This window comes from Lissotriton vulgaris, chromosome 12 (assembly GCF_964263255.1).
Source record: "Lissotriton vulgaris chromosome 12, aLisVul1.2, whole genome shotgun sequence".
In the NCBI taxonomy this organism is placed as follows: Eukaryota; Metazoa; Chordata; class Amphibia; order Caudata; family Salamandridae; genus Lissotriton; species Lissotriton vulgaris.
This window is the reverse complement of record NC_141700.1, coordinates 498,902,113-498,974,201: the sequence shown is the minus strand read 5'-3', so window position 1 is coordinate 498,974,201 and position 72,089 is coordinate 498,902,113. Positions and strand designations below refer to the sequence as shown.

Here is a 72,089-nt window from a genome sequence, read left to right as displayed (position 1 = left end):
AAATTAGGGAATCACACTCCCCTCATTTTTTGGTTTAATTAATTTAGATAAAGCAATACAGGAGGGTTTGTTGTTTCACTGGAATTTAATACTGAGAAAGTCAAGGTATTTAAAATAGTAATTGGGAACTCTAAAGGGCAACATGAAAGCAAAAAGAGAATGAGAGGAACAATCATCATTTTATTAGTGTCCAATCTGCCCCAACAAGATAGAAATAGAGGGGATTTTAAGATTAAGATTTTGAATCTTAAGCTTTAGCGCATTGAAATTGTGTAGAAGAGTTTGGGGGATAGTAGGGGAAAGCCAGTCACCCAGATATTTGATTTTAGATGGACACCATTTGAAGTTGGTGTCAGAAAACATGAATTGATTGTATATGGAGTTTAAAGGTAAGACCTCAGTTTTAGCAAAGTTTAGTTTATAACCCGATATTTTAGAGTATAAATCAATTTCCTGTAGGAAAGGAGGCAGAGAGTTAAGAGGTTTAGAGAGATATATCAATATATCACCTGCATAAGCAGATAATTTGATTTCATGAGATTTGTGTTGAAATCCTGTTATTAGAGGGTTTGACTGATGCATTCAAGAAAAGGTTCAAAACACAAAAGAAAAAAAGAGGGGAAAGGGGGCAACCTTGTCTAGTACCTCTGTGCAGATTAAAATATGGGGACAAAAAACCATTAACAGAAACAGAGGCTTGTGGTTCTGAATATAATAATTTAATGAATGAAATAAATTTGGACCGAAACCAAACCGATGAAGAGTTTTGAACATGAATTGGCCAGTTTACGATCAAATGCTTTTTCTGCATCTAGGGATAGTGCAGCTAGAGGATCAGGGTACTTTTTCCCCATCGTAAGAACGTTTGAAAACACCCTAGCATTATCAGAAGTAAGTCTATCTCTAATAAAGCCAGACTGATCGGGTTTAATAAGTAAGGTTATAACATCATCTAATCTAGAAGCAAGAATTTTCACAAAACTTTTACAATCATAATTTTGTAATGAGATTGGGCGATAATTTTGGCACAGGGTATGATCCTTGTCTGGTTTAGGGATGCATACAATAAGAGCATCTAAAAAAGATCCTTCAGGTTTTGATTTGATATAAAAGAAGTAAAAAGTTCAAGTAAATGAGGACCAAAAATAAAGAAGTTAGAAGAAATTAGTTGAATGGAAAACCCATCTGGACCGGTAACCCTGGCTCTCCTTAAAGATTTAATGGCATCTAAGATCTCTTGTAGAGATATATCTTTTTCAAGGAGAGTCATCGCATTCGGCACAGAGGGAGGAGAGGAAAGATCATCAAATTAAAACGGGGTGTCACTTTCAGAAGAATGTGTATCATCCATATATAGTGAGTGATAGTAAGATTGGAAAGCATTAACAGTATCTGAATCAGAGTGAAGTATGTTATTAGTAGTAGTATTACGAATAGGGCCAATGTTTTTTTTTCTGTTTTGATTGTTAAATAGTTGGCCAACATTTTACCCGCTTTATTTTCACCCCCATGATATTTTGATTTTATTTTAAGTACAATATTGCAAGCATCATTTGTACCTAATTTATTTAAGTCTGATTTCACCTTAATAAGGTCTCGGAGATGTGTGGTTCAATTAGATGTAAAGAAAGAGTGTTCAAGAGATTTAATATGTTTGAGGGTAGAAAGATACTGGGAGTTCAATATTTTCTTCTTTTTGGCAGTGTAGGCAATGGTGAAGGCTCTAAAGGATGCCATGAAGGTATCCAAACTGTTGTGGATAGAAGTATCTCTAGGCTTATTAAACTGAAAAAACTCTTTTATGAAAGAAGTAGTTTCAGAAATATAGGATTGATCAGATAGGAGTGAATTGATAAATCTCCATCGGGCATGTTTGGAGTTGGTGAGGGGCAGATCAATTGACGAAGAGACAGGGGCATGGTCAGAAATAAAGATGGATCGAATTTCCGAAGATTGAACAGAGGGTAGTAGAGATTTTGAAACCAAGATATAATAAATAAGTGACATAGTATGGTGAACATTGGAGAAAAATGTAAATTCATATTTAAGGGGATTGCGGGTCTTCTACACATCATAAAGTGCATCATAAAGTGGACGAGAGGTAATAGCAGACTGAAACACTTTATGCAACTTATCAGGTTTGAATTTACAATTTGATTTTCTGTCCGAAATAGGGTCTAGCCAATTGTTAAAGTCTCCAGCAACAATACTGTTGGGATTGGTAATGGAGGATAATTTTAATTTGATCATATTCCAAAAATCAGGGTCAGATTTAACTGGTCCATACATATTTTAAAAAGTGATCGTTTTATGATGGATCTTGGCTTGAAGTATTGCCCATCGTCCATTTGTGTCACATTCAGCAGACAAAATTTGAGTCTCTAGGGATTTGTGACATAGAATTGCAACCCCACCCTTACGGTTGACCGCAGGTAAAACAACAACTTGGCCCACCCATTGGCGTTTGAGTTCAAGAGATTCAATATCATTAAAGTGGTTTTCCTGCAAAAAAGCAATTTGACAATTTAATTTAGATAAATGAGAGAGTACCTTTTGACGCTTGATAGGGTGACCCAGACCACGGACGTTCCACGACACAACATTAAGCGTGTATCAGTTTAAAGACAAGGGTACAGGAACAATGATGGCACACTGCAGAAACAACAATGAAAATAAAAAGACACTATTTGTCAATAACAGTATAACACAAAAGAATTATAAAGAACATGAAAAGATGAATGAAAAAACCCATAGGAAGTTGTAAAAAGAGAAAGAGGAGGAAGAATGTGGTAAAAGGAAAGGGAGAGAAAAGGATAACAAGAAAGGGAACACGAGAAAAATGAGACAGAGGAGAGAAGAGAAAGATCAAGAACAAAAAGCTAGATCTGAAGCAAAAAGAGAATAAGATGAGAAACGGGCATGTCGGCACCTAGAAACAAAAACAACAGCGCAGAGAAAAAAAACACTCATAAAATAGAAGTAATTGAACCACAAAACCCATGCTGGGAGAGCATAAACTAGAGAATAAAAATTAGAAACAACAAGTTATGTAATAGAAACAATAATATAACAGCTTTAAGAAGAAGGAGCATTTGCGTCCAATAAGTGTTCTAGTGATGGATTGTAAGAACAGTTTTAACTTAGCCGGGTCATCAAATGAGCGGGAGACACCTTCATAAGTAATCTTACATAGACATTAATGTAGAATGCCATAACAAATATTCAGGGATCTCATTTGAGGACGAAGTGATAGAATTTCCTTACATCTAGCACTGGTTGCATTTGAAAGGTCCTGTGAAATAAAGATATTGGGGCATATTACCAAGCAATAGCGATAATTATCGCTATTGCTTGGTTAGCGTGAAAAATTTACCGCTGAGCTGCGGCGATTTTTACCGCAAATAAACCTTGGTATTACCAAGGTTTAACGCAAATGCGGTAAAAATCGCCGCAAAGCATGAATATCGCTGAAAAGTCAGCGATATTCATGCATTAGCGAGCTAATGCTCTTAGCCATGTTATCCACCTCCCATTGGATACCATGGCTAAGAACTGCTCAGGGCAGGTGTTAGCTTTTGGAGATATTCCCGCTTAGCGCGAATATCTCCAAAAGTTGGTGATAGGAGATAGCGATGTTAGCGACTGTTTTCAGTCTCTAACATCTTGGCACGCCCACTTTGCATCTCATTAGTGATAAATATCACTGACATGCAAAGTGGGGCCCAAGATGGTCGCTATCTCCTACTAGCTGTCGCTAACTGGTGTTAGCGGCAGCTAGGTAATAGGGAGATAACTTTATCTCCGCTTTCTTGGCTTTTAAAGCCAAAAAAGCGGAGATAAACCCCCTTGATAATATGCCCCATTGTGTCCAGACCAAACAAGACGATGTTTCTCTCTGGCGCACTTCAGAACACGCATCAGATCCATGAATTCTAAAAAGAGCATTATGATACCACGTGATCTGGTGGAATGAAGTTGAGGACGACCAAAGCAATGTGCTTGTTGGATGTTTAAAGTTGTAGAGGACTGAAGATTCAGAAGGTCAGGCAAAAATGTCTTTAAAAATGAGAGTAAGTTTTGTTTTCTGCAATATCGACATGAACTTAAACTCACAGCCGAGACTTGAAGAGCATTATTCGGGGTCAAACAAATCGTCCCTTAGAAAAGAAACCCCGGTTGAGATTTAATCTAAGTAGAAATCTTAATTCCTTTTCACCCTCTAGTCTACCAAAGCAAAATGGTGGAGCAGCGCCACCTGGTGACCTCAATACCTTTTAGCCTTCTCCGTAAATTCACAGACAGGCAGAGTTCACTTTTTAAATTTTGCACCGTGGCTAAAAAGAAAGGTAGGTAATCTGATGAAAATCAGAGCTCCCCTAAAATCAAATAAAAAATAGCTTTATTCGAGATAAACTCATAAAAGCAGAAGAAAAAAATCTGTGATACATACAGAATTATAAGATTACGAGATAATCGGTTAAAATTTACATGCTAAAAGAATTAATTGGAAAAAAACATGATCTGAACAAATTGAAGAATTAGAAATTCATTTTCACTAATCACAATAGGATAAAAATCATTTGCAATGAAGTTAAAAACAAATAAAAACAGATTATAGCCAATCACATGACATGGTCAAACTACATAGATTAGAATTGCTATTCAGAAGCAAACTATTACCCCCTGTTTGAATTCTGCTTTAACACCCACACCCATCCTAAGTATTTGGCTTCTGCTGTTGAAATGAATGGCAGAGTACTGTGCATATGAGCCTTTCTGCTTCAACGCTTCTGTTAGTACGCAGTAATTTGCACATTGGGGTAAGCCAAACACACCATGGGGTTACATATACAGGGCAGGCGAAAAGAAGATGAGCAATTGTTTCCTTTTGACTCCCACAAGCCAGGCAGATATTACTACTGGCATCAGTCCACCTGGAGGTTAAAGGCTTTAGGGGTAGTGATCCAGCCCTAAGCTGAAAATAAAGCTTCCTATCCCCAGGCTTCGTGATAATATCCCAATAGGATTCAAGCCTGGGCGTCAGTTTTGCCCCTAAGAAAACTCCCTCCTCTAACAATCACTAAACATGTGAAATACAGCTAAGGCGATTACTTAAAACACAATGTGATAGCTTCTCCAAAACATTGTTAAAATTATGAATCTAGCTAAAGAGATTGCTTTACCTTCAATGCGAAGCACAGCTTCATTTGAAGGTTTATACGGAGGACTGAGATGTGAAAAACTGCAAGTATCAGGTCAAGCATGCTCATCACTAACAACCAAAACCTGAATATTAAAGGTAATGCTGATGGGACTCGTAAAAGGAGTATTGGTGGCACGTGGAATCCAAGATTTGCTGGACCGACGCAGGTCCAGTTCACCCCAGACACTTCCCATGCTGATATCAGTCACAATTCACTCAAAGTTAAACTTTGAGTGGAAATGTTGAAAACATGCTGTAATTGGTGTGGAACATGTAAGGAGAAGTATTCATATAACTATTAGCCACGTTTGGGCGAGGAGAGGAAAGCCAGACAAAGATCAAAGACTGCAATTTAATACTACAATCATGTGCCCCTGCCCGAAGTAAAGCAAGAAAGCCATCCCACATATTGCTGGGACCTGAACCCTTCCCTTAGACCAGCATTAACAGCCTGCCTCGGAGCTGCCGCTCGTTGGCAGAGTAGAGCTCAATTGTTCGCCCCCATACCGCCGGCCAATCGTGCCCCAAAACATCCAAAGGCAGGAAGAGTCAGCCCCCAAAGGCTAATGAAACCACCCCAACGGGCCCGGGACTCACCGCAAGAAAATACTGACGCTGCCTGCAGGCACAAGAGTGCGACGGAACATGGTGCCAACAGCCATTTTTTATATGTAACCACTATGTACCACACGTTCAGGGCGATCCATTCAATGAGGTGAAGTAAGGCAGTGCCCTTGTAGCTGCATTACGTGGTGGCACATAATTACTTCAAAAGGTTCCAAAAACCATCTTTTTAGGTCTCGTCTACAGACCTTTGGGGCATATTTATGAAAATTGTGGTGAAGGTCAGCGCAGCTTGTCACCTTGCTGTGCCATCCGGCGTCAAGGGGAAAGGGCAGGAATGCACCGTATTTATGCAATACTCTGCCTTCCTGTCCTCCTCTCTTGCGCTCGTGCAGTTTTGTCTGCCTAGCGCCAACTCAGGAACCCTTGCACCATGGTGCAAGGATGCCTGTGTTGTGGGCAGGGTTGTTTTTGTGCAGGAAGGGACCCCTTCCTGCACAAACTCAATCCTAAGAGGCTTTTTCCTCTTTCTATGTGTGCTGCAGAACTGCAGCAGACATATAAAGAGGAAAAAAGAAGGAGAAATCCAGATATTTCTCCTCGGTATGCCTTTGCTGATGAGGCGTATCTTTTTTTGGCACATTCCCGGGTTTACCAGGTTTGGTAAATCTGGGAATGCATCAAAAAACCAAGGGAGTAGCATGGGAACACCCATGTAACGTCCTTGGAATGCCTCTCTGGTGCAGAGTAATGCAACGCAACAAAATGTGGTGTGTTGCATTACTCCATATTTTTGAAGCCATTCAAAGCAACGCAAAGTGGCTTTACATGGATTCAAAACTACACACTTAAGGTTTGCGTCGCTCTTCCACCATTTTTCATGGTGCGATAGTAATGCAAATCGGGTTCATAAGTATGGCCCCTTGTTTCCAAAACATATTATAGACGTGGAGAAGACTTTGCACCAAACCCTTGCTCATAATTGGGAAGCTATATTGTCTGTCTCAAGTGGTTTTGAGATGACTGCAGTGGATGAACGTGTATTTGCATTAATGATCTAAAACAAAACGGAATTTGCAAAGTCAAGTTGGTGGTAAGTAGCGATTTCCTTTCAAAAAGCACTTTTTTGCTTTTTGAAATGTGGCACACATCCATTCCCTTAGGGCATGCATGTGTGCCACATGTGCACACATGCACATTTCAGGGGTGCAACAGGTGTCCTTTGGACACCCTGGCACCCTTGAAATACCTCCTGGTATTACCGATTCGGCAATAACGAATGTCTTCACATTCATTCCTATGGGCCTCCAAGCCCATAGGAATGAATGGGTAGGTTTTCGTTATTAACGAATCTCAATTACTGATTCGGTAATAAAGAATATTAAGAATTTTGTGTTTTTTCCCGAATTCTTACCTACATCTGAAATACCGATTTCTAAATACCGATACAGTAAAATTGGGTATTTAGGAATCAGTATTTCCCTATTACCTACATCGGGCCCTAAGTGATTTGCCCAGAAACACAGGATGTTGAGTGTCCTTGCCGAGACTCGAACCTGGGTTCCCAGCTTCAAGGTCGACCGCTCTAGCCCTAAGGCTACATCCTGGAGTTTTGATAATACTTCCATTGTTCTTGCATCCGTTTATTTAAAAATGTTGTCACTCAGTAATTTCTAAAGTCAACTACTCATTTGTAGGTGGACAATATACGTAATTAATTAAAAAAAAATATACAATTTTATTTTCATATTTATGTGTGGAATTATATTTATTTTGCTTGTTTACATATTGCGTTAATGTGGTCTTGAAGCCACTCCAGAGTGCTGATAAAAGCAGAACATAATCACAAACACCATGTACCACATGACATATTCAGAATGCATCACCATTAATAGCCTGTGACTTCATAAATGATCTCAGAAATCAACTTCCTGGATGAGTAGTGTACAATACAACAGACCTGAAGTGCCTATTTTATTAACGCAATCTGTGCAATCCTCGATTCATGTTTAATTGAATAGTAGCATTACTTTATTTCGTTCAAATGGTTGAATACTTATAAATATAACAATGATAAGGAAATTGATTATTGGAACTGGACTTGATTAATCTCTAAGACATTAAGATGTTTTGAATTTTTGGTTGTACGAAGTGAATATATGGTAAATGTAAAATAAGGCGGCTACTCCAGATGACAATAGAACAATACCATATTTAAAGCAATTTACGGGGCAATTGTGTACTGGGGTATGGGAAGTAGTACAATGAAAGAAAATGTGATTGCTAAATGGTCTTTCTTTATATACATAAATTTGATTTAAACATGTAATGGATTCCATGACGCAGCGATGTTGCAGGGAAAGTAACCCTGGCACTGGGAGTAATCCCTGGCACAAAATAGTATAGAAGAGATAACCACAAGAGAGACTGCACTGAAACACAATGCCTTACCAAAGGCAGACACTAGAGTCAACTACTTCAGACTAAAAAGCCAAGACACCCTACAAAAAAAAACCTCTGAATCAAAGTACTACACACAGACTGTCCAGCTACCTCTCTGTCCCTCAGTGTGTTACATACCCCGCAGTCACAGCAAGGACCCTAAAAGTCTTACTGGCTTTAGTTTTTCATGCTATACAAATCAGATCTATTGCCTTTGCTGAAAAATGTCATAATACACACACCAGACACATGGCATCTGAAATACCTTTCCCCAATAAACCAATAAGGCCTGCTATATTTAACATAAGCTTTCCAGCGAAGCAAGCAGCTTTAGCACTGTGTAATACGAATCCACCCTTTATTTTACATTAAATAACAGGCATACTGCCCTTTCCCCAAAGTTTAATAATAAACATAAGACCTATGGCCTCTCACATAACGTTTGTCCAATGAAACAATCAGACCTCTGGCCTCTATCATTGGTTTGTCACCATAAGCAACTCAGGTCTACTTTATTGAGCATAAGCTTCCACTCAAGGCAATTATATGGAATGCAATCATACAATTAAAAAATATCTACAAAATGAGTTCTGGCAAAACAATATACAATTTCTCCCGAGTGGGTCTCACAAGGATTCTCACAGTGCAAGTACTTTTCTCCCAAGTTCTGTCAGAGGAGTTAACCAACGCTAATATTCATGTTTAGTATGACAATCTGTGAGATTGCACATAATAAAATGCCACTCGATGGTTTTGAAAACAGTGCAATTACAATCAAACCAAAAGGCCTATTGGCTTAAGCATTTTTCTTCTCAAAATAAATGTCAGGCCCACAGCATTGGTTGTCACTTTTCATAATAAATAGATCAGACCTGTTGCCTGTGACACAACTTTTCCCCAAATGAATGAGGTCAATAGCCTGGCTTTCATTGTCACCATGACCAACAGAGCTCTAAAGCAGTGACCAGAAGCTTTCCCACAGGGCATCCATCAGGCAAACAGTCATAAAAGTACAAATATATACATTACTAAAGATGGCAAAACAATATGCAGCGCCTCCTAAGAGCAGTTAACAAGGATTATCACAGCGCCAATCTTCTACTCCCAGGTTTATCAGAGGCAGCAACCAACACCAAACTCCACCGTAATCTGTGAGATTTCATGTTACATGTACCTGTTTGCAGGCATTAGCATAGTGTAGCAACAATCCCCTCTTAAATGCCTATTAAATTTAACATATGCATTTCCCAATAAATATGTCAAGCCTACTGCCTTTGTACCAACTTTCATAAAGAATAGATCAGGCCTATAGCCTTACTTGTTGGCTTGTCATGTAACCATATCAGTCTTGCTGCATTGGCCATAGGTTTTCCTACAACATAAAACATGAAATACAAGCACTCTGTTTCAGTGGAAACACACAACCTCTGTCCAATGAAATTATGCACTCAAAGAAATCAACAAGTGGGTGGACTCAAAGGTCCTCTTTCAGTAGTGCTCCTAGAAGCTCTTTTTCTGATGATCACATAAGGTCTGGTGGCAGCTTCACTGTCAAGCCAGACATGAGAAGAAGTTAGCATTCGGAATGGGAAAGCCACGTCTGAATAGGCTAAAATGGCGACTTCTGCACGCTGAATGTAGCTACGGGCGAAACCACCCAAAGGGGAAAAGAAAACCTTTTCCCTAGCTGGCTACCTCGAAACACCATTTTCAAAACCCACTCCTCTTTGGCTACTTCCTTCCCTGCTACGAGTCTATAACATCTTTACTCATTGCCCACTGTAGCCAGAGTGGAGAGACTGTCAGAAACAAATCATAACCATCTTGCAAGAATTGTAAAACCCAGCAGCCTGTGAGGTCGTACTCAATTCTCCTGTATGGCCGAAAGTGATGTCTTCCTTTGGGTCCCTGTAGAGTTGCCATGTTCGGGAGTTGCAGCTACTCTTGCTATATGTACTCACAATCAAGAAGAGATAACGGCATACCACTGAGATTGGGAGCCAAAGAGGAGAAGGCCCCACTGAGCTTAATCTCCCCTCCCCTCTGGGTGTCTGCTCCTGATTGCATCCTTGCAACAAATCACCAAACCCTGTTTGTGCAATGGACACAGGGCCAATATTATGACCCAGTTTGCATCGCTTTTACGTGGTGAAAGAGCAACACAACCCATAAGTCAGATTTTTGAAGCCACGTAAATCTACTTTGTGTGGCTTTGAGTGGCTCCAAAAATATGGAGTAACGCAACACAGAGCAAATCGCTACAATTGTGTTACTCTGCCTTGGGTAGGCATTCCATGGGCATTGCATGGATGTTCCCACTCAGCTCCCATGGATTGTGATGCATTCCCAGGTTTACAATGTAGGAGAGTAGGGTCTGCAATCCTATGATCACCCAGATTTTTTGCTTTTGTTTCACTGGTTTACGACTTTCTCGGGCTGTGGGCCTGGCAATCAGACTCACAGCCTTTTTAGCTGTTCTCTCGCTAAATTGATGTGTACCCTAGGTGCATTACCCAATTGGAACTGGGCCACCCTGTCAGACCCTGTAACTCAGGGCATCGGTGTACCCAGGGCCTACCAGGGGCTGAAGCATGTATTATGCCACCCCTGGATGGCCATCTAAATCTGACACAACTGGCTGCGCGACAGCTGGGGCAACGTGGCGTACTCGCCCGTTACTGTAGGTATAGTATCCCTATATCTAACCCTAAAATGGACACCCGAGTTCCTATCAGCCACTCCTATGGCAGGCCTTGACAATCCTGAAGGCAGAGTGCATGGAATCGTGTGAATTGGGCTCTGGCACGAGCCGAGCCCGGTTGCAGCTTGCGGAACCAAGACCCAATGGCTGTTCCATGATAACGCGTACCATATTGGTAACTTCGGTATCGCGTTATCAAAACATGTCGAGTAAGGTGTCATACGAATCGGGATGCTGACCCCTCACCAATACTGGCGACGAGGTTAGCATTCCGCCCTTCTAGAGGGACAAGACATGTACGTAACTGTGAACCCTGGTTAAAGTTAACTGAAGCCTCAGCTCCACAAAATGGATGCTGCCACCACAGACACGAGTCTGACCTCCTGCTGCTGGGAGTCCTTCCAGCGAGGATCGCTCGGACAAAGGGTTTCCTGTCCAGGGCGGTGTTCGCACCATCCCAGACAGGGTTTTGTGTATCCTGGGTAGGCAGGGCTTTACAAGAAGGTGACTGTGGAGTGGCACCCCGGTGCTCACTACGCATCTGCCGGTTGGAACCAGTTCCAGGGGCGCAGCCCCTGACCTGGGAAAAGTCCGGCAGGGGAGAGGGGTGTAACTACCCCCCTTCCTGGTCCCACCCCTAGGGCAGGACCTAGTCATGTACCCACCCCTTTCTTTAGGATAAAGGCCGGAGCGGGACCCTTCCAAATTAGATCATCTTTGAATCAAGAATACTTTCTACGAAAGGACTTCGAGACTCTTCTTAAGATTTCTCCCTTGTGGCTAAGGAGTAGTCACCCTGCATCCGCAGGCACCATCTAAGAACTCCGCGGTTTGCTGCAAGTCCTTCCTCAGGAATCCGACTGCCCAGCTCGACGAGAACCGGCTTCCCTGGCACCTCTGACCTCTACCCACATCGTCAGCTCAGCTGAGATCTGTGGGTGCGACGAGACCTCGAGGGACCGGCCATCATCAAAACCTGCACGCTTTCTTAACCAGCACAACCACCGAAGGAATCCTCTGGTGAGCGCTCTGGGGTCCGAGAAGCCCAGACCCTGAGCAGCTCCAGCACCGAAGTGCAGCCTCCCAGCATCTCCACGATCTGCGTGGGGCCCTTCTGCTCGCTGTTCAGCACGTTGTCCGATCACTAGCCGCTGGCCTGTGACTCTTCTGAGGACATCCGACAACCAACGCTGCTGGTTTGGTTGCTCCAGACTGGCCTTTGCTCCCTTCTGCGAGAGGAGCACCCCGGACCTCCTGGTCCACTCAAGACGCTGTTTTAGGCCCACCACGTGGCCCTGAGACCTGCCAAGGCTTGTTGCCCCAATCCTGGGCCCAGCGACGCTGACAGCATCAACCTTCGTGGGACAGCTCGCACCTCCATCCTGGTCGCCGACAACGCCTCCTGGTCCGTGAGACTGCAGAGTCTAGCGTCGCCCACTCACCTAGTCGAGGTGACGATCATCCGGTGCCTTCCTGGTACCCTCTGACTACTGGCTAGTAGTACGAACTTGGTCCCCTCTGCTTTCAGGTGTCATCGACCTCTGATCCAGGCTTGGATCTCTATGAACTATTCCCACTGGTCGCCGGCCAGCAACTCCTTCCTCCCGGCTCCTGGCTCGTCAGCGAAGACCCCCGACGCCTGTAAAGACTTGTGCAGCCGCAGCCCTTGGGGCTAGGTAACTTCGGCATTTCGGTGCCCGCATAGCCTCCTTACTTAAGGGTCCCGAGTCCCTCGCTTCTGACTTGCCTTATCGGGTCCGCCCGAGACCACTAAACTTTCCGTGCCCTCGGGCACTTGTATTGATTGTGCACTTGAAGTATTTTCCTAAGAGTTTGTTCTGTGCTTAGTACCCTGTCCTCATAAAGAGTACAGGGCAGTTGTGATTCTAATAAATATACTGTTTATTTTCATAACACTTGTGTGGTGTCCTTTCACTTGGTGTTCAAGGGGTATGTGATGGTATAACAGCTGGCTTAACACGCCCTCTAGAGTTTAGCCCGAAGACTGCTCGTATCCACGCTACTAGGATAGCTGGTCTAAGGTTGACTTACAACCAATCACCATAAGGGTCGTTTGGACTGATGCATAGTGATCACTAGAATAGTGAGCACTGCATATCGGGCCAACTTCTCACATACAAGACCTTGGAAAACTGGGAATGCACCAAAAAGATATGCCTTTCCAGGAGAGGCATAACCAGGAGAAATATCTTTATTTCTCCTCATTTTATCTGCATTCTGCAGCACACATAAAGGAAAAAGCCTCTCAGGATTGTTTTTGTGTAGTAAGTTGACCCTTCCTGCATAAAAACAATCCTACCTACAACACAGGCACCCTTGCACATTGGCACAAGGGTGCCTGCATTGGTGCTAGGCTACCTAAATGACACCTGTGCAAGGGAAAAGGACAGAATGCGCCATATTGGATAAATACGGTGCATTCCTGCCCTTTCCCTATGACATAGCGCAGCAAGTTGACTTTCTGCTCTGCGCCACAAAAATCATAAATATGACCCCTACTGATTAATTTGTGCCTGTGATGTCCAGTGGTAGGCACGGCAATTAATTCTCAACACCGACACTAATGATAGTCCACCCCTTGGTGGCGCTGTTTGTATAATTTTGAGATGAGCTCAACAGTGCTTAATAAATTAATATACAATTCATAATACCTGATACCTGTGCCATTCTTATATTTTTGAGTGGACTGGAATCGTCTGAATTGGTTCACTGATAGAATATCGATGTACCAAACATCGATGTTTTAAATATCGAAGTAAAAATATAGAATACAAAAATATCGACTCTATATTTAAACAGGTAAGTACAAGAATAGTGAATAAAAAATGTTGACGTAAAAATTGTAGATGTACAAAATATTGATTTAAAAATATATATAACATAAAATAAATATAATAAATATTAATATTTTAACAAAATAAATTACATTTAATATACATTTTACCTAAATATAACAAATAAACTTAATTAAAAAAATATAAAAACGCAAACATAAAAATGTATACATATACATAAATTTACTTAAATATTTTTTTAACTATTATCTTTATTTAATTTTTAAACTTTTAAATATATAAAAATTAAATATATACATATAGCAATAATTTAAAATTAAAATAACCATTTTACAATTAATTCAAACATTTAACAACAAAAAAATGAAACATACATTTTGTAATACAATAAATACAACAGTAGGGAAAGTGCAGGATAGTGGAGGAGTACAAATTACTATTCCCACTCCAGTGAGTGCAACAGTAGGGAAAGTGCAGGATAGCGGATGAATAAAAATTACTATTCCCACTCCAGTGAGTGCAACAGTAGGGAAAGTGTAGGATAGCGGATGAATAAAAATTACTATTCCCACTCCAGTGAGTGCAACAGTAGGGAAAGTGTAGGATAGCGGAGGGGTAAAAATGACTATTCCCACTCCAGTTAGTGCAACAGTAGGGAAAGTGCTGGATAGTGGAGGGGTAAAAATTACTATTCCCACTCCAGAGAGTGCAACAGTGGGGAAAGTGCTGGATGGTTTAGGGTTAAAATTACTATTCCCACTCCAGTGAGTGCAACAGTAGGGAAAGTGCTGGATGGTTTAGGGTTAAAATTACTATTCCCACTCCAGTTAGTGTAACAGTAGGGAAAGTGCTGGATAGGAAGTAAGCAAGGTGTGCAAACCGCACAAATATGATGTTTATGCAAGAAATGCCCTTCCAGGTTAGCACCCAAAAAGAATAGAGCAACTAAAGGAACATTTCGAAATGATGTTGTTTTCCTCATGCAAGGCAGAACATCTAAATTCACACAGCAAGTTTATTTTTAGGTGTTAGAGGAACGTGAATTTTGCTGCAATGAACTTTGGACAGAGTACAAGCTTTACACATCGCCAGCGGTTTTAAATTGTTTAGTCTTGCATTTGAAAAACTGTCATGTAAATGTTCAATGATTTACCATGTGTTAATGTGAATGCATTATGGGAGGTGTAGTGTTTCAGGGAAGCTCAGGAGTTTAAGTGTCACAGGTGGGAATTATGTGAAGACTAGGAGAGGGCTGCTTGAGAGGCGGGGTTAAAGTGCAGTTTAAATACAGGAGGTCGTAAAGGGAAAGGGGAGATGTCTTTTGAGATGGAGTGTGGAGGAGGATTGCTTATCAGCAGGTACAAGAAGAGGACGTGAAGGTTTTAGGAGAAAGTGGGAGACGCTGTTTCAGATGCAAAAGAATAGGAAGTCTGTATTAGAAGGTGGAGGTGGAAGGGAGCAGGCTCTGGGTTGGCAAAAAGGGTTGGCAAGCATGATGTGGAAAAGGAAAAGTAATGACAAGATTGTTTTGTTTAAAAGACGGGGAAAGAAGGGAGGATGAGATGGAAGTTTCAAACAGTGGGGGTTAAAGTATGGCTATTAGTTACCGAGTGTCAGGAAGTTATATTTGTTATCGCTTAAGTGAAGAGCCTGAGTTCGCTGAGACACTAGGGGGAGGTTCTGTTCAGTGAGAAAAAGAATGCATTGATTATTTTCAAAGAGCTGTCGAAACCAGGAAGAGTGGTGCAATTTTTAAACATTAGGGGGCATATTATCAAGCCTGTGCGCTAAAATTATCGCCGCTTTATCGGCCGAAAACGGCCGATAAAGCGGCGATAATGGGCTTGATAATATGCTCTATGAATTTCAATCGAAGCACATGTTAGATGTATAGACATCTAACATGGGCTTCGATTGGAATTCCACAGAGCATATTATCAAGCCCATTATCGCCGCTTTATCGGCCGTTTTCGGTCGATAAAGCGGCGATAATTTTAGCGCACAGGCTTGATAATATGCCCCTAGATTTGCTTGCATGTATCAATTGTTATTTCCAGTTTTCCCTGACGAAGGGCCCCAGAGGCCCTAAATGCATTGGATGTTAATAAACTGCTAATGATGAATCTGGCTCTAGTCCTGTTCTTGAAGAAAGGCTCGGATGGCCCAGCAGGAGCATTAGAAGCTTGGGAAATGGCAGTTCCTTGCATGCGGATCGGAATTATTTTCTAACAAAAATGTGGATTATGAATCAAGTGCAAAATACGCTGAAAAAAACTTTTAAGTCAAAAAATGGTGAAAAAGATTTTTTTGCAAATGCAATTCAAAAGGCTGTGCCAATGGTTAGGGGCAGAAAGTTGTCCCGTATTGTTGTTGTTTAGTGTCATATGTGCTGTTTGGGCTTGGCATAACGCCAATGAGCATGCAATGTTAAATGTCTGTGGTTTAAAAATTGGAGAAATTTGTTGTAAGCAAGGTGTGCAACCCGCACAAATATGAGAAATTGCACAGTGCCATACTTCTGACTGAAAATTGGTTCCTTATAAAATATCCATTTCTCAGACTTCGTACAGAAAATGAGTCCTTTAAGTTGCTAATATAGAGTCTAAGGTAGCATAAAAAAGAATGATTCATCAGGTTATAAGATTTCGTATGTGCAGGCTTGGGGCAGCAAAACTTCACCTTAAGTAACACATTTTACATGCTACAGAATCAATGCCTTGCCTCTGATTATGAAGCGCTGAGAGGCTGAGGCACCAGTTGGATCCAACAGTTTGCAGCAGTTATACTGCCTCCAACTACAGAGAAGTATACAAATAAGTGATGAATGGAAGCTTGAATTAATCTCAGCCACTGGCAATTACTCGGACCGCATTCCGGTCGATTGTTATCTTGCACACCATGCCACCTCAGTTTGGACCCAGCCATATGCAAATTAGTTTTGACCCTGCTCCAATAGGAACAGTCCAGGCTGAAATTCTTGGCCAGGTCCTCCCTGAACTGGAATGGAAGCAACCCAAGACTGTGTTCCCCCTTATCTGAGCTCATCAGTTGGGCATAGCTTGTTTCCAGTGGCACAGTATTTATGGGCGGGACCCACATCAGGGCATATCCATCCCACTTAAGGCATCACACGGAAGAATTACTTAGAGCGGCATCCCTGCCCATCAAAATGTTTGACACTGTGGTTGGACTAGGCAGTCTGTGCAGGGCACCCCCAAACGTTTTGCCTTTATCTCTTCTGTTTTCTGAATTACTTTTTGTTGGTATTAAGGCTCTATACAATTTATCACTGCTAATCAGTGTTAAAGTGCTTGTGCTCTCTCCCTAAAACATGGTATACACCTGAGTGGCGCATTTAATTTAATTATAAGACCCTCGTATATGGTACGACATGTAGCCAGGGCCTGAACATTAGATGATACCTGTGGGCCTGCAGCACTGATTGTGCCACCGACTAAAGTAGCAGTTTAAAACATGTCTCCGGCCTGCCTTTACAACCTGAAGTGTAGTTTTAAACTGCCAATTTGACTTGACAAAATAAACCTTTTGCCATGCCTAAACCTTCATTTTTCACCAGGGGCTGTAAATTAAATGCTACTAGTGGGCCTGCAGTACTCACTGTGCGACCCACTAAAGCAGCAGTTTAAAACTTGTCTCAGGACTGTCCTTGCTGTCTGTGGTGTAGTTCTAAACTGCAGATTTCATCTGGGAAAATAAACTGTGTGCCAGGCCTAAACCTTCCTTTTTAATACATGTGTCACCCCATAGGGCAGGGTGCATTATATTTAAACAGTGAGACAGGTGTTCTTAAGTTTTACATGTCATGGAAGTGGAAAAATCCTAAATTTGGTTTTCAGTACAGTAATGCCAATTCCCATCGGAGAACAGTTGGTTACTTTATTCCAATAAAGAGCTGTTCCATGCCAAACTCACATTTCAAAGGGCTTACCTCTAGCACACACAAAGGAACATGACACTAGTCTTTTATCACCCGGACTTCTTGGACCCTTGGCAGGGGAGTGGAAGAACTCTCCAGAACAAGATGTGGGGCAGCCTATAAATTCAAAAGATGACACCAGGTATAAATATTGGACCTCCTGAGCCCCTCTTCAGTACACTCCTGGACCTGTGGACATTACAGAAGAAGAGCTGCCTTGTTCTACAGAGGACTGCGCTCCGACTTGAAGCTTTCCTTGTTTCCCAAAGGACTGCCCTGCTGCTTGAGGCTTGCCTTGTTCCCCAGATAACTGTCCTGCTGCACGAGGCCTGCCCTACTCTCTGCAAAAGAAGATTGGACCTGCTCCCTTCATACCAGACTACCTGAGTGACTCTAGGGGTCAGTTGGCTGACCTCCTGTCCCGAGTTACAGGGACGCAACTAGCTCTAGAAGCCTCCCAGCAACTTTCCAGTACCTGCTGCAACTGAACTTGCCTGGACCTGCAACTGGACCTGCTGGCATCTGCTAGTGTGAGTTTCTGATCCCCAAGAGGTCCTGGAGCCTTGGCTGGCATCAGGGTGCACTCCTCTAAATGAAAAGGAGAAATCCTGAAGTCCTGGACTCTTTGTGCCCATCTTTGAAAAGGTAATTTTTCAGCAGGGCTAACATGGTCCCTGTATCCAGCCCATGCTTTTTCGCTGTTGGCCTAAACATGGGGCGTTCCCCTTGCCTAGCACAAGCAGATGACCCTAAGTGGCGCTTAATGCTTTTAGGTGCTATACTTACCTAAGTCTTTTAAATTGCATATCTCTGGTTCGACTGATTGGATTTCTGTCATTTTGGTCCCATTTTATTTAATAAAAAGCATTCTGTTTTCCGAAAATGGTATGCGATTTTTCTAGTGTTGTGTTGTCACTTTACTACTGTCTGTGTGTGACATAAATACTTTACACGATGCCGCAAAGTTAAGTCTGACTGCATTTGTTCCTAACTACCAGAGGGATAAACATAGATTAATTTATTGACTTTTGTAGTTCACCCTGACAAGAATTGTGGTTGTTGCTTGAGTAGGGTGTTCATTGCCCTCAACCAATACCCAATTTCTTACACCATGCCATCTTGGTTTGGACCCAGTCCTATGCAATTCAGTTTTGACACTGCAACAAGAGGAACAAACAAACCCGGACTGCCAGGCCAGGTACTCCTTCAACTAAACACATCATTCGTCACTTCTAGAGGTAGCACCGCCTGGCAATTCAGGATGGACTTTTCCCATGTGGAGCAGTCAGTACTTATTTGCTTTGTGTGGAATGTTGTCTAGAGTGGCATGGTGGACAAGAAACAATGGATTGGAATGTGGCCAGAGTGATTGCCAGTGGCTGGGATTAATTAATGCATTTCATCCATCAACTTGTTGTTGTTGCAGTTTACACTCCAACAACAGTGAGCAGAGTTATCCGACGTTGCACAGATTTCCCAAGTTTTGGACAACAAGCCTAACCCTCAAGTTACAGAGGCAATATGGTGGTCCGCATCACTGCACTAAAATGCAATTTCACGCATTTTAGTGCCTTGACCACCTGTGCATGGTAGGCCTGGGCGAACTAAGCAAGTAGTGAGACTGTGGGGTGCCGGCGTGATGGAAATGGCAGCGCGCATACAGCCATACTGGTGATGCGGCTGCACTTTATCATAGTAGTGTCACTTGAGGACACACTATTACCGGAAAAGCTGTATTAATCCCATGATGGCTGCTCTGGGCTTTTTTAATTAAACAGAGTCACAGATTTCATACTCGTGGGAAATAACTTGCGTCTTCATGTCCGCGTGCACCTTTTTTTAGTGCAACAGCAGCTGCAAAACAGCTGCAGTGTGACATGGTGTAGTCTAGGCAATTTTTAAGGTAATTCAAATTATTCTACAACCCAGATTTCAGAAATCGGAGTCGTGTTGTGCAGCTGAAGGGGAGGACACGATATTTCTCAACTGTTAGGGTGATCAATCTCCCAGAGAGGCTGGATGGATGGTCATTGTGATGACAATTATAGGAATTTGAAAAATGGACAGCACCCTTCAGAATTAAATCCACAATTTAAGATGAATGATATCTCAGCATTTGTTAAATCACATAGAACATTGTCATGATTGTTTCCCCAACAAATATGTAGACAAGAGACTTTGAGTCTTCAGTTTACTGTCCTTTATTCAGTCTTTAATTTTCTTTAAAATAATCGCTGATAGCCAAATAGCCAACGCGTTTCGTCCGTCACCGGACTTCTTCAGGGCTGAATAGAACGTATAGTTTTCAAATTTATAGATGCTGCAAGATTTAGTGTCCAATAGTGCATAGAGTTTATAAGGTAGTCCTTTCTCATTAAGGATTATTAGTAATTCGTAATGAAGTCATGGAAAGGTATAGCAACGGTTTTAATCAGGCCAAGGTAAGCCCAAAAACACCGCAACGACGAGCGTAACAACCTGCAGGATGGTTCTTGGAACTTTAGGGTCATTCCTGGTGACTCCCTTGAAGCATCTGGATACGTCCTCTGTTGTGGGTTGTTCGCCTGGATTAAAAGTATTTCTGAACTCCTACAACTGCCTGTTTCTCTTGTGGATCTGTTCATTGCCCCTTTCTCACAATGCCTTTTCACTTGTGCTGTCGCCAACGACATCCACATATAGAAGCCAGTTCACAGCAAACCCAACCAGATAACGCTGACGTAGCTGTACACCTCTTACTTTTGTGCGTACCAGAAGCTATAGCGATCAAGTCGAAGCGTCCTATTCTGTGTGGAAGTCTGCGTGCATGCGCATTAATGTGTCGTGCACGTTCACTGGGAAGCAGCTGACGGCATGGGCAGAAAGTAAAGTAGGAGGGATGGTCAGGCTGTGAACCAGAGTCCAGTCGGGCGCATTGCTTGAGCAGGTCTATGCCAGTGTTGTGTGAGCCTGAAGTTGCTTCAGAGGGTCTGAGAAGGCAACTGTCGCCCGGTACCATTGCATTCAACATCCACACCCAACGAGGCCCAGTGAGAGAAAGTTATTTCTGTGAAATCCCAAATCCTAGGATACAAGAATTTATCCTGTGATCAGTGATCCCACCCTGGGGCAGTCCCCATTGGTAGTGCCAGAGAATACGCCCTTCCATCCTCTATGCCAATGCCAAGCAGTCCTGGTGCCTGTTACCTTGAAGTATGCTGTTGATTTAAGTGTCTGGATTATTTTTAGGCATTTAGGGCCAGATGACCGACCCTATTTTGCATGCGCAAACTGGTTTGCCACTCGTTTGCACATGCCAAATGCTAAAGGGCCCTGTACAATTCCTAAATAGCGAGTCGCAAATTATTTACCACTCGCTATTTAGGAATTGCGAGTTGTTATAAGGAAGGGGCGTTCCCTTCCTAATAGCGACCCCGAAGCCATGTATGAATGTTTTGCGATCGCAATTGTGGTCGCAAAACACTCGCAAATTACCACCCTCTTCAAGAGGGTGGTAATGCACTCACAAAAGGGAAGTGGTTCCCAGTGGACCCCTTCCCCTTGCAATTTCAGGGGATTTTTTTTTAGGGGGAGGTAAGGTCCCAGGGACCACTGCAAAAAATTATACAAAAACGTTTCATAATTTTAAAAGTGCATCCCGTTTTCCTTTAAGGAAAACCTGCTGCATTTAAAAAAAAAAAAACTACTTTATTGAAAAGCAGTCCCAGTCATGGTGGTCTGCTGAGCCCAGCAGGCCACTTTCCCTGGGAGGGCCAGCCATTCCCAATGGAGTCGCAATTGCAGTAGCAGACCCCCCTCCCCCAAGCGCCTTTAGACCCTCTGGGTGAGTAGCGCGCTATACAAATGCTTTGATTGATTTGATTGATTTTATTTTATTTTGCGACCCCATTGGGAAACGCAAACAGTGTCTCTGACACTGTTTCACATTTGTGACTCGCAATTTTTCGCAATTTGTGAGTCGCAAAAGCAAATAGTGGTACATCTGGCCCTTAGTCGTTCTCGGCCTACACCCTGCATGATAATACCCACAGCGGTTATTTATGAGACCATGCTTCACTCAACAGGAAACACCCCCTTAAAGAAGTTTTAAAATAAATTCTATGCTTCAGTTATTCTATGTTTTCAGTTCTGTTCTAAAACTTATTTAGAATTTCATGCTTACGTCTGACCATTAACAACAGCTCCCAGAACAGTATAATAGATTAGTATTTATTTTGTGTGTACCTGTAGAACTACATTCTTATTAGTAATGCCAAACCCAAACTCTGTGGTATGTTTTAACTGCTTAGTCTGTGCTCCTCCAGACCAAACACTTCTAAAATATACTGCCTACAAGTATGGATGACATGTGACTACTAAACTTTGTAATACTCATTGTCTCATGTAACATGTACTATAGACTAATTTACACAGGTATGATTCATTTTCTCTGTATAATGTGTCTGTGATGTAAAGTGCTCTGTCACCCTACACTGATATGAGTAGCGCTATAAAACAAATGAAATGGATATTAGAGATGGGCTATGGAGAAATGTGGGCCACTTTTGGAGAGTGGTAGTGAGGGAATCCGTGGAGAAGGAGATCATTGGGAAGGCGTCGGAAATATTGTTGCACTGGACGCCATAGCGCTAATGTCAGCTCTGAGAGAATGAGTCAGTGATGTCTGTCACTGTGCTGAGAATGATATCATACTTATGTTTACTACTGTATAGATGGAGGACAGGGGTTGGATTACAAATAGATTGTGTTGAAAAGTGTTTATTTAGCCATGTTACAATGGCCTGGCAATTTTACACTGACTGTTTGGAGACGCCATCAAACATCCTGATTTGTCCATGTTGTTGCAGGCAGCTCAGCTGCAGTGGTCAAAAGAGGTGTAAAATTATTAAGGATGTGAGGAGGTTGTGCAAGGACTTAGAGTTTCTGGTTGCCCAAATAGCTGACATTTCTGATATTTATTTGTTTCACACGTTTTCATTGCTTGATTTTTGCTTGCGAGTGTCACTCATGGTATTTGAATGTCACTCATAATTAAACTGAAATTATGAAAATGTCACACATAGAAATCTGAAACCTTGGCATCTATGAGCTGCTTAAAGCACACATTCATATCTATCGTTGTTTTTGTATTTGAATGCAAAGCATTACATGTTTTAAGTCTACGTTTTTGTTAATATTTGCACAAAAACTGGGATCACGGCACACCTCTCGGTTTCTAAGATTTTATTTATTGCAGATCACAAGAAAAGGAGCCGCATTATTTTACATTTACATTTACCATCAATTCACTTCGTACAACCAAAAATTCAAAACATCTTAATGTCTTAAAGATGAATCAAGTCCAGTTCCAATAATCAATGTCCTTATCAATGTTTCTATAGATGGACATACATCTCTTCGTCCCCGTTCAAACCCATGGGGTATTTTGTTTTAAATCTCATTATCATTTTGGACTCTAGTCTGCGCAGTTTCTGGATGCGGTTGTCACCACGTTCATTTGGGGGGATGGTTGCCAGTCCCGAATATTTTATGTTCAACCAGGTTTTTCCATTGTGTGTTTTTAGATGTTTAGCAACGGCATATGCAAAGCCATCATATTGTATCGCGCGTGTACGCTCTAGTATGCGTTTCTTTAGGGGATATATTGTACTGCCTATGTATTGTTTTCCACACACACATTCAAGTATGTACACAACATACGTTGAGTCGCAGGTTGTGGTTTCTCTGATTTCAAATATCTTGCCAGTCGGGTCCTTTAAAGTCTTGATATTTCTCCCAATTCTGCACGCTTTGCATACCTTGCATTTGGTGAAGCTTTTTGATCTTTTTTCCAACCATGCTTCCGTTTTTTGCTTTCAAAATGACTTCTCACTAGGTGATCCGATAGATTTGGTGCTCTCCTATATGACACTAGTGGGCGTTCCCCAATGCTGTTACCTATGTTAGGATCCTTCTTTAGTACATCCCAGTATTTAGTTAATGTTTTTGGGATTCTGTAACTTTCTTTGCTGTAGGTAAATATCAGTCGTGGTCGGTCAGTGTCTTTTAAATTGTGTTTCCTTTTATTTTCATCTCAATGTTTTCCTCAGTTTCTCCAGTTTGTTCTCTCCTTTCTCTCTCTTTTCTTTCCTTTCTGTTGACCAGAGTTTCTGCTTGTGTTTTTTGTCTTGCTTTGGATTCGCCTCTCTCTATATCCGTGTGTTTGTATCCCCGTTGTAGGAAGCGTTTTTTTGTATCGCAGAATTTTAATTCCATTTCCTGATCTTCCAAGCAATTCCTTTTCATTCTCAATAGTTCTCCATATGGAATGCTCTTCTTTAGCGACTGGGGATGAAAGCTTGACCCATGGAGGAGGCTATTGGTTGCTGTCTTTTTCCTGTGTACAGTAGTGGGCATTCTGTCATTTTTTATGTACATTTTTGTATCTAAGAATTCCACTTCCTTTGAGCATATTGTGTAGGTAAATTTCAAGCCCACATCATTTTCATTCAAAATATCAAAGAAAGTTCGAAATTCGATTTCTGTTCCTCTCCATAGAATAAATAAGTCATCGATAAAGCGTAGCCAAAGTGCTACGTTCACCATGTGATGGTTGTTTACTTCTCTCCAAGCTATGTTCCTCTCCCACCACCCCATCATGAGATTCGCATAGCTCGGAGAGAAGGAAATTCCCATTGTGGTACCACAGCATTGGACATAGAGTTTCTTATTGAAAAGAAAGATGTTGTTGTGGAGACACATTGTTATCATGTCGATGATCATCTTAGAATGTTCTAGTTCACTGATAGGTTTTTGTTTTAGGAAATATTGGATTGCTTCTATTCCTATTTGATGATTAATTGAGGTATACAATGATAACACATCGACGTTACCAGCAAATATGTTGGCTGCCATTGGGTGTCCATTAGGATTCGCAGGAAATCTCCGGTGTCCTCATTGTAGGAGCTCAAGGTGGGAACTATTGGAGCCAACGTGTGATCTACGTAGGTGGCAACATTTTCATATAGACTCCCACAGCTAGAAATAATCGGACGTCCGGGCGGTCTGTTCAGAGTTTTGTGGACTTTCGGAAGAAAGTATATGGTTTGCATGATTTGATTTTCTACCATTAAGAATTTCTTTTCTTCTTCTGTGATTAAGCCTTCGCTTTGCCAAGTATCCAGTATCTTATTTAGATCTCTCATCAGGTCCTGAATTGGGTTCTTCAATAGCAATTTCTAGTTTTTTTCTTCGTGCAATTGTCTCATCGCTTCTTCCACGTAGTTGCATTTTTCCATTACTATGATATTACCGCCTTTGTCGGCTGGTTTGATTTCAATTTCATTGTTGTTTTTCAAGGTTTGCATTGTCATGCGTTCCTGTTTCGTTAAATTTTCCTTCATATTGCGATGTGTGACATTTTGCATGACCTCCAGATCCCCCATTACCAAGCCATGGAAGGTGTCGATTCTGTTCCCAGGATAGAGAGCAGGACAACATTTTGACTTCTTCTTAAATGGGGTGGGTGTTCTTTTATTTGTTTGCACTCCCATCTCTCCCAAGACTTGAGTGTCTGTTATTTGAGAACCGGTTTCATTTGCTAGTGCATACACTGTTCTCAAATATGGCACTTCTTCAATATTAAAGGTCTCTGGATTGACTATTTCTGTTGTTCTTTCCTGACCACTTGTTCTATTCACGGTCCTTTTTGAAAAAAAAATGTAATTTAAGTTTTCGTATATATTTGTAGAGATCAATTTTAGTTTCAATGGGGTCATGGTGTATTTCTGGACAAAATGAAAGTCCTTTATTTAGGAGATCTTTTTTCGCTTTGGATAGGTATATCTGGATAGATTTATTACAAGTTCTGGAGTCTTGTATCCTTGCTGTTTTATTTCCTCATCACAGTGCGATTTCTTAAGTTGTATCTTCCCCCTTTGGTGCTTGCTTCTTCTTGTTTTGCGTCTTGATCTTTTGAGGGAAAGAATCCCCTTCCCCGCGCTCTGGTTCTTCCCGAGCCTCGTCCTCTGGATTTATCATTCAGTGTTTGCTGCTCCTGGTAAAGCAGCTTCATCTCTTCTAAAAAAGAGAACTTGCGTGTTCCAGATGGTCTTTGCTCTTCTTCGCTTAGATCAGATTCTGGTTCACTGGTTATTTGACCAGTCAGGGGGTCAAAACTTACTTTCTTTGTTTCCCATTGTTTTTTGAAAATTGCAAACTTCTTCGCAAATGTGAGGATTGTGCCATATTCGTAGTCATCCTCATCTCTACGAAACTTCCGTTGCTTCCTTTCTTGGATATCATCCTCATGTTTGTCCAAATTTTGCTCCATCTCTGCTCTTAGTTTTTTTATGACTCCATCATCTTCATTTGATGCCTTGATTTGAATTTCAATATCCGCTATTTTTTGATGAAGGTCCTCCACGTCCTTCCTGGCGTATTTGATAATAATAAGCATAATATTTTTAGAGCATTCCATATTATTTTTGCCCCATTCTTCAAGCATTTCAGGCTTGGTATCTGGATGATTAGGCAAAGTAAATATTCTTAATCCTCTTGGCACCATTCCACACTCAACATATTTTTCAAGGGTGATGATTTCCCATCCTCTTGATATTTCCTTGCGCATTCGTTTTTTAATTGTGTGAATAATTACTTGATGGTCGTGATTTGAGGCCTTGCTGATGTTGCGCCCCCATCGGCTTGTTTGGAGTTTGGTGCTCCCCTTTGGAACATGTTTTCCGCCTTCAAGAGTCTTTTTGCAGCTCTTTCCTCCATATTCATTTATTGTTGATTGCGTATAAATGGTTGTTTAATTTCCCATAAGTTCGTATTGTTCTTGGCTCCCGTTACCAGTTTATTATTTTAATAATAGATCGGGATAATGTTAGGACACCGCATATAAGGCCAGATGAGATACTTACCAGTACACTACAAAAATCCCCGGATCGAGAAGTTGATCTCGAATATTCACCAGACCTCTACATGTTCAAATCTACCAGCTTAACTAATCACAACACTCCCGTGTCTAAGTCACTTTTTACCTTGCAAGAAATTTTAGAGTCTGTCCTCTCACTTTTAGGCCATATTCTGGAGAATTCAGATCAAATTCTTGATGTCCAAATAGGAATATTAAAATTCCTAGTAGAAGAAAAAAGGAAAAAAGACCACACTGAGTCAACAAAAATACAAGAAACGCCAGTAAACATTCAAGAGGCAATAAGTAACAACAATACCATCAACACGCTGCAAGTCCAGGGAAAAAGCGAAATCGGTACTCAAACGAGAGGAACATCATATAAGGGAACTCGGAATAACCACCAGGAACCAACTATATATTCTCTAAAGAAGCTCTTTAGAGAAGATCCAATTAGCTCCCATAACCAATATCCTATTTTCACTAACACCAAAAATAAACCAATAACGTCCAATTCGGTAACTGATCAAGGAAAGAAGGCTAACATCATCCTCGACGGCGAACAAGCGAGGAATACACAAAAAATCAAGAAGAACTAAGAAGGAGCTGGGAAAAAAAGAGGAAAGCCGCAACGAAGAGTCAAAAAGAAGAAAGCGCGTAGGCTCAAATTCCAGAAAGCAATAATCCCTCCTGCATCCCAGCACGAGCAAGAAGAAAGTACGAAAACACCGACTCCCATAAAGGGAATAAATCGAAACGTGGCAGTAAACGCAAACAAAAAAACTCCTCAACAAAACACTACTTTAAACCCAAGAGCTGAAGTATTTCATCTCAATCCAACAACCACAGGGTCAAGGGAGCGTTTTAAAGGGCCATAAGACCACAACAAAAAAGCCCCAGCCGGGGAAGAAACATTGTCAAAACACTTACAAATAACAGAGCTTTTTCCCACAGATAATGTCCCACTAAATCGAGGTAGAATTGTTAACCTCCTCCCACGTATTATTCCGTTACAAGCCTTAACAAGAAAAGAAATCGATTTAGTAATATTCCCAGATAAAGAAAATAAGTATTTTGGTCATCGGTGTTACCAGGGATCATCTTAAGAGAACAGGAGACCTTACATAAATGTGGCTATGATTTGATCCCAACACAGGAAACCATAGTCAACAATCCAAAAAAATGGTTCAAAGGACCTTTATGGAAAAAACCCCATATTCAAAATAAAACTACCTACAGCACAGAAGACTCAGCAACAAATTCAAATTTAAATCAAAATCTAAAGATCTCAGTAAAGAATGGAGAAAAAGAAGTTTGGAGCCATGACGCAGAAGCAAAGGAAGCAGCAAAAACGCTCCAGTCATGGTCATGGATCTCTGAGTCACTGAACGGTAGGAAAAATGCGAAGTATACGACTCATACCGTTTAGCAACGGCCTTTCGATAACATCTTGGAACATGGCGGGGAAAACTACAGACAAAATGACGGAAGCCACAAAAAATCGACCGGACATATTGGCATTACAGAAAACCTGGTCAACAAAACCTTTGAACCAGGACGGATATTTTGTTTACGATACCCCCGCGCAGGAAGCCAAACGGGGACACGCTAAGGGAGGAATAGCCATCCTATTAAGGGAAGAGTATCTCTGGGCTCAAGAGATTGTTGACACCAAATCTAAGCAATTCCAGTGTATAAAGATCAGGTTGGAGACTCATCCCTCAGATCCACAAAAAGGTCTATTACTCTTCAATGTATATGTTCCTCCCGGATCAAAGAATGATGTCCGATTTGAGGAAAACTTCGACGCCATTCAGCAAATAATCGAAGCTCAATTCTATTTGCCATACCTGATTATGGGTGATTTCAACTGTAAAATATCAAACACCGAAATCTCCAACTGGGCGAACTGGTACAAAGATGAAGCTCTAGAAATTCCGGTGCCGACATTCACGATCAGAAGCAGGGCTGACAAAAGGGGGAAAATGTTATTAGCATCACTTCCAATACTAAATGGAATCATCTTGAACCGGAACGTGGAAGGTGACATCCCTGCATCCCACACAAGACGGGGAAATAGAACTCTTTCAATCCTAGATTATATGATTTGCAGTTTAGAGTCGTTCGAGTCCGCTTCACATTTTCGCACCTATTTTACTGAAGAGAGCGACCATGCAATCCTGTTATTACACACGCAATGGAAAATAAGAACCTGCACATCCAGTTATATCATGTTTAAACATAGCACAATAGAGGCAAAAATAAACCAAAGGCGGATCTATTGGAACTCAACCATGTTAGATAAAATAACCACCTTAATTGACACAAACCATCTTTTATCCATAGAATATTCCGCTGATCCAATAACAAACTTTGAATCCATCATCGAGAAACTAAACCAAGCTTTTCAAAACAAACTGCAACAAGCTGCACCAGTAAAGAATATAAATAAAAATAAAACCTCGAATTCATCAATTGCAAAAAGACTAAATAAACTTATCAGAGCACAATACGTGGACCGTTCAATCTCAAGACAGGCAGAAATTAATAAACTGAAAAATCAACTCAAGCGAGAAAAGCGTTGTTTAAAAAGAATAATGCAGGACAAAAACTGGGTCGACCTACAAATTGCGGCAAAACAGCGCAACCAACGATCTTATTGGTCATTAATCGCAAAGGAAACCGGTACAAAAAAGGTCCTGCAAGCCATCCCAGTTCCACCTCAAGAATGGGAAATCTACCTGACAGATTTGTATAGAGCAAACACGAGTAATGAAGAGGCTGATAACACTGGGAATAATAGCGAAGGAAACAACGTTCCGATTGGAACCGCCTCCCCGTGTTCAATATAAATGCATATCCGAAAGACAAGATCTACAGGAGCCACCGGCCCAGACCAAATACCCATCAAGGTCCTACAGGCAGACCCCAAGGGTTGGAGTAAGATGCTCTCTCCCCTTTTTAACTTCATCTTCAAAACAGGATCAGTGCCAAAATCCTGGAAGGGGAGTATCATAATACCGATTTTTAAAAAAGGATCAAGACATCAGGCTGGTAACTATCGCCAAATACCATTACTAGATGCCACGGGGCAAATCTTCGCCGCTGAAGTATTGGACCAACTCAAAAACTGGGCATTTTCTCAGGACCTAATCCCCCTATATCAGGCCGGCTTCAGGCCAAAGCACTCAGTTATTGATAACATTGCGATATTACAAACAATCCTCGACAAATACGTTGTAGGAAAATCCCAGCCGGTATACGCAGCATTTATTGATTTTTCAACTGCATTCGACCGAGTAGACAGACCATCTCTCTGGAAAAAAATGAGGAAGCTAAGAATCCCAGAACAATTATTACAAATCATAATCACACTACATTCGCGCACGTGGTGTCAAGTGCAAATGGGGTGTGAAAAGGGCCTGACCAACATAATTCCAACAGCAAATGGACTCAAGCAGGGGTGTCTCCTATCCCCCTTGTTATTCTTACTATATCTTAGTGATTTGCCTCAGCATCTGCAACAAGTGCCAAGTCTGCCTCCAAAGATCGCAGCCCAAAACGTTCACGCCCTCTTATACGCAGACGGCATCGTAGTGCTAGATCTCACGCCCTTTGGTCTGCAAAGACTTCTAGACACTCCGAACAAATATACTGAGGAAAACTTCTTAATCCCGAATCTCACTAAGACAAAAATAGTTTCCTTCTCAGGAAGAAAAAGAAGTACCAAATTTTGTTGGAGACTCGGCGGAGGAAAAATAGAAGCGACTGAGGAATACACCTACTTGGGCAGGATTTTCACTAAGACCTTAAAAAACAATTCACAGGTTAATAACCTGACCAGGAAATCCGAGGTGCACGCCGGAGCCCTTCAAAGACTATATGCGGCTTCAGGTAATCGACATTTTTCATCCCTTCTCAAAGTATACAGCACAAAGATACCTCCAGTTTTATCATTCGCTTTGGAATATATTCCAATAAAACAGTGGTCATTTCTGAACCAAAAAGAAGGGAAGATACTGAGGAAAATGCTGAAGGTATCACAATCCGCTCCGGTGCAAGCTCTTCGCCTCGAATTCTCAATCACGAGTTCCTATTCAAGAGCCATCGCAAATGTCATCAGGTGGGCATATAACCTGCTGCACGCAAAGGACGGAACTCTCCATTCTCTACTTAAAGCCGAGACCTTCGACTGCGATGCTTCGAAACAAGTATTCTTCAGTAACATGTCCACTGCATTTAAATTGGCTGAGATCAATGCTAACTTGTTGCTTACGTGGACCCCATCACAACTGAAACTTTTTTTTAAATGTTTTACTCCCAGACTCAGTTATGATCTTGATTTTTCACACTGCGCCAAACTGACTCTGTATAAAAGCTTTGCGGAAACAATTACACCTAAGCAAGTACAACAATACATAGACTTTAATCTCTCGCATGGAGCTAAGAGATCAATCACCCTGTTACGGCTCGGCATTTTACCAGTGCTAACTATAACATCAAGTTGGCCCCCAAATGGAACTTCATTATGTAACCTCTGCTATGGAGGGGAGCAGGCTGTAGAACATCTTTTATTCACATGCCCTAATCCAAAAGTAGTGGCAGCTAGGACAAAACATCTGTATCCTATATACATTAACTGCCGTATCACTACCGTAAAGGACTTGATCACTGTATGTAAATTTCCCCCCAGTGAATTAGTTTGTTATAACTTTTATACATTTTTAAAACCTTTTTTAGCTTTGTATTAATATTAAATATTCTAAAAGTATTTGTAACTAAATTTTACCGTATAACATTTGTCGTCCTCAGTAGAGTACCAAAACAAATAAAATAAAACTTGAAACTTGAAACTAGGACACTAGGGGTTCTATTCTTTGAGCAAGGTAATTCCTTTGACCTTTACCCTCAATGTGATCCTTTTGCAATGAAGCCGAGAGAGGATTGGATTTTCACAAAAGACGCTGTCTTGTACTATTTTTTGCGCATAAATATCCTTACTGCAGCATTTTTAGAGCTTTTCTGATCTTTTTAGCAAACAGTCATATAAACACACACGCTCTCTTACCTGGGAGACTCCCGGACGTACTGGTGTCCTCCGACTCCACACGCCGGCGCTCAACCGAGTGTATCAGGTGCGGTCTGTTGTTTGTCTTTGCTATGTTTCCGCTGCGGTCTTCGTGCTTGAACCTGTTCAAAGTTTGTTTGATGCGTCTCTGAAGGCTTGGAGACACTTTTCCAACGTCCCTCGATGTTTCGGTAACTTGGAGCTCAGGTTCGGCGGATTGAATGCTGGGCTCTCCTCCCTTCCGTTAGTTACTTTTTCACAAAGAGTCCTGAATGGGAGGGAGCGCTTTACAGTCGGTGCCCATTTCGAGACCAGGACAATGTCTTGTTTAAGTATTTGCACAAAAACTGGCATCACGGCACACCTCTCGGTTTCCAAGGTGTTATTTATTGCAGATCACAAGAAAAACTCTCCTACGCGTTTCGAACCAACGTTCCTGTTCACGGTAGTCTTTCACATTTGTCCCTTCTCTATTTTGCTATTTGTAGCCTTGCACTCATTCACTATTCTAGTGCATTGTGGGCTCTGTAGTGTATTCACTACTTATGTCTTTCAATTGATGTCATTATCAGTTTTTAAACATGCATATGTAATCCTGTCTGCAGCCACAAACTCTAATAAAAGAGAGAGGGACCCCGAAACCAAAGGGATAGGGTTCCACAATTGACACAAGTCAAAATATAATTCCCTTTGGGAGAATTACCGTAGACACACAGGTTCTTACAGACAAACACATAGACTCACCAATATCAAATTATAACAAGGAAGCAATATAAACAATTTAAAAAAAATATTAACATAAGTGAAAACACTCTAATAAAAGTAGATCTTAGACAATTTATTGGCATACATTATATTTTGTTAAAAAATGGGAAACACATACAGGACGGAACACTATATAATAAATAAATTCAACATTCCAATAAAAAGGAGCTACGGGAAAGGACTAAATTCCAAAAGAACAATTATTTTGAATTTTCCTTAATTTCTTATTCCAGTTTCGCTCCTTGAGCATCGACGCGTTTCGGCGGTATATTTAATGTCTGACCGCCTTCATCAGGACAATTGTAATAAATGTTTCCCAATGGTTCTCAACCGATAAAAATCGCTCAGTGTATGATGAGGGGTACTCTGCCTCCTTCTCACTTGCAGGAGATATTCGTCCAGCGAAATATAATGTATGTCAATAAATTGTCTAAGATCTACTTTTATTAGAGTGTTTTCACTTATATTAATATTTTTTTTAATTGTTTATATTGCTTCCTTGTTATAATTTGATATTGGTGAGTCTATGTGTTTGTCTGTAAGAACCTGTGTGTCTACGGTAATTCGCCCAAAGGGAATTATATTTTGACTTGTGCAGCCACAAACTGCCTGGGTGTGTTAGACATATATATCTGCAGTGTATATGCGCCCTCAATAATTAAATTTGATTTTGAGGTGCAAGTGTGCTACCACACACACAGGATCAATCGGCATTGCCAGTATTGAACCTGATTGCAGATTTGAGTTATAGTAACTATAAAGGTTACAGGGCACTGCCAGGGAGGTCTCTCCGATGTTTCTCTCTGCTACATTACTCTTGCTCAGACAGATAAATGCAGAGCCTGGCTCTCTAATGATACTGTGACCCAGGGTTGTCTCTAGCATCGCTTTTTATGGTCTGTCTCGCCTATAGTCAGGACCACTGGAATTATGCAGCAGGGGAAGGTCAAATTGTGTGGCAGGAGTGAGTAAATTATAGGGTAAAAAAATGCAAAAAATGTGGCAGTACGTGGCACATTTTGTGATAGTTTTACTTCATTATTTTGTAATTTATAAGCTTGTTAACACTGTCTGAGCATTAGCTGTACCTCATTAGTACCAGTTCAGCTCCCACATATAGCAATAATCTACAGAAAGGTGACCAGCCAACCTTTGCAAATGGCCTTCCACAGCACTGAAACATGTCACTATGTTTTTACTAACTTTTGAACCGTTTGAGCTAGTCATAAAAAATGTTTGTTAACATTTGCCGATTATGCAGCAGATGGTGGTTTATGTGGCAAATCTATAAATATGCAAAAACCTCCATGGCTGCACAATCTCATAATTCCAGTGGCTCTTCCTGTAGAATTCTGTGAAAAGTGTCTCTACTGTATGTGGGTGGTACGCTGCTTTGTTCCAGAAATGGTCTATAATATCAGCCTTTGCTAAAGTATTCTACTGTAGAGAACTCTATGTTTTGTTTTTTAAAGTTTTATCCCGGGCAAACTCAGTCCAAGGGCATTGGAGCGCTTACTCTTGAACCAGGTTTCTTTTTGTGTTTTTTTAGGAACAGGAAGATTAACCTGTTCCGTGCTCACGTCGGCCAGCGACTTTGGGGTGCTGCACACGACAGTTGGCCGATGCAGCCCCGCTCACCCATTAGAACGCCCGCACCGCGTCGGAATGTCCACTGCGGTAAACGGGTCAAGTAATTTGCCTAGAATCACAGGATGTGTAGCTGATGCCGGGAGTCAAACCTGATTCACAGTTCCAAAGTTGGCACCTCTGGCAGTTTGGCCACATATCCTCCATGTCTGGTAATTTATCCTGTCGCAGAGGGCTCTGTGCATGTGATATTTTGCATTCATCTGTAGGGGTCTCTGAAATGCACTTTTTCTGTCAGTGACTCTAGCCCACAGACATTTATGCAGTGCACGATTCTGAGGTAGAAGCTCTAACAATAAATGGAGAGCTCAAGATGTGACACACTAAAGGGCGCAGACCTCCGAGGTGTTTCCATACCTCCCCTGTAATACCCTAAGTGCCATTATTGTTTTTAATTGAGTGAACATAGTCAGACAGATGCTATTTTAATGGAAAAACTTGCGAACTGAGATTTTACAGAACTAGACTGGAACTAGCTTAATATTCTATGTAATGCATCTTCAATTGCTCGTTACTACACCAGCCCAGATGTGTGTTTCCTGCAGCTCCTTTTCATTTTTAAACAAAATGAACTGTGCCTTATTCTGAAAAACGATTTCTCACGCTCCTGCAAGAGCACAGCTCACCTCTTTTTCATATCTCACTGGTGCCGGGGGACATTCACCCTGTAATTTTGACTGCAGCCTGTTGATGGGGTGATGCATTGCCTGTCAGCAGGACTCCAGACGCAGCAAGGTGCTACTGGAAAACAACTCCTGCTTGATGAACCCCCCACAGAACAGAGAGCACTGCGAGGGGTCGTGGACTGAGACACCACACGTCTGCTGATGGCCACAACAGGCACATTTAAAACAACGGCGCTGCCCACCGCATTAGTGTCTGCATTGGTTAATCTGTTACCTGTTGTGGTCCCTGTCCCGGAAAACAACAGGCAAGGCGCAGCCCAGATTAAGATACTGCAGAGACACATTAGGCTGTGTGTTTTTTTTAGGTCAAGCCTGGGCAGCGCATGCGCTGCTCTGCGAGGCATGCTGTTGTGAGGTAGGGACTTGAAGCTCCACCCACTCTTCGCCCACATTTTTCATTGGCTTGTGTCTTTGTCCACTGTAAACTGCTGCTGTTCCTTGGTCAAAAGGCTTAGTAGTCCCTCCCTAGTGCTGCCTTGTCTCATTTTGTAACCTTCCATGGCGACAGCCCCAGTTATGTGTGTTGTTGCTCAGCAGGATTTATTACAGCCTCAGAGCACTATTTTCTCAAATCGCGTTGTCCTGCATGCTGTTGCAGGGAGGACACACTCTCTCCTAAAGATTTAGTTTATTTTTATAGCACGCATTTGGAATGCAATAGGTCTTGCATTTGCAAGAGGTTAAGCTATTGGCTTTTATTTATCTTTTTTTAAAACAACTCATAAATAAAAGGCATTGTCATTTGCAATGCCAATAGCTCTAATTCTCATAAATGCGAGACTTATTGCATTGCAAATGCTTGCTTTTTAATGTAAGTCCGTGAAGGCAGTTCTGCGGCAAACAAGGTGGATGGTGGTCCACTCAGAGAGATTCAGAGTCAGCCGGGCCGACTGTCCTTGATTGATCTAAAATGCAGGCCTGTCATTAAAGGCTGAACTTCTGACGAAGAACAAATAATGGCAGCTATGTTTACCACATGCATAAAGGTAGTGCTCTGCAACTTGCAGAGAAACAGGAGCCTGGAGCAGCTGGGGAGCAGGGTTCAAGTCTTGGCGTCGGCTCAAGATCCTGTACAAGCACACTTGAAATACGTGCCAATACAAAATGTTTATATTAAAGACATCGGACAACAAGCATGCTTGAAAAACATGCAGGCAGGGAGATATTAGGTAAACAAACAAGCACATTTCAAATGCGTGCAGGGAGAGATTAGGTAAATAAAAAAATGCAGTGCAGACAAAAGCAAATAAAAGAAGTTCCAACCACCAAGGCAGGTATAAAGGATTACTTCGACCACGGGACACTGATAAGAGACACACACAAGGAGCTACAGGAAACAGCATGCTAGAACCAATAACAACGGAGAAAAATTCAATTGCAAGCATGTGAACCGAATAAGTCCCAGATGCAAGACCCTTTTAAGATTTCTATTGAATGCAATAGATTTAACAAGCAGAGTGCAAGGTCCGTGCTGTCTAAACCTAAAAAGAACATAATATAAAAAGACAATCATTGTGCACTTCTTGAGTGGTGTGTGTTGTAGAGGTTTTCTCTTTGCTTCTACAGAGAGATGAAGTACAAAGCTAGGGGCTAAACTGCAAGGGTTTTATTCGCAAAAACATTCCCAAGCTTTTTATAGTTCACAAAAGCCAGTTTCCATCGTTTTTGTAATACATGAACTGCCCCTGAACAGTTAATGCCAACCTTGCTGCTCCAATGGGTTTATCATTCTTGATAGGCAGGGTGTAAGCAGCTGAGTTTTGGGGTGCTTCCTTCTAATGGAAAAAAAGTTTGCCCTGCCACTTGGGACAGTGTGATTGTGAGTTTCTAAAAACATGCATTCTGAAAACTCTCAGTGATTTTTTTGGACATTCTGTTTTAAACTGTGCATATTACAGTATAAAAAGTAAAGACATTTTCTCAGTGTCCGTTGTCTCCAGTTACGCATATAAATATCAGTAATGATCCCATTAACCCCTTCACTGCGGCGGCTATTCCGCCGCAGTGCTAAGGGGGGAGGGCGGCCGAGCGGCGGGCGCATGCTGGTGACGGAACCGCTCCGTCACCAGCGTTGGTTGCGCGAAATCAGCGCCGCGCTGGCGCAGCGGCCGGGCCATGACGGAACCGCTCCGTCATCAGCACAGCGCGACCGCGGCTGATGACGGAGCGATTCCGTCATCAGCAGGGGAGGGGTTAACCATCACAGAATTCACAACGTAAAAGTGCATTTCTCAATCAGTATTATTTATGTACATTTTTAATTTAAGATGTGTGTGGTATAATTTATGTGTAGCTGCCTAAAGGTGACAGACCTGTAAAGTAGTTACAGAGTATCTTGTTCAGTTTACCCCGAGTACAAGCAGATATGAGGTTAGAGTACTGTTATTTGCCATGAAAGAACCAAAAAGTATGCAATGAAAAACACACATGCAAGGTCCTTAAACATCTCAGTTAAAGGCAATGCCATTAGTTACATTTCAAAAAGAGGCTTAGCCGGTGCCTAAACATATTGGTCGGAACACAGGAGGGAAAGATGATTTAACAAACCTGGGGGCCTCATTTATGAGTAATTGGCATAGGCCAGCACCACAAGCCCTATGCCAATGTGAAAGGGAAGGAAGGCACCGTATGTATGAAATACAGTGCATTCTTGTCTTTTCCCGCTGTGCTTGTGCAAAATTTGCTGCCTAGTGCCAACGTAGCCACACTTGCACCATGATGCAAGGGTGCCTCTGTTGCAGGCAGGATTGTTTTTGTGCAGGAAGGGGCAACTTCCTGCCCCAAAAAATTCTGATAAATGCAGCACTCATAGAAAGTGGAAAAAACAAGGAGGAATAAACATATTTCTGCCCTTTACTCCTGCTGAGGGGAGGCATAAGGCTTTGGGGTTGCCACAGGTTTACGTGATTAAATAAATCTGGGGCAGAGCCAAAATCCATGGGTGCTGGGTGGGAAAACCTATCCCAATGCCCATGGAACGCCTCCATAATGCAAAATAAGGTAAGCAGCGACTTGCTCTGTTTTGTTTTACTCCGTATCTATGAGGCCCTGCAAAGCCATGCAGATATGATAGAGAGGTTTACGCGTTTAGACAGTCAAATAAACTGATGCTCCAGCGGTGCAAGCCTCTCATAAATAAGCCCCTGAGTCTTCTCTCGAGCACAGCTATGCACTCCAAGGGCAGCGCTGGAAGCAGGACACCGGAACTAGCAAAGCTTGTCATCAAACACAGAACTTGTGGTGACAAACGGCACAGATTCCAGTGCCCAGCTTGCCGCCTGCAGCCTCTAATCCCAAGCTTTCACAGTTCCTCACAGGATATGGTGGGGTCACTGAGGCTGCTGACCCTACCCCGCACTGTGACTAGTTGTGAAAGGGTGGGGTGGGTTGGCTCCAGCTCTTGATGGACGTGCAGCTCCTAGTTCTACAGGGCTTCAGCCTGAGGCACCCAGATGCTAACTTTACACTCATCAGGGGGAGGAGTCATGCCCAGGAGGCAATGATTTTGCTGAACTGATGACCTCAAAGGCTTCAGGGCTGTGAGCTCATCAGCTCAGCAATTGGTAATTGATGGTGGCCTGCCAATGCCTAACAAGGCCAAGAACAGGAGAATGCAACTGAGGTGTGTGCCTTTAAAGAGTTGCCCTCAGTTTATCTGTGTTTTTTGTTAAAATAATGGTAGCAATACTAGGGAAATTAAAACACACTTTTGCGGACACCCTGTGGGAATGCCCCATAATCCAAATCCTTTGGACCACAGCAACTAAGAAAATGGCGGAGGAACTGGTGAAACAGACCCCATTGACACCTAAGGGAGGGCTCCTCAATGTCTGGGGGGCAACGGATCTGACAGAGATAGAACTTCAATGGCTGGCCCTCAGCTGTCTCCTCATAAAACGTTCAATAGCTATGAAATGGGGTTCTCCTGACCGTCCACTGGTGGTAGAATGGACTGCAGAAATGGATAGGTCTGTGGTAGCTGAAAAAAAAACGTTTACAAACTCAGAGGGTGCCCCAAGAAATGGGATAAGATGTGGGGAAAGTGGAATTTATATTGGGGTGAACTCTGTAGCTCTCCCACTACGGACATGGCAATGGACAGGTCGAGGATTGTACGTTGTGACCTGAATTGATACAAATTGATTTTTATGTTATTGTATATTGTGTCCCTTGTTATTATCGTCAATTTTTTGTATGGCTGAGTGTATTTTGATTTTCATTTTTGATCCACATGTCACAGCCCTCAGTGGGTAACATTCCAAACGCCCTTATGACTGTAATTATTGTCACATTTTTATGTTTTTGCGCTTTCTATTGCTTCAAGTGCTCTGATTCTGTTGTCTTTCTAATAAAATTTTAATTACAAAAAAAAATTAAGACACACTTTTTTAGTAAAGAGGGTGGAGCCCCTGCGCCCGTATAAGAGAAGCCCCCATAAGTGCACACATAAAGGTTTCATTTTCCATCAGTTGTTGATTGCTTGTTAAATTTTGCCTTGGTTTACAGTGACATGTTGGCATTTCACAGCTAGGTAAGCAAGGCAAACACACGCAAGGACAGCATATTCACTCTGGGCATGACATCGCTCCACGCCTCCACCATGTAGACAACCCCTATTGGTCTCCAATATGTCACATAGGACCTCTAGAACTACAAAGACTGACATAATTTTGACATACCATCTCAGAAAAGAAAGACTGCTGCTGTCGGTTGAAAATGATGAAGCTATAAATTCATCTGCTTCTGGTGCAGTTGAGGCGCTTCAGACTAAGCATGGGCGGAAAATCCGTTTCGCTCGCGGATTTTGCTGATTTTCGGTAAATTCGCAATCCGCGAGATTCGCGAATCTCCCGCAAAATCCGCAAATCCGCGAACAGCGGATTTTATGGTTTGCTCGCACTGTTCGCGTGAGTTCGCGGCTTCCCAGTACAACTTCGTGCCCCGCGAATAAGTGCAAAATTGCAGAAATACGATCTTAGCAAAACTGAAACTACTTACCAGGTTCAAAAGTTCAGGCTCATCATTAGTAGCTATTTCCTGTAGTGCTTCCTGAGGGGCCCCTCCAGAGTTCAGTTGCCAGTTGCAACTATTATGTGACCCTGCTCTGAACCTCAGAATAGTTACACATATACCACAAAGGTCCTGAATTACAGCTAAGGGAGACAAGCAGGAGCCAGGCTGGAAGTTCAAATCCAATAATCAGCCCCTAATTCATTATTGTCAGTTGGGGCAGGGCAGGTGTTGTAACTAATTTTGCAACAATGAAAGCACTTAGCAAGTGCAAAAGATCACTAATCAGGAAGCACTAAGGAAGCAGGTGCCAGCTAAAAAAATATTCTGTGACACATTAATCAGCCCCAAATTAATTCAGGTCACTTGAGGCAGGGAAGGTGTGCTTGCGTTGCCACAATAATGTACACTGACTGGACAACCAGAGGGTGCTGTGATGAAACAGAGGGTGGCATGGGTGGGCCAGAGGGTGGCATGAGTAGTCAGAGAGTGGCAGTGGTGACAGAGAGTGGCAGTGATGAAGAAGAGTGTCCCAAACAGGCTGGACACGTAGAAACAACAAGTTCGCGAAACTTGCGACCCGACAGGTAAGTTCGCAATTTGCGAAATTGTACAAAACCCTCACGAACTGGCAGAAACCCGTGCAAACACACAAAAAAAAATCCGCAAATTCGCGAGAATTCGCGGATTTTGCGGATTGCGAGTTCGCAAATCCGCAAAATTCGCGAACGCGAGATTCGCAAAATTCGCCCATGCTTACTTCAGACATGCAACAGTTTTGGGATGACAGTAAGCAGGCTGAGTAGCCATACAGTCTATTTGAACATGGGAAGTGAACTGACTTTCCTTTTCTGTAGAGCAGTTATAGGTGAACCTCCTTTCACCCTCAAAAGATCCATTTTAAGTGTGCTAGATTCCAGCTATGACCAATATTTTCAATGTTTCTAATGACACTTGTTGAACTGAATACATATAGAACTTTGTAGATGTGTTCACTAAACCTTCTGTCTCAAGCAGTCTATATTCCAGTGTCATATAAAAACTTGGATCTGCAGTATAAAATTTACTGAGAGATGCTGCTTACCTGGGCCCAAATTTAATAAGTCTTTTGGTGTTGTCCTTGGGTCAGGCAAGGCAATGCAAGGGCAACACGAAGGGTTTAGTGAGATTTCTGAGATTTATAAAGCCATTCAAAGGGGCATTTTGTGCCACCTTGCAGAGCTTTGAAAGAAATGTAATGCATGCAGCAGCTTATACTGCATTACGTTACATTTCGAGCTGGGGACGTTCAATGGGTGAAACATGGGAGTTCAGGCACATAAAACCATGGGTTTGATGCAATTCCAGATTTACAGAGGTTTGTAAACACGGGATTGCATCAAATCCGTATGTCTGCCGAGGAGAGCGCAGCGCCATCTGCATCACACATAGAAAGAGGAAAATGCCTATTTGATTGTTTTTGTTCAGGAAGGTAACTTTTCTTGCACACAAACAATCCAACTAGTAACACATGAATCCTTGCACCATGGCACAAGGTTGCCTGCATTGGCGCTAGGCAGCACATATTGCACCAGCGCTAGGAGAGGGTAGAAGTGTATCATATTTTCGTAGCCATGGCACATTTCTGCTCTCACCGTTTCACGTAAAAGAAAGGGCAACAACATTGCTGGCTTCCCTGCTTTGCATGAATCAATAGTAAATATGCCCCTGGATGTTTAACCAGGCTTGTTTAGTAAAATAATCTTCTGCAAAGGGATTTATTGAAGAGCCATAAACGAGCAAAATGTAGCCTCATTTCATGATCTACCTAAATTAAAGGATTCTCTCCCCCAAGAGTGGAATGAGAGGATACTTTATAGATCTGTTAAGCATCTACTTAAAGATCAAGTGAGCAATGGGTCTCATATGTAGGATTTTTTCATTTATTATAAATCCTTAACAAAGTCAAACTGCCTTGTGAATTCCTTTTGAAACCCTTGTCCCCAACCTTGTTTATTCAATGAAATAGCTACATTTATCAAGCACACATTCGTCAGATTTCATTTTTGGTTATTGGATATAGTCGAATTCTGGAGGTTCTGGCTGGGAACTGAGCCCACGTCACCGAACTATAAGCTATGTAATGTAATGTATGTATACTTGTAAAGCGCACTGTTACCTCGTTACGTGGCGTCCTGGCGCTGTATACCGCTGGGGAACCCGTCCTGGCTTTCCCTGTGAGAGGGCACCCCCAAGGTGAAGCCAGGCATCCCCGGCGCTGCTGGGGCCGTTGTGGAGATTAAACAAGCTATTGCCCAGAGTTGCAGAGTAGGACCCATGGTTAGCGTAGGCACCTAGGCGAGAATTATCGAGTCTGCGGACATTGACCCAAGACCCTGCCGCATCAGGAATTGAACCCTGGTCCCGGGCCGACTTCTGCTTCAGGGTCTGCCGCTTCTAACCAGTGAGCCACACTTCTCCTGGGCCCGGAGAGACTCTTCTGCATGTGCTCTCTAGTTTATTAGGACATATGATATGAAGTACCGGCTGATGCTGATGCTCAGACGTTTGGCATACGTTCCAGGTCTTAAAGTAAATATATATACTACACTAAACACATTGGGGCAGATTTGCAATAACTGGTGCATCCCCAGGGATGCGTCAGTTATTGTGCGCCGCAGCTCCGCCACCAATGGTGCGCCGCATTTACAATGCGGCGCACAATGGGGCAAAAACGGCACAGATGCATGACGCATCTGTGCCGTAAAGGCGGCGCATTGCTAGAGTTGAGTCGCAAGCGTGACGCTGCTCCAGCAAGGCTCGTGGCGCCCTATCTGACCAATGCTGCGTCAAGCCTTACGCCTGCGTCAAGCAGGCACAAGGTTTTGACGCAGCATTGGCCTAAAAGTGACTGAGGGAAATCTTGTAGATTTCACTCAGCCACTTTTAGGAGGCGTTCCTGCGCAGGAACGCCCCCCCCCCGCTCCGGAACGCCTCCTTATGGCACAGGGCTTTACAACGTGACACATCTCCCAGATGCGTCACGTTGTAAATACCCCGCAGCATGGCGCATCTTTTGCGCTGCTGCTGCGTCACAAAAGTGACACAACAGCGGTGTAAAAGAGGCGCAAGGGGCTTGTAAATCTGCCCCTCTATTGGATAGAGTTTTTAGATTACTACTCAGGTTTTTAGTTTCTGTATTTTAGGTTTATGAACATTGATTTTGAACTGAACAGTTGAATTGAAGGTTTAATTTCTCTCACCAATATGCGTTTTAATAACTTTGAACGGCAAATGATGCAATTGATTTGACCTGTATAGCAACACAGAAAACTGACACACCTCCCAGCACTCTCCCATTCATGACCCATGTTGGAGTGGTCAACGCATGCATGAATGGAGTGTGAATTAATCTGAACCGACCAAAACTGTAATCCGTTCAATCTTCTTTGTGGACGATGATGGATACCACGTCTCTCCTCTGAATCCGCTTCCCTTTTTTGGTATCGAACCGCTGTGCCCCAGCACATGTATAACAGAGCACACACTGACATGATGCTCCTGGAGCAAACATTAGAAATCCTGAAGTTGTCTTCAAGTGTCTTGATTGCTCAGGTTATGCTGCGGCAACCCCCCGAGGCAGTATGCAAAACCATCCTTACCTGCTGCACTTTGCATTTGCAAACTGTCCTAGTACAGAGAGGTCAAGGCCTACACACTTGCAAACAACTCATGGGCTCACACTTCATCCGATTCAGTTGTCTGGTTATTGTAAGATAGTCGAGGGGGGATGTATGACGGTACAACGCGTGCTTTTACAACGCGTACCGTTCTGACACAGGTTTTACAACGCAAGTTGTTACAGCGACTTACGTTGGGGGGCACTGGATAATGAATAGTTTAATTTACTATTGGAATGGTGTTGATTAGTAAATTAAACGATTACCTATCCTAGAGCGCCCTCCAGCGAAAGTCGTTGTGATGACTTTCGTTGTTAAACCTGCGTCGTAACGGTACTTCGTTTCGTTGTAAAAGTTCCGTGGTAAAAGACGTTCCCCGCGGAGGGGCATTGGTGAGACAATGAGAGGCGAATCTTATCTCTACCCAGATTTAACATCCTGAGACATGAATGTAGTGGCAACCTGAGGCAGGTACATGAGCAAAAACACAACTGAGTACATATGACATTGATTATACCTCTCATGGCATGTTGTACCTACACATGTAACACGAAAACGGCTGTAATGCTTCTTGCACCCCATTTCTTTTATGCAGAATAATACACCTCCTGCTGTAAAATTCCAGACTGGGTAAAAGAGTACTTCAAGCATGAGTTATGGCCCGATTGAAGTTTGTATTATCTGTATGGACCCCCCAATTGAATGCGCAGTTCTTTTGCCAACATCCAACACCTCATTCCAGTAGAGGTCCTCCATTAATTATATTTCTTTTCTAATGTTCCCTCGCGTAACTCAGCCTAAATTGGTTGTTTGTGTGTTCGTCACGTGTGTCTTCAAAAGCACATGCTTTACTAGACTATTACGTGTAGTTCTTTCCTTCCCCAATAATTTCCCTCCGCTTTCTTCCCTCACTCCATGAAACATACCTCTCCATTATTATTCTACGCTTTAGGATATAATGTATGTCTAATTGCTTCAAACATATCCCTATCTTCTGCTGTTAGTTTTGGACAACTTTCATACACACGCACAGCTGCATTACCTAAACATTTTATCAACATTTATTTCTATTAACAAATTCCATCTGCCTTCATGGCCATGCCACCATTCCCCAACGGCCGGTATGTGGATCAGAAATACTTTACTACCAATTCTTCAGTGTTTCGAGCACCAGTTTCTGTACATTTTCCCTCATTCCAAGAATTTGTTCCCAGAATTTGTTTTTCAGGATTTTACTGAAGAAATGCCTCTGGGAAAATTATCTGAGGTGCAGGTTTTCCCTTTAGTTGATTGGCAAAACACTCATAATGAGGACAATCATGCATAAAACCATTCTCTTCAAACCTCACTTGAATGGCACCACTGATTTCATCGGAAAATTCAATGTACTCCCATCCACCATGTCCTCTGACACCCAAAGCCTCCAGTGTGTTATGTCCCACTTGAGCCGCTTGGACGCCAGCCAGTCTTTCTGCTTGTGCAGATCACTGGAATGTGTGGTTACATACCTTACCTCCAACTACTTCACAGATCTCTGACATGTGAATCTATGATCCATGCCTGACTGCTACCACACCAATGCTTCCCCAAAGTGTGCCTACGGACCAGATCTCCAGCTACAAAACACGTTTACAATGCTTAGTTTTTTAGTTGTTGCAATCTTCCATGCCACTGGAATCAAGCTATCCTGGCTGATGAGGGCTGAAAGTCCGAAACCGGTCCTAGGATGCTTGTTTCCAGTCCAGGGAGGACCTGGCTTGGCAGTTCGGGCTGGACTGTTCCCATGGGGCACAGGGTCAAGACTGATTTGCATTTGGCTGGGTTCAAACTGGAATGGCATTGCGAGCAAAAACATGATGGATTTAGGCCCATATCTCTGTACTGGGGTGAACGTATGACATTTTTCTGCATTCTGTCCATCAACTGTTGTTTTTGCAATTTTCCCAGCCTTGGCCCGTGCAGGTAAGAACGTAGGGTCGGTGGGGCCGGGTGGGGCCAGGTGGGGGGGTATTTCGACGGACGATGATGAGGGAACATTCATTATTTATTTAATTTTCCCTCCTCATCGTCTGTTGAAATCCACCCTCACCCAGCCCCACCACTCTTACCTGCACGGGCAGCGGCTGAATTTTCCGTTTTATACTCGTGAAGTATCCTTTATCAAAAATGAAATCATCCTCAAACTTCAGACTTGCCACTGAAAAACCTAGAAATCTGTTTAAATCAGAATAATAAACTCACACATACGAAACTGTCCGTAGATCTGCTGAAGGAATGAGCAATAACTTTTCAGTAACCTCAGCTTGTCTTTAAAATAATCCTCCAGCACTTTCATGCCATAAAATTACCAGTCAGAGATATGTGGACTAAAGAACCCTGTGGTTGTCTATACAAGTATGCATAACAACATACGCGTTTCTGATTAGACTTGATAGCCTCATAAACCTGCCTTCTTCTGATCTTCAAGAACCTAAGCAGCTACACACACTAACCTGACAAGGCAGGACATCTATACTGCAAGCACAATGTAACTACTCGCCAGGCCGATGTATGTGCTGCCAGGCATAAGTAGTCCTGTGCTCTCTTGCTCTTTGCATGTATGCATGAGGACTCAGGCAAACAAGCACCTTCCTTTTGTCCCATAATTGAACATATATGCACCTTCTCCCACTCTGCTCCTCCAGACGAGTTATGAGGGAATCGAATCAAAACGCCATAAGCGAAATAACTGGATTCCACATTGTGATGAACAGACCTCCACCACCTTATTAAAATGATAATATCTATAGGATTCACTGAACAGAAGAAAGCCTCCTTCCTAAGCCAGCAATTTTGAGATCAATCAACACCACTTACCAGCATTCCCCTCTTAAATTAAAGCACAACCACCACAATGTACTTGCATCTAACACTCCAGCTTCCACTACCTCAACATACATCCCCTGATCCACCTTCAGCAAAATAATGTTTCACTCTATTGGTTTCCAGCGTTTTTATACTAAATAAAAAGTTTTCCTTCCACAGTGGGGCCTGCACTGACCATCTCATTGGCTACATGGAATCAGTCAATAGTAACAAGATTTAGGACAGCACTGCAGCAATTCGTATAGTGAAACACACCTGCGTGGGCACACAAATCACTGAACCAGTCAAACCCCTTTACTTGGATGTCTTTGCATAACCAACTCGCTGTGTGCTAGGTTCTAAGCAGGACTTTACCAATGAATATTAGAGCAAACACCCACCTATCCCCAGCAGAGATTGCATGGGGCTAGGAATGCCCCTTGGAATCTGCCAGCCAGTGAGCACACGCCTTGTGCCGGCCCATCCATACTTCCTAGTGGGCCCGTGTAAAGCGGGGATCCTCCAGCAGGCTTGATATTGCTGTATATGTGTGTGGGAACAATGGTTACCTACAGGCTCGTCAACATCAGTATGCACTGCTGATAATTTCTGAAGTGGATACCAAGACCATCTGTTTTTTGGTCTATACATTGCTTCTATTTGCTCGTCATTGGCCCAGGATCATATAAATGCCACTAGATCACTGGCATGTGAGATGTTTTATTGTGCCACTGAAAACTGTTCAACTAAACTGAAGACTAAATCAGTCATGTGTGTCAAATTCTGCACATACTAAGGAAGAGGAGCCCAGGCGGCACTGGGATGCCTCTAAATCACTGAATGTTGTGATTACCTTAAATGTCGTCCTCAGTCTCCTAGGTGCTGATTACCTTTGCCAAAGGCAGTACCCTAAAATACATACTTCTAAAAAACTAAGGTACAGGGACTCAATTTACAAAAAAAATGTCCGGGCGACTCAAAGAGAGCCGGCAGGATTGTGTAGCGATAGATTTGTAGAAGCAATTGAGTTGTGCAGGTTTTTGGCCACTTTCTCCCCAGAGTCCTCGTTCATGTGTCTGAAGACTTTTTCAAAGTTGGTCCCTCTTAACCCTCCGCGGAAACTCCGAGCAGCGAAGGCGTATAGTATTGGGTTGAAGCAACTGCTCAAAAATAGCAAGGCGGTGGAGATGTTTTCTGCCTCTATTGCAGCATTCTCCAAAATAGTTGACATTTTGGGGTCTGATGACCTCAGGGATGCCGCTGAAATATTTAACATATTCGTGATGTGGTACGGAATCCAGCAGGCAAAGAACGCAATTATCACACTAGCAATCAATTTCCCAGACTTGCTCTTTTTCTGGGATTTCATGCGTCGCATTCTCCTAATGACCAAAGCATAACAAACGGTCATGATTAAGAAGGGAATCAGAAAGCAAAACACCAACTCGACTAAGAGATCTACCAGTTCTTGCTGATCGGAGGTGTATGTCCAGTCATTACACAAGACTGTTCCATTGGTCTCTGTAGTGGAACGGAATATGTAGGAAGTACAAGCGAGCGCCAGAGAAACTGCCCAGACGCTCACCACGACCCCATAGATGATCTGTTTCTTCTGCCAAATCCATGATGTAAAGGGAAAGACCACAGCTGTGAAACGCTGGACACTCAACACAGTCAGGAAGAACACGCTGGCGTACATGGTAAAGCTGACAATGTAAGTGAGGAACCTGCACATAAACAGCCCGAACACCCACTGGTCCCAGAACGAATGGATCCACAAGGGCAACGTGATCAAGACGAGGAAGTCTGCCACCGCCAAGTTCAGGAGGAGAACCACAGTAATGGAACGCTGGGGGATCTTGCAGAGTATGGTCCAGATGACCAAACCATTCCCAGGAACTCCAACAAGGAAACAAAATCCTGCAAAAAGGCTAGGGACTAGCACATCTCCAACCCACTGGTCACCAGGAGCTGAACGACTCTGTGTCCCATATTCCACAGTAGCATTCACGGGATCCATGGCAAACATCCAAAGATAGGTCTGAAGTCTGTAGCCCGCCGGCGCGACTCTTCTCACATCGCCTCTGTGTAGTTTATGTGAGAACTGCAGGGTTTGTGTGAGGAAAAGGAAGTTACAAACAGTCTGGAGATTCTTCACTCTTAGGAAATGTCGTGCAAGTCTTCTGGACAATAATGTCATAAATGGGTGGAGCTGGAAATCACAGCACAAAATTCTTGTAATATGCAATCCTGTATCATAATTATCCTTTGCTACAAATCTGTGCTGAATCACAACAGTAGCAGGGACAATGGTATTATTCTTTTTGAATTTTGTGGCAAATGCGGGTAATCCTGTCTTGCCACATGCCCTGCTCCTTTGCCGAGCAATGCCCTATTACACAATTAGCTTAAAACGAGAAGTTACATTTGCTGAAAAAAGGTCTGAAGTAGACAGTCACTCCCCCTCTTTGAATTTTATCATCCCCGGTGCCAGAAAACCACAGTACAAAGAAAAAAATAACTTTGTTTCATGAACTCTAACCTTACGGCACTGTGAACTCCTTTATTCTCCTGTCTCTTCGGAAAGACCTCAGAACAAAGACTGTGTTCCTGTTCTTTATTGAAGAAATACCAGATTCATCTGGCCTGTCCTCACACAAACACAGGGGAGGCGTGAAAAATGTATCTACGACTGTATTTGTCTCTCTTAGAGATTCATTGCCCCAGCTTGCCAAGATAAAGGCCCTTCCCTGTCTCCTTGGTTCATAACCACATTCAAATACCCCATGATCATCAGAATCCAAACTCGAGGTTCAGAGGCTCTGCTGACTGAGATACGAATATGTGCCTCATGGGGCGGAGCTATTTCACCAGAGGGCAGCACGGACGTGACGTGAGTTGCTGTCAGTGTGCATTGGCCACCGAGCTTCAGAGCTGGACTGGGAAGCAGATGCAGCCGAGGCAAAAATACACAAAATAGCCCTTCTCAATTTCACTCCACAGTCTACCTCTCTCTTTCCATACATCCACTCTGTGTCTCTTCCACTTCGCTGTCTTCTGTCTCATATTTTTTTGTACCCTCTCCCTGTTTCTCTCCCTAAGCCCCTGCTGTGCCTCCTTTAATTAAATTCAGAGAGGTGGTGAAATTAACAGAGGCACCAAAAGCACCTCTGGGCTTTAAAAAAAATGCCTCGAATGGCTGCAGTCCCCTGGGAAAATCTCAGATGGATTAAGTGGCCCACCCGGCCCTTCCAAGCTTCCCGCTCTGATGCTTTGCACCAGCGTCCAGCCCCTAGGACAGCTGGAGGGAGCTGAGCAGTGGTGCCAGGGGGATGGTGTGGCACAGAGTATGAGAGTGGGTGAGGGCTGGTTCACCCAGCATAAGGAGCTCCAGCTAGCCAAAGAGGGAGAGCTCGAGCCTAAAGAGAGCTGTCCTTTCTCAAGCAGACGCTGGGCTAGGGCCTAAGGGTAGATGCCCGCATGGCGTGGTGCGACATGTTGTGGCAATGTACCAGTCCACATTCAGCCTGGAAAGTGTACCCTTGATCGCAAGCCTCTTCTATTCAAGGTGGGCCATTCGGGACAGTGTACTGTCACATCACATTGGCCTCTTTTTGAGGACTTATAACCTGTGATGAACGTGCACTGCATTCTCTTCTAGAAGATGGGCTTAACCCCTCCCCTGCTGGTGACGGAACCACTCCGTCATCAGCCGCGGTCGGGCTGTGCTGATGACGGAGCGGTTCCGCCACGGCCCGGTCGGCACGCCTGCGCGGCGCGGATTCCGCACCTGCGCTGACCGTTCCATTGAGCGGGCGGGGCCATGACGGAACCGCTCCGGCATGAGCACAGCGCGACTGCGGCTGGTGATGGAGCGGTTCCGTCACCAGTATGGGCGCGCTGCGTGGCCCCCCGCCCCCTTAGCACTACCGCGGAATAGCCGCCGCAGCGAAGGGGTTAATTGCCATGTTTGGTCCTGCATCCCTAGTGAATAAGACATATTGGAAGGCGCTCACTCTTCCATCTTGGGCAGAGAGGGTTCTCTCATGTAACGTGGGAGTGAAGTCATTCTTTGTGATCCCGTGTGAGGACCACGCTACCAACATCAAATGGCTTTAGGGAGATTTAACACCTGGGGTGGGAAGGAAGCCTGTGCAGTATTATAGGCTGGTTTGGTTTTCCCAGTATGGGCTAATTGTAGCGAGGTGTGGGTTGTCGCGGGCTGTGTGAAGTCAAGGGCTTACAGCATATTACTTTCTGACCTGCTCACCAAGTAATTAATTCATAATTTACTGATCAGTGGTTTTTCTGGTCTATTTTCATCGGTGGATATTCAACATTCCATCCATTGCCACCTCCAACCAATGTAACATCACAAAGCCAAGAAGGTGATTGCGAACATCTTCGAGCACAATGCCAAGTCACAGATCCTGGGGCAGTGGGCGCAGCTTGGGTTAGAAGGTTAAATCCTACCCTTCCCTGAGGCATCCTGAATCGGAGGAGTGAGATTTGGCTGAAGAGGATTGCAAAAAAGCATATTGCTCATTCCGTGGTTTCTGCAGTATTGCCCCTTCCTTATCTTACCAGACTCTCAACAGAGCATCCCTCCATGAAACTGGCGGGCCCTGCCCACCCCTGCTGGGTCCAGTCCTAAGAAGAGCAGGACCATTGTCTGGTGAATAAGTGAGAAGAGGAGTGATCCAGGAGCTACTTGTGCATCCTATAAACAACCAAACTAATGCTTGGAAAAGGCTGCAGTAAAACAAGTTTCCAATCCAAGAAATGGGGGCAGACACTTCATCCTGCTCCCATGAATGAATGAATTTGGAATTTGTATTGCGCAACTTAGCCCAGAGGCATCAAGGCGCATCAAATGGAAACAGCTGAGTGAAGTGTGGAAACAGATGACGGGTTACTGGTAGGCTTCTGCGAATAGCCAGGTTTTCAGACCTTTGCGGAACAGGGCGAGGGACGCCTGGCCCTTGAGTTCAGCTGGAAGCATGTTCCAGAGTTTCGGGTCAAGGGAAGAAAAGGCCTCCCCTCCCCATCTGGCCTTGGCGGTTCGAGGGACAGACAAAAGGTTTTTGTTGGCAGAGCGCAAGGCCCGGCCCGGGGTGTAAAAGGACACAAGAGACCTAATGTCTTCTGCACCGGATCCGTGAAGAGCACGGTAGGTAAGAACTAATACCTTGAAATTTATCCTGGCCTGCACAGGAAGCCAGTGAAGGTTCTTTCTAATCAAGGATCCTGAAGAGCGCCTGGGGGCATCAGCAACAAACCTTGCTGCTGCATTCTGGACAAATTGTAAACGATGGACCAGCCTTTTGCTAATACCTAAATAGAGGGCGTTACAATAGTCCAGACGAGGGGAGATGAGAGCCACCAACACTTGTTTCCGGGCTTCCGGGGAAAGGTAGTGTGTGAGTTTTCTCAGGATCCTTAGGACACCACAGCAGGTGGAGACAGTCCTGTCGATTTGCTTGTCAAAGGAAAGTGTGGTGTCGAGGAGAACACCCAGATTTCGAGCGACAAGGGAGGGCTTGGGACACATTCCAAGGGCAGGGGGCCACCAGTCGGCCTACCAGACATCTTGTTTACCTCCAAAGAGGAGGACCTCAGTCTTTTCCCCATTTAGTTTGAGGAAATTTGAGGTCATCCAGCCTGCCACTGCTTCCATGCAGTTCCTGAAGTTAGAGGCCGTGTTCTCCTCCAGATTGAGAGAGGGAGACTATAATCTGGATGTCGTCAGCGTACGACAGTACTTCCAGTCCAAAGGATCTTACAAGCCTAGCAATTGGGGCCACATATATGTTAAAAAGTGTAGGGCTCAGGGATATGCCCTGAGGGACCCCACACTGCAGAGGCTTGGCAGAGGAGAGGAAGTCGCCCAGTTTAACCCTTTGCTCACGCTGGTTGAGGAAAGATGTCAGGAGGCTTAGAGCCGACCCATCCACTCCCATCTCACTAAGACGGGTGGCCAGAATGGTGGGAGACAGGGTGTCAAAGGTGGCTGTAAGGTCGAGCAGGATCAGAAGGGTAGTCTGACCACTGTCGACCTTAGCGCAGATGCTATTGACCACCACTGTGAGGGCTGACTCTGTGCTATGCGCCTTCCGAAAGCCATGCTGAGAGGGATCTAGCAGGCTAGATTTATCCAGGAAGGTGCTGAGATGGTGATTAAGGTGGGCCTCGAGCATCTTAGTGGGGGCAGGGAGTAGGGATATAGGGCGGACGTTTTTTAGAATCCCAGGGTCCATGTTGGCCTTTTTCAGAAGAGGCTTAACAATGGCCATCTTCCAAGGCGCAGGGAAGACACCATTGGTGATTGCCAGATTCATTACTTCCAGAAGGGGGGGAAGCAAGACCTCTCTGCAATTCTTCAGAGTTTTTAAAGGGCATGGGTCCAGGGGGTATCCAGATTTAAGTCTATCGAGGAGCTCATTAAGAACTTCAGCGGTAAGGGGAGGAAAATTAGACAGGTGTCCGCAAGGAGCCATGGTCGGCTGCTGCCAGGGGGGTAGAACAGGTGTACAATTGAGGGCTTCAAGGGCTGTGTATATATCCACGATTTTAGAATGAAAAAACGTGGAGATCTGATTGCAGAGTTCTTGGGATGCAACAATGGGATCGGGGTGTTGAACAAGGGATAAGGAGTCTATAATTTTAAATAGTTCACTGGGAGAGCTGAGGGGGTTTGTCAGCTTAGTAAAATATGACTGTTTTTTCTGCCAGGACTGCGGCCTTGTATCCTTTAATAAGGTTTTTGTGTTTAGTCCTCTCGTCAGGGTCAAGATGGGCTCTCCAGACCCTTTCTTGCCTCCGACACTCCTGCCTAAGCAGTCTAAGGGAGTCTGAAAACCAGGGGGCCGACGGGCGTTTCCTGGCGCAATAGTGTGGCTTAGCCGGGGCTACGATGTTAACAGCCTTCGAGATGGTGCTAGCAAGCTCAGAAGCAGCAACATGAGTATCAAATTTGGGAGAAAACGTAAGGTTTGAAAAATGAATGAAGAAGGGTCCTGCACTCGGTTTGCACTGTTTTGAATGTTGGTTCGATATGTGTGCTGTGCTAGATTAGTGCCTGCCCACTAGATAAAGGATATATGTGGCCTGGTGTAACAAGTCACCAGGACTCTAACACGCACTACTTAAGAAACAAATTCTCCTGTGGTTCATTTAGTTTAATTTTTATTGACATTTCAAATAATGCGAACATCACAATTACTTTTTATACTCATACATGATTGCTTGCAAAGTCAGCAATTATTTCATCATTGTAACATTTTAAATACAAGCAAATTCACATTTCCCAAGAAATAAAAACCCAATGCATTTCGGGGCTTTAGCCCCTTCGTCGGGGGTCTGTTTTGAAAGAAAAAGAACAAGGAAACTTTGTTACTTTTGGTGCTTACAGAGGTTTCTGAATTTCTAGAATTTATTAGTTTAATCAATTCTTACCACGCAAATGGGGAAACACAAAGTCCATTGCTGACTTATTTTAGTCTGTTGGCAGCAATATATCTGAAAGAAAAATGTGCGATTAAGAAAAGGAAGAAGGGGAAGTTTATTTTGTTCTAATAGAAACTATGGAATTGTTGTGGTAAAATAAGGTTACCTGAGTCTTTTTGCGTACTGAACTGTCTGAAAAAAAAGGGGGTGTTCAGGATTATTTAAAGGAGATCCAAACGTAATATTTTGTACGAATTCGCACTCATATATGTGCTCACCTGTGGGTTTCTGAGTCGCGCATACTTGAAAAGACCTAAATGGGACAAGAATTGCAGTTGCCCATAAGTATAGTATTCTATTTTTTTAAAAACATAAGATTAGTGGGTTTTCAGAAGTTTCAAGAAAAACTTTTACCTGCGAGCCTTGTGAATCTAACGTCGGTCTCGCTAAGTCTTGATTCACGATACACTGTGAATACAAAGAGTACAAAAGAACAGGCCTGTTAGGGAACTTGCTACCGATATTAAAATCGGTCCGTTATGCGTGAAGCATTTCCTCGAGTGTAAGCTTACCGTTAACGCAAGCTGCTGCCTTTCAAAAAGCGTCCTGTGCCAATCCTTTCGACTGGAACTGACTCTAACTAACGGGAGTCTTTTCTTTATTACTGATTCCTTGCTACACGATGCGTAGCAATAGACAAAGGGTTCATGTTAGTTTTAGGTTGGATTTAATCGCCATTATGAAATGGTGAAGGTTATTAGTGTTGAAGAATACCTCCCTCGTAGACAGCAATTGTCAGTACATGCGAAATTGCGTGTAAATAAAATCACACGAATTATTACTTTTCTGAAAGCGTCTCGCACGTGAACTGCCTTCAGAAGATTTCCTTAATTAACGGAAGTCCTTTCTTTTTTGTTGGTGGTAGAGGAGAAGTGTTTATTAGTTTTAAGGCTAATCCGGTCGCCATTATTAAATGGTGAGAGTTAGAAGATGCGCTTCTTGGAAAGTGTTTAAAAGCTTCCACATGAGCATTTGTCATCAGTACTTCTATATTTGCGTACCAATTGAAAGGATAATAATAAAATGCAACAAAAACAAACGTATATACATAATATGAAAAATATGAAAAATATAACAATAATCTATGTATTTCTCCCTGCCTATTTACATACTATATAAATGGTGAAAATTCATATTATTGAAGAAGGCTCATTTACATAAGAGGCCCTATCTGTCGTATTCTAGCTCTTTCATTAATGTGCATTGGTGTTATATATCATTATGTAAGCATGCATATCACTATGTGTTGGAGTCCCTAGGGGGTCAAGTGTTTGAGACTCAAAGAAAGCATATCATCTCCATTTTATCATTTAACCCATTCGGGATAAGTGTTTGTAGTTTGCGTATCCAGAAAGCTTCTCTCTGGAGAAGGATTTTCGCATTGTCCAATCCTAATCTCTGCGGTATTATTTCAATAATTTGAAATCGTAATTGAGATATGGAGTGACCTGTTTCAGTCCAATGCTTGGCCAATGGAGAAGTGTGGTTTTTATTGCGAATCCGACTTTTATGTTCAGAAAGTCTCAGCTTTAGTTTCCTGTCGGTCTTCCCAATATACAGTAGTCCTCAAGGGCATTTGATTGAATAGACTACATGCTCAGAATTGTAGTTGGTTGTGTGTCTGAGTTGTATTTTCTCCCCAGTACGCGGATGCATTAGGACATTTCCTAGTATGGCATTGTTACAGTTCTTACAGTTAAAGCATCGAGTTGTGCCTTTATAAATTTCCTGCTGTTGTGCAGTCTCCTTTGTTGGTTTATTTAGTAGTTCTTTCAAATTTTGGGCTCTTTTGTAAGCAAATAATGGCCTGTCAGCAAACAATGTCCTGAAGTCTTTCTCAGCTAACAAGATCTCCCATCTTTTCTGAATTATTCTCTTTATGTCCCTGGAAGCTGTCGAATATTTGGATACAAAGACCATCCTTTTGTTAACTGTCTTAGGTTTCTTTTGCAAAAGTTCGGTCCTGGGTATTGCTTTGATCTTTTCTAAGTGTGCCTCAAGCAATTTTTTGGGGTATCCCCTGTCGAGATATCTTTGTTTTTGCTCCTCCAAACTTTTCTCGCATTGTTCTTTGTTTGAAGATATCCTCTTAATCCTCATAAACTGAGACACAGGAAGATTATTACTTAAATTTGCCGGGAAAATTAGACAGGTGTCCGCAAGGAGCCATGGTCGGCTGCTGCCAGGGGGGTAGAACAGGTGTACGATTGAGGGCTTCTAGGGCTGTGTATATATCCAGGATTTTAGAATGAAAAAACGTGGAGATCTGATCGCAGAGTTCTTGGGATACAACAATGGGATCAGGGTGTTGAACAAGGGATAAGGAGTCTATATTTTTAAATAGTTCACTGGGAGAGCTGAGGGGGGTTGTCAGCTTAGTAAAATATGACTGTTTTTCTGCCAGGACTGCGGCCTTGTATCCTTTAATAAGGTTTTTGTGTTTAGTCCTCTCGTCAGGGTCAAGATGGGCTCTCCAGACCCTTTCTTGCCTCTGACACTCCTGCCTAAGCAGTCTAAGGGAGTCTGAAAACCAGGGGGCCGACAGGCGTTTCCTGGCGCAATAGTGTGGCTTAGCCGGGGCTAAGATGTTAACAGCCTTCGAGATGGTGCTAGCAAGCTCAGAAGCAGCAACATGAGTATCAAATTTGGGGGAAAACTTAAGATTGGCAATAATGGGGCCAAGGGACTCATTATTCAGGCCCCTGTAGTTCCTTTTGGAAGCCCAGTTATTATTGTCCTTTAGTGGCACATAAGGTAGACACGATGTAAATTCGATAGGGACTGCCTTATGGTCTGATGAGGAGAAGAGAAGGGGGAGGCCTACTTCCAGTCTAGAATCATTGGTGAATACACCATCCAGTGTGTGGCCGGCACAATGGGTAGAACTTCCCACTCTTTGTGAAAGCCCACAAGAAGCTAACGAATCTATCAAGGATATTGTGTCGGCCGAGTTGGGGTTTTCCAAATGGAAATTAAAATCACCAAAGATGGTGAAATTGGGCTTATCAATGAATGGTTCCAGTTCAACGGTGAAAGCAGACCTAGGACCAGGGGTCTATAGATGAGGATGCCCGCAAAGGATACCCCCCGTTATGCCGTTACGTCCCTCTCTGTCCAATCTCACAAAGGCATAACCATCGGGGATGGCATTAACCAGTTCGGGTCCAGAAGATTCAGAACCGCAGGTTTCGGTGACAAAGGCTCTGAAAGCAATATTATTTTTAACTAGGGAGCGAGCATCCATCCGATTTAGCATGGAAATTGACTCTCTTTTGACAAACATGAAAGTATGAGCGAAAGGACAGCCCTGTTGGTTTCTCAGAGTGTTTCTTTACCCTGCATACGCCAACTTCAGCCACACATTTCTGGCCACCGGAACCCACAAAAACACACCTATGCACACCAGAACACTGCGGGATGTACACAATTGAAAAATAATTTCTGAAGATACATACATACCTGCCAATCAAAGGTGACTCATTAACAATATGTACACCAGACCCCTCACCAGATGTGCCTCATCTAAGAAACAACCAATCACAGACAGTCCAGCAGGTCAGGAAAGCATGTCACAGGCTCAACTATTTTTCCACAATGTGTTGCAATTTGCTGCACTAACACTTATTTATCACTGCAGGAAAGGGATTTTATGGCAAGACAAGAGACTAGTATTATGCATAAATGTTTATTCACTCCTTCAGAGCAGCAACTCATAAAAGCTTCAAAAATAGAACATTACAATGTAATTTAGAACTTTCAGTCCCATAAATACTCTTTATCCTCCATTTCCTTCCTCTTTTGTTTTCTGATTCTGAGCAGATAAGTATATAGAGCATATAAGAGTGAGATATGTTATTGTGATGGACTGTTAAGATGACTTTGGAGTGTTATTTCATTTAATACCCAATTTATGGGTATCTTTAATTAAGTTAAAATTTTCTTTAAAGGGTTTAAGTAGCGTTTATTGTTTAGTGTTTAAAGTGCTGTTTTATGGTACGCATGATCAAATTAATATGATTTATACTCTGAGATTTATTAGAAATGTTGGTTGTATACAGCGTCTAGTTAAAACAGATAATAAGGAGTATAGAAGACTTACTGGCCTTTGGGCTCGAGTGTGTTTGGATAGTCTCGCACACGAGGACAGAAACGGTTTTTAGGCCTCGTGCATCTTCTCTTCTTTCAAGCATGAGGAGGTCATCTTAGAAGCGACACGCGATCTCCTGGCGAGCCTCTGAGCCTTTGCGTTCATCAGCGTATTGCCAATGCATGTGACGTAGGCCGGGGGCTGAGAGTCAGCATTGTTGGGCAGCACTAAACCCTGTTTTTTAAGATGTTGGGCTTATAACAACTACGCAAGTCTTTTCCCTGAGGAATTTGGTTTGTGAGGTGCGTCACCATGACAACAAAGCGCCTGAAAGGTGCGATTGTTGCCGGTGACAGATGCAAGCTATTTCTGACAAGTGGCGTTTTTGTGAAAAATGGAGTTGAAAAAAGTGGAAAACGTTTCAAAATGTTTTTAAAAACTCAGACAGTGTATTAGTTTGAAATAAAATTAAAGAATATAGGGAAAAATATGAAGAATTTTTAAAAATAAGTCATTATGACTGAAAATGTGATGGTCACCTCCAAACAGGAGGAGAGGATAAGGAGGATTGAAAGGGAAGAGTTGCAGACAGCTGTACAAGAGTCTGTTTGACAAGTTTAGAGTAAGGAGAGGGATGGTAGGAATATAGTAGAGGAGGCATACTTCTAAATTTCGGATGAGGAGGATCTTAATAGAGGTCCTGGTGGGAAATGTCTTAGGAAGAGAAGGCATATGGATGAATCATTCAGTGACAAGGGAGTCCAAGGCGGTTCAAAGAGAGAGGGTGTCCGAATCGGCACAAGAAGAGGTCAGTTTAATACTGCAAGTGGATTGAACCCCAAGGAGAAAGTGGGGATGTCAGTGTCGCAGCGCTCTTCGTAATAAAACACACCGAGGCAGAGGTAACTTGTTACGTGCTTCTTTATTCCCTGCCAGCCTCACACTGGCTTACAGACTGCCTTTTCCTGTCAACGTCACTTCCTGTTCCCGTTTCCTGTCCGCCTGTCCTGTCCGGTAACAGGGTCAGGCGGGACGACATGACATCTCCCCTGTTTTACAAAGTCTCATTTCCTCTACATTTCCTCAACAAGGCGTCGAGGTTTTCTTGTTAGGCGTTGTGGGCGCTTCTCTCGCCTTGGTGTGTGGCCGTGATGGTTTGCGGGTTCTGACATTCGTGGGGGGCTGTGATTTTGGTCGCTGTGGTGGTTCTGATCACTGCCATCACTTTGGTTAGAAGAGTCGCTCGAAAGTTGGCTGGATGAGGTCCCATGTCGATCATGCCTGTTACACCTTTTGAAGTGTGATATGTTTCTCGTTATCTGTTTGTGATCCGCTTTGGCTGTGATCATGGTTCCTTTTCTCTGGATGACCTGTAAGGGAGTATCGAGATATCGACTGTCTTCCTTAGCTCGTGGATCACTCCGTACTATTACCCAGTCTCCTTCTTGGATGTTGGAGTCTCTGGCATGTCTACGCCGGTCGGCGTATGTCTTCATCTTGTTCTTCTTTGTATGATCTATTTCAACTAGGGTGTTGTGATCAACAGTGATATGTCGTTGTTGAGGGGCCGCGTTTAGCATGGGTATTCTGGTTCGAGGTGTCCTTCCTAGCATCACGGTAGCTGGACACTGATTGGTGGTGGTGTGCGGTGTGTTCCGATATGCTCTTAATACCTCATTTAGTGTCTGTTGAATGTCCCGGTGAGTTAATTCAGCCTGCTGAATTGCCTTTTTAAATGTTCCCATGAATCGCTCTACCATGCCATTCGCCTGCGGCCATAGTGGAGTGATTTTTTGGTGTTTGAAATTGAGATGGGTTGCGAAGTTTGCAAATTCGTGACCGTTGAAGGGAGGCCCATTGTCTGTTTTTACTCGCAGTGGGATGCCCCAGGCTGCGAATATCTCATCGAGCACAGGGATCACTGTGGTTGCCCGGGTGGATGATATTAGGTGTGCAAATGGAAATCGAGAGTATTCATCCATGGCTACGATGATGTATTGCCCTGATTGTAGTGGTCCGAAAAAGTCGACTGCAACTTGATGCCATACTCCTTCCGGTAGTTCCGACATTTGCAGTGGTGCCGGTGGTTCTTCTCGGCTGACTACTTGACACGTCATGCAGTCTTTCAGGGTTGTCTCTACCATATTGTCAAGAGTGGGGAACCAGACACGTTCTCTCAGGGCTTTCTTGGTCGCATTGATGCCTCTGTGGCCTTCGTGTGCCAAATTGACGACTCCTTGACGTAGTTTGTGTGGAATCACAATCCTCCCCCCTCTCAAGAGGAGACCATTGTCACTAATGGAAAGTTCATCACGTACACGTTGAAATGCAGCGAGATCTTGACGCAGTTGGGCAGAGTCTTGAGGAGACTGTTTCACATCCCTCCATGAGTTTGTGCGAATGCGAGTCATTATGGCTTGCACAAGGGGGTCTAGCGCAGATGCCTCCTGTATGGCTTCAACTGGAACTGTGGGAGGACACGCTGTGTCGACGACAAAATGAAGGTATTCATCTGCTACAGAAAGTGCAGCTCGCATACCAGGTAGTGGGTGGCGCGACATGAAATCAGCTGGGTTTTCAGATTTCCCTGGTTTATGGACAATAGTGAAGATGTAGTCTTGCAAGCGTAGACCCCACCGTTCGATGCGTGGTGGCATTTTCGCATTGGGGTTTCCGAAAATCGTGATGAGCGCCTGATGGTCTGTGATGATCGTGATGTGCTTGCCATAGACGAACAGGTGGAAGTGCTCGCACGCCCATACGACAGCTAGACTTTCTTTCTCCGATTGGGAGTACGCCCTTTCAGTGTCCGTGAAACTGCGGCTAGCATATGCGATGATGTGTCGCTGATCAGAGTCTTCGCGGTACTGGGCTAGAATAGCACCCAAGCCCACCGGGCTGGCGTCTACTGTGATTTCTGTTTTCTTCTTTGTATCGAAGTACGCCAGGTTGATGGCAGATCCGACAGCTTGTTTGATTACGGTGAAGGCTTGATGGCATGCTTCTGTCCATTCAAATGGCTGACCTTGACGAGTGAGCTCTCGTAGTGGATAGCTGATTGTGGCATAATCTCGAATGTAGCGCGCGCAATAGCTTGCCATTCCAAGGAAGGAACGAAGGTCACTCACGTCTCTGGGCTTTGGAGTGTCAGCGAGAGCTGCTACTTTTTCAGGGTCCGGTCTCATTCCTTCTTTGGAAAATATGTGACCATAGAATTTTAGAGTGTCTCTGTGGAACTCGCATTTGCTGGCGTTGAGTGTTAGGTTTGCAGTCAATAATGCATGGCAGACCCTATCCAGCGCGGTGTCATGCTCTGTTTGGTCCTTTCCAAATACCAGTAGGTCATCACTGTAGTTAAAGGCATTTGGGATGCCTTGTATGACCCGTCTGATGGCTTCCTGAAAGATCTCGGCAGCCGAGGAAATGCCAAAGTTCAGGCGTTTGTACCGGAACAGGCCCTGGTGGGTAGTGAAGGTCGTGATATATCTAGATTTGTCGTGTAACTCCAACTGGTGGTAACCTTTGTTTAGGTCAAGTTTGGAGAAGACTGTGGCGCCATTGAGTTTTGTGATCATGTCGCTGATGTGGGGCCCAGGATGACGCTCCCGCTCAATGGTGGTGTTGGGTGCGCGCATGTCGACACACAGTCTGACCTTGTTGTCTTGCCCCTTTTTGGGGACCACCACGACTGGCGATACCCATGGAGTGGGTCCTGTCGTGCGTTCTATGATGTCTGTTTGGAGTAGGTCTTGGAGCTCGTCGTCGACGGCTTGTTGTAGGTGGAACGGCACCTTCCTGTGGTGTTGAGCGACAGGTGTCACGTTTTCGTTGATGTGAAGTTTTACTTTGAAGTGATTTAACTTCCCGAGACCTTTAAACAGGTTCGGGAACTTTGCTACGATGTCGGGAGCATCTTCAGTCATGTAGAGGAGTTCTACAAGTTTGAGTCTTTCTGCTGTGGGTAGACTAAGCAGACAGTCTGCCACATCTGGACCTTCTACTACGTGGATGAAGGCATCGATTTTCCGATCCTTAAAGGTGAGAGTGGTGTGGAACCGACCTAGGCAAGGTAATGGCTTGCGTGACATCCATGTGAATATGCGGACAGCTGCGGGTTCTAGTTTAGGTTTTTGTTTCATGTTGTGATATTCTAGGGCGCAGATGTAGTTTAAGGAGGCTCCGGAATCTAGGACAAATTTGGCTGGGTGGTCACCTATCAGGATGTCAAGCTTTGGATATCGCTTCAATCGGTCCGGGTCTGATACCATACAGATATACTCATCACTGTCTTGTGATGTTGGAGTGTGTGATGATGATTCGCTGGAGGTATCTCTACGTGACCGGTAGGATTCAGTCATTTGACACCTGGTGCGGTGACCACTTCCGGAGCGCCCTCTTGATTGATGGGAGTATGCTGACTGGACACTGGAATTGGACGAGCTGGATGACCGACCTCCCCTCTCTTTTATGGCTCGTGCGTGATGTCGTGTGTCATGTCTTTTGGCTGATGACCTGTGGTTTGATTGCTTGGCTTGACATGCGATCTCAAAGTGGTTGTCTCTTCCACAGCGGTGACATCTCTGACCGATCGCTGGACATTGTCCTGAGTGTGGGTAATCTTGTCCACATCTGTAGCAGGTGGGTGCAGACTTTGTGGACTTCGTGTGTCGCGAACTACGTTTAGACAATGTCTTTCGGGTGGTGTGAGACTTGTGAGATTTTGACGTATGCCTGGACGTCTTGGAAGATCTATGCGCCTGGACTCGCAGAGCCTGGTCTTTTCGGTCTGATGGTTTTTGTGTACCCATCCGTTTGGCGTAGTCCTCTGCTTGATCATTGATTCTCGTTAGTTCTTCAATTTCTTCTAACGTGTACGGCTTTTTTAAGAGTCTCCTACGGAGAGTTTCGGATTGGCACCCATCAATGATGCGGAGTCTTAGAGCATCTTCTGTTTTAAAATTGTCAAAGTCGCAGTATCGCGCTAGTCTTTTTATGCGCATGATGAAGTCGCTCATGCATTCGTCTTTTTCTTGCGTTGCTAGATTGAAAGTATGGCGCTCGTAGTCTACGTTACTTTTGTGAAGGAAGCGCCTGTCATGAGCAACTTTTACTTCTTCATAACTGGCAGTTGCTGCATTAGGTAGTTCTTTGATGATTTGCGCAATGTCCGGGCCTATCAAATTTCTCAGGGCCACTAGTTTTTGCTTGGGGTCCTGCACCTGGGATCCTACCATGTAGTCTTCAAAGTCTTCACTCCACGTTTTCCACGTCGGGCCCATGCTATTGCCTGGCGTCAGTGGCAGTGGTTGCGGTTGGCGCATGAACGATGCTCCAATGGGGTTGGTGGCCATCGTGGGCGTGTTAACTGGAGGAACTGGACCTCCTGTGTTTGCTGGTCCTGCTACGTCGTTCACCCCTGATGAGCTGTCAGGGTTTGTATTGGACATTTGTAACAGACTGATAGAAATTGTCCAGGTTTGTTTGTATCGTTGCTGGCTTCAACAAGTGTTTTCTTTATGTTGTGGGGTTTTCTTTGCTCTGGGGTCCTTCTTTACCCTGGGCGCGTGTTTCCCGCCCTTTTCCTCAGCAAAGCCCGTGATTCTGGATGGCGCCTGACTCTAAGATGGCCGCCATCAAGGGTGTGAGGTTTTGTTTTATGCACTGGCGCCTGACCCCAACATGGCCGCCGCGCGGGACATCGTGTCTCTTAACTCTTCTCGTGCTTGCTGCTGATTGTATTTATGGGCGCGCAGGGAAGTCTGCAGGGTTTGAACTCACCCTCATGCTTTGCTTCGTCCTCGCATTCAGCCCCTTCGCCTCTCTCTTGGTGCCTGGGGCGGGCGCTGCTTTCAGCACTGCGGCGCTGTGTGGAGCCGATCGCTCGCATCTAAGGACATGTGGTGGCAGCGCTCGGGTGCACGCGCTCGTCTCACCGCAGACAGCGTCTCTCGGCAGGCGTCGTCCGGACGCACACAGAGCAGCGCTCTGGCGCACACGTTCTGGCTTTCCAGCAGACGGCTTGGGGCACACGTGGTGACAGCGCTCGGGCACACGCGCTCGTCCCACAGGAGGCAGCGTCTCTCTCGGCAGGCGGCGTCTGGGTATACGCAGAGTAGCGCTCTGGCATACGCTCTCTGGCCTTCCGGCAGACGGCTGGAGGCACCGTGACTTTCGCGCTCATTTCCGCGCGGTCAGGATCAGTGCTGCAGGGTTCGGTGGTCGGCCACACTGGTTGGCTGAGCGATGGTGCTGCGTGTGGGGGTTTATGAACATCCCATCCTCGTCGCCATTGTCGCAGCGCTCTTCGTAATAAAACACACCGAGGCAGAGGTAACTTGTTACGTGCTTCTTTATTCCCTGCCAGCCTCACACTGGCTTACAGACTACCTTTTCCTGTCAACGTCACTTCCTGTTCCCGTTTCCTGTCCGCCTGTCCTGTCCGGTAACAGGGTCAGGCGGGACAACATGACAGTCAGGAGGTAGGTCTAATGAAGATCTAGATGATTATATTCTATATTTAGAATATAAAGATGGATTGGTTGGGGAGAGTGACTTCAGCACTAATTTTAAATCTAGGGATTCAACAACGATGGTGTACCCCTTGTAGCGACCGGATTTTTGGACCAAGTTATCAGCTTATCGATTATAGCACACCCAGCCGCCACATACCACCACCCTTCCCAGTACCTACAAGCACTATATCTAAATTACTCACCTAGGAATGGGGAATCCACACTATATCCTATATTTACCTCATAGAACTGACCACATCTCTGATTCTGCAATTGCTATAACGTCTCTCAATGATCTCATTAACGCCCAACCACGGACGATCTCACTAACACCCGACCACGGGTGATCTCATTAACGCCCGACCAGGGACGATCTCGCTAACCCCAAACCACGGACGATCTCATTAACGCCCGACCACAGACGATCTCACTAACACCCGGTCACGGGTGATCTCATTAACGCCTGACCACGGACGATCTCATTAACGCCCGACCACTGACGATCTCTTGGACATCTACCATTTGGGTATCTGATGAGAGCCAATTTCCCTAACACATGGAATAGGGGCCTGACCTTCCCAAACAGAAACCATTAGTGCCAATCATCCCCACTGGAAGTTATTTCCTATTCTAAACAAACATTTCCTTCCGTCATCAGTTACCTGTAAGAAGGGAATCGCCCATCCTTCTATACGTCAGCACCTGGCTAAAAAGAAAGGTTAATTCTGTCAAAGAAAACAACATGCAGTAGTAATCTCTAATCATTGGGGTCTCTTTATTAAACAACAATAGAATGACAAGACAAAGAAGACATTTGTGATAGCAGTATATCTACATATGAAGTAAAAAATTATTAGCGCAAGGGGGAACCTAAACATAACATAGAATGCAAAAAGGAGTGAATGATTATATAATGCAACCTATCTAGGAACGCCTCACCATAGTCTCACGCATTCTGGTCCCTCTTTCTCTCGCTTGGATTCTTCCAGGACTCTGCTCTGCACTCGCTGGTACACGTCTGCACCGCTATGCCTCGTCAAAGATGCTACACCTTCTCACTGCTTCCACCCTCTTTGGTCTCTTCATCTGCATCAGTCTATAATAGCACTCTGATAGCCACCGCTGCTGACTTCAATCTGCTCCCAAGTCTGGCTGTTTAACAGTCTTCCATCTCGGTGACTAACTAACTTCTCCAATCGTTCCAAGGACCATCTAGCCTCTCCAATTCTCCAAAACCAACTGAACACTCTGCTCCAATGCTCTCTGATAATATGGAAGGCTTTCTGCTCATGGAAATTTCCAGCAAGCACCCTGCCTCACACGGAATTCTGTACCAAGCCCCGCGCTCCCTGCACTCCCACAGTGGCCAGCTGTAGTTGCGTCTAGAGCCCGGGAAGTAAGCACATTCTTTCGATAAGGGCCAGTCCTCACTGGTTCCTAACTAGTGAATAACAAGCTGAAACTAAACATTGCCTTTAACCTACAAGCGCCTCGGACAACTGAGGCAAGAAGACAAGATGGCTGCTCTCTAGTTTAGGCCTCCAGGCCCGAAAAGAGGCAAAAGAGACATAAACTCACGCCAAAGCCAATAGGCAAACCCTGCAAATAGGTAGAATAAAGTAAGAAATGAAGGACCAGTCATCATATACTGAGATGGCGGTGGACAATGGTCACCACCAGTCCAAATGGTACAAAATACCATGTCGCTACATTCCAACCTTGACCATGTCCACTAACATCGAATATAAAAACAAAGGGGAACTCAAACAAGATGCAAATCAGCAGAAGAATAATAGGAAACAACACTAACAGACCTGGACATAACTCGTGGGCGAAACATATGGAGGAAGGATGGTACACATTGAAGACAACAACAAATAGCAACTAAAAAACAAATGTATTTATTATATTTATTATAAGTTTTGTATAGCGTTAGCTGGACTCAAGGGTATCAGAGCGCTTCACAACAGGAACAACAATGTGCCTTAGCGGCGAAGGAAGACTTCACAACTGGACAACTTAAGGGCATTGCAAATAATATAATCATACAGATCATAAGGTTTACAGGGCAGGGGGTTCTATGATCTTCCCCATTCAGTTCAGGTGTACTCTAGGAAGAGGGCTTTGAGTAAAGGCTTCAATTTCGAGAAATGGGAGGTCATTCTAATGTGGGGGGGGTGGCGTTCCAGATCTTGGGTGCATTACCCGCAAAGGATTTATTTATAGTTTTGAGTTTCCGCGATTTCAATGGAATGAGAAGAAGCGTGTTGGAGCTTCTGAGATTCCTGGACTGGCCAGCCCTTTTGAGTTTCGTGGCCAGGTATTCTGGTTTGCCTGTGTGAAGGGCTTTGTGTGTAAGACATGCTGTTCGGAAGTTGGCTCGTTGTTCAATACGGAGCCATTTCTGTCTGGTTTGCACTCCGCAGGATCCGTATGCAGGAACAATGCTCCACCTCCGGACCTCCCAAACACCCTGAATGAGTATCACAGGGTGTTCAGGCGATACGGTGAGGGAGAAAACTCCAAAAGGGGGAAAACCCAAAAGAAAAGGAAAGAAGGAAGGGACAGCGGAGGAAAAGAAGCTGTAATAAGACTTGTGTTTGACCCTTCATACAGCTGTGTCTTCTTTTTCCCTCCTGCCCTGAACAACACAAGAAGCACTGTTAACATGGGTAATGAAACGCTGTGCTTCCTAAATTACATGATCTGTCTAAATACATACCCTGAATGCCTAAAGGCTAAACCTCTGATAACTACTCCTGAAGGCAACTGAGAATCAGTACTTAAGTCCACAATATGAATTGTCACAGAAGCGTAACCCAAACACTGCAAGCAGATACCTCCTCTGCTGATTAAACGTAATTAAATGTCCAAGATAGCACCTCCAGTATCAAAGATAAACCAAACACGGCATGATGTAGTTCCAACACTACTACCATCCGCTTTAGTATTTGTAATCCACAAGATTATGTTTTAACATCCAACGTCATGTTTTCATGACGGCAATGCGGAGGACTCCCCCCTGCATTCCGCCACTTGTATATATAAGGAAACACCCACCAGGTGTTTAAGCAAAATAACTCACTCAACACGAGTGTCCAAAATATACTCCTTTCCTTTCCTCGCAGCCACGAGGCTCAGGAGGACTCGGGCGAACTAGCCCTGAGCCGGTACAAACAACCAAAACAACGCGCAAGCAGCGCGAACAACTTTACCCTACTCGTTTCCCTTCCAGTTGTAACGAACTCCGTTTTCTCTTCCCAAGGCTCGAACAGGATTCCAGGATATCGGGAACCAGACGCTCCCGCAAGACTGCCAAAATCACGAGCCCCGTTCTCTAGTCCCGCCCCGCTATATTCTGCCGTACCGCTAAGGACCATGGGACTTGTAGTTCAGGACCCAAGAATCAAGGGAGTTGTAGTTCAGGTAGGCGCATTCCGACCTAAACCCTGACAATTTCAGATCCTTGATCGCGGGAGAAATGTGGTCGAATTTCTTGGTTCCTGTGACCATTCTAGCCGCGGCATTGAGGGTGGTTTTCAAGGGGCCTAGGTGTGATTTAGCCGATCCGGTCAGGGCTGCGATTCCATAGTCAATTCTGGAGAGCACCAGTGCTTGAGTGGCCTGTCGAAGGTCCTTTGGAGGCAGGAAGGGTTTTATTTTGTAGAGAAGTTTCAGATTGAGGAAGGCGCTATTGGGGGAGCTCGAGATGTGTTTTTCCATGTCTAGTTTGGGGTCTAGGGTGATACCTAGGGACTTGACCGAATCTTTCGGCTTGAGGGTGCCATTGAGGGCGTCGATGGCTTTGAGCCATTCTTCAATTTGAAGGTTTTCATCTCTGTTGGAGATGAATAGAACTTCAGTTTTCTCTTGATTGAGCTTCAGGTGGTTCTGTGAGAGCCATTGTTGAACGACTTTGAGCGTGTCATTAAGTTTGAGAATGTCGTCCATAGAGGTGGTTTCCAGATAGAGCTGCGTGTCATCAGCGTCAACTAACAAAATACCACCCAATATCTGACGCAGGGAACTGAAATCAGGCAACCACTGAAAAAGCCAATTAAACCACCCCTGGTCTAAATTTTGTCTGACTTCTCGGGTTAACTCATGGAGTTCATTGAGATGGGATTGAATGGATTTAGAATGATCTGACAATTTAAAACAACAAAGGCCCTCAAAATCTGAGCAGCCATGGTCATGTTTCAATAGAAGATAATCTATAGCAGCCCTATTCTGTAAAATAGCACATTGCTCGCCTTGAGCGTCTAATAAAAGATCAGATATGATAGCAGAAGTATTATTAAGGGATTTCACCATTCGACAGGCAAGCTTACTTATAGCTTTGGAATTATAGATGGATAATCCATGAATACCTACAATAGAAGCAGCTAAACTAATGTATTCAGATATAGATAATAGATGTAAAGAGGAATCACAATCATTTGTCAATGATACAGCATCACGCACAGTGTGGGAAGGCACATTAGGGTTTGCAGAAAACATTAATAAACTCAATTGTGTCAAAGTACACAGGCCATCAGAAATGTTTGCTGGAATGTAGGTCCATGAAATATTGCCACACGAAAATAGCCATCCAGGGGGTAACAATACAATACGATAATGGTTGGGAGTCACCACTAAACGCTTACAAATCATACTGTTCTGGACAGAAGCACAAGTAGCAGGAGTTCTGGTGATACATAAAGTCCTTACATGGGTAGAAAATGAAGAAATATTATCACGTTTGGATTGAACACATTTGCCAATTAAAATAGGGTTACAGGTCATTGTGTAACATATATCACCTTCTGTGATATTGTAAGTAGTAATCGTAAAGGTTAATGAGGGTTCCAGTTCAGTCAGAACAGTGCATGAGGCACAATAGTCATAGGCAGAAAAATCAGATTTAATAAAGTTAGGATTGGTTTCAGACACGTTGTGAGAAGTTGGCCTGATATGTGATGTTTCCAATTCTGGAACCACCTTGTATCAGTCCAAACAATCCCTTCTGGTGTCTGGTTGTAAGTCAACCTTATTAGACAAGCTATCCTAGTGGTAGCATGGACTAAGCAGCCTTAAAGGCTAAACTCAAGAGGTCGTGTTAAGAGAGCTGTTTTACCAATCACAATACTGTAATACCAAATGAAAGGACACCACACAAGTTATATATATAAAAATATATGTATTTATTTCTAAAATAATCCTCTGTACTCTTTATGAGTGCAGAGGCACAAGCGTTAAAACAAAAGCACAGTTAAACATATGAAAGTTGCACAATTATGGATGAGGCCGAGGGGCCACGCAAACCATATATTAAAAAAGTGGTATAAGAGATACCAATCGAACAGTGGTTAGGCCTAGGGCCTAGGAAATCGCTGGGAGCAGTCGGGACTAGCAAGGCTGAAGTCGGGAAATGCCCCCGGGATTCGGGTGCAGCGCTTAAAGCACACGCACGCACCAATGCAAAGTCTATGGTGCATAAAAGTGATAAAGTTATAGTTAAAGGAGACTTCCGCTTAACCTAGCAGGATGAAACTTTAGACACATACACTAGAGGTGTGTACCAGTGTGGGAACACCGGCGTTGATGAGTTACCTCACCCACAGGAAGCGGGTGCACAGGTGCGAAGTAGTGTCGGGTTTTGTCACGCTGGTCGATGGTGCTTGGAGCTGAAGATGCTGCAGGCATTGTGAAGGAGAAGTGTCCGGTGTGATCCAAGGGTGGATCGGAGTTGTAGAGTACCTGAAAGCAGAGGGGACAGAGTCTGGGTCACTCAGCAGTGACCAGGGTGGAACCAGGACGGAACCAGGCAATGTCGGGCGCAATCAGGTGGTTGTCAAAGAGCTTCTCTCTGCTGCCACGTGGGCTCTAGGCCTCTGCGACGTCCAGGAGCAGGTCACGAGCTGTCCCATGAAGGCTCTCGCCGTCGGCGCTGTCGGCTTTAGGATTGGAGCAAACAACTCTTGGCAAGAGCAATCCACACAGGACTGGAAGATTACTTCTCACTCGGACCAGGAGGGTCAGAGCGGGTGCTCCTTTTCAGAGGAGTGGGTGCAAGTCTGGAGCAACCAGAATCACAAGTTAGATTTCCTAGTTCGTTGGCACAAGGGCCACAAGCCAGTGGGAAAGTGACCGGGCCAACGCGTTGAGCCAAAAGAAGCAGAAGGGCCCCACGCAGCACTCGGTGAGTGTAGAGGGGTGAGCTTCAGTGCAAAAAAGGCTCAGGGCTTGGGCTTCTCAAACCCTGATGTACAGCTTCAAGGGTCACTCGTGGGCTGCACGGTCAGCGTCTCGTGGTTTCTCCAAGATGGCAGGCCCCACGCTTCCGGTCGCCTCCATGGGTCTCAGCTCTGCAGGGACTGTGGATCAGCTGGTTAGAAGGCAGGCACGCTTGGTCTTGTTGGTCTCTGTCGCTCGAGTTCTGGCGGGAACTGCAACAAAGCAAATGTCGAGGTGCTGGATGGTGCCTGCTTGCACAGGGTGGTCACTCCTAGACCACAAGGGAGATTCTTCAGTCTTATACGTCGAGTAGGATGTCTAAGGGTCCAGAGTTTTGTTTCTTATGTTTCATTAGGATAATCTGAGTGCGTTGGCACTGCTCCCATTCTTATACCAATCTAGGGGGCTGGATTACCTGCTAGGTCCCCTCCTATGGGTCGGACCCAGGTAGGGGGTGGATACACCCCTTTCCCTTTGTCCAGGTTGCGCTGGGACTGGGGCTGGTGTGCCCCAGAACCGGTTTGACTGGATTATGCAATGGGAAGCCTTGTGCTCCCCAGGCAGTGTCTGGTTCCTTTCAAACCTCCCTGCTACAATCCACTATCTCCTGTCTGGGGTGGTGTGACACCTCCCTGCGACAGGAAAGCCTTTGTCCAGGCCTTTTGTGCTGAGTTTCGGTCGGCAGCAGGAGGTCAGACTCGTGTCTGTGGCAGAAGCATCCATTTTGTGGATCTGAGGCTCTTTTAAAAATCAACCGCGTTTCAGTAAAGTAACATGTCTTCTTCCTCTAGAAGGGTGGAATGCTATCCCCGTCGACAGGACTGTCGAGGGGATAGTATTCCAAATTGTATGACACCTTACACAACATGTTTTGATAAAGCCAAACCAAAGTTGACATTTTAACCGCGAGGATTAAAATGCACTTAATAGTGTATGGTATGGCATTATCCCGGAACAGCTTAGGGAGTTGTTCCCGACAGCTGCAGACAGGCTCAGCTCATGCTCGAGCTCCATCTCACATTAAACCACTCACTCTGCCTCCAGGATTGATAAGGCCTTCCATAGGAGTGACTCACAGGTTTATATGTGTCCAGATATAGGTTTAGATATAGGGATACTATATCTAAGCAAGGGGTGATTACACCAACTTGCCCCAGCTGAGTGATCAGCCAGTTGTGTCAATTTAAGAACCAGCCAGGGGTGGCAAAAGCTATGCTGCAGCCCCTGGTAGGCCTTGGTGCTGAGCACCTATAGTGCATGGTACAGGGCCTGACAAGGAGTCCAGTTCCAATTGGGTTATGTACCTATAGTGCATGTATGTGAATTTAGAGAGAGAACAGCAGGCTGGGGGTCTGATTAGCAGGCCCACAGCCTCATTAAGTCGAAAACCAGTGAAGCAAAAAGCAAAAATTGGGGTGACCATAGGATAGCAGACCCTACTTTCCTACACAACTCTCCCCCCCCCCCCCAAACGCAGGGACATTAAACTTAACCTTGACCAGATAAGTCTTCATGTTCTAAGTGGAAGTA

The 72,089-nt window shown here is 43.9% G+C and overlaps 1 protein-coding gene across 1 annotated transcript; it reads right to left on the bottom strand.

Moving 5' to 3' along the window:
• Positions 1 to 46,379: 46,379 nt before the first annotated feature.
• LOC147677595 (leukotriene B4 receptor 1-like) lies at positions 46,380 to 48,325 on the bottom strand. Its single transcript, XM_086946477.1, has one exon. It carries the CDS (start codon positions 48,265 to 48,267, stop codon positions 47,215 to 47,217), a length of 1,053 nt encoding a protein of 350 aa, XP_086802603.1. The 5' UTR covers positions 48,268 to 48,325; the 3' UTR covers positions 46,380 to 47,214.
• Positions 48,326 to 72,089: the final 23,764 nt, after the last annotated feature.

Excerpts from the sequence above, each read along its gene's own strand:
- LOC147677595 (XM_086946477.1), bottom strand. The coding sequence starts at position 48,267 with ATGTTTGCCATGGATCCCGTGAATGCTACTGTGGAATATGGGACACAG.